This window comes from Pelmatolapia mariae, linkage group LG22 (genome assembly GCF_036321145.2).
Source record: "Pelmatolapia mariae isolate MD_Pm_ZW linkage group LG22, Pm_UMD_F_2, whole genome shotgun sequence".
Classification (NCBI taxonomy): Eukaryota; Metazoa; Chordata; class Actinopteri; order Cichliformes; family Cichlidae; genus Pelmatolapia; species Pelmatolapia mariae.
The window spans coordinates 1,655,266-1,727,354 of record NC_086245.2 but is presented as its reverse complement, the minus strand read 5'-3'; the positions used below and the strand labels follow the sequence as shown (position 1 = coordinate 1,727,354).

General features: G+C 42.3%; 1 gene segment (V, D, J or C); it reads left to right on the top strand.

Annotated features, from left to right (window-relative positions):
* Positions 1-38,094: 38,094 nt before the first annotated feature.
* Positions 38,095-65,638, top strand: LOC134619850 (Ig kappa chain V region 3381-like). The segment is given in 5 exon segments: positions 38,095-38,146; positions 38,254-38,557; positions 46,353-46,367; positions 54,237-54,256; positions 65,526-65,638. Coding segments are annotated over 5 exon segments (504 nt in total).
* The last annotated feature ends 6,451 nt before the right edge of the window (positions 65,639-72,089 follow it).

The window sequence follows — 72,089 nt, the reverse complement described above, 5'->3', positions numbered from 1 at the left end:
ATGAAAGACATGCTGTGGAAGAGAGACAGAGATTTATAGCAGGTACGATTCAATGCAGAGAGGTCTATTAACACATAGTGAGTGAGAAAGGTGACTGGAAAGGAAAAACTCAATGCATCATGGGAATCCCCGGCAGCCTACGTCTATTGCAGCATAACTAAGGGAGGATTCAGGGTCACCTGGTCCAGCCCTAACTATATGCTTTAGCAAAAAGTCAAGTTTTAAGCCTAATCTTAAAAGTAGAGATATTGTCTGATTATTTAAGACCTTGTATGTGAGGAGCAGGATTTTGAATTCAATTCTGGATTTAACAGGAAGCCAATGAAGGGAAGCCAAAACAGGAGAAATATGCTCTCTCTTTCTAGTCCCTGTCAGTACTCTTGCTGCAGCATTTATGATTAACTGAAGGCTTTTCAGAGAGTTTTTAGGACATCCTGATAATAAAGAATTACAGTAGTCCAGCCTGGAAGTAATAAATGCATGAACTAGTTTTTCAGCGTCACTCTGAGACAGGATATTTCTAATTTTAGAGATGTTGCGCAAATGGAAGAAAGCAGTCTTACATATTTGTTTAATATGTGCATTGAAGGACATGTCCTGGTCAAAAATGACTCCAAGGTTCCTCACAGCATTACTGGAGGCCAAGGTAATGCCATCCAGAGTAAGAATCTGCTTAGATACCATATTTCTAAGATTTTCAGGGCCGAGTACAATAACCTCAGTTTTATCTGAATTAAGAAGCAGAAAGTTAGCGGCCATCCAGGTCTTTATGTCTTTAAGACATTCCTGCAGTTTAACTAATTGGTGTGTGTTACCTGGCTTCATGGATAGATAGAGCTGCATGTCATCTGCATAGCAGTGAAAATTTATGCTATGTCTTCTAATGATGCTGCCTAGGGGAAGCATGTATAATGTAAATAGAATTGGTCCTAGCACTGAACCCTGTGGAACACCATAATTGACCTTAGTGTGTGAAGAAGACTCTCCATTTACTTGAACAATTTGGAGTCTATTAGATAGATATGATACAAACCACTGCAGCACAGTACCTGTAATACCTACAGCATGTTCTAATCGCTCTAATAGGATATTATGATCAACAGTATCGAACGCAGCACTAAGGTCTAGCAGGACAAGCACAGAGATGAGTCCACTGTCAGAGGCCATAAGAAGATCATTTGTAACCTTCACTAAAGCTGTTTCTGTGCTGTGATGAGCTCTGAAACCTGACTGAAACTCTTCAAATAAGCCATTCCTCTGCAGATGATCTGTTAGCTGTTTGACAACTACTCTTTCAAGGATTTTGTGATATGAAAGGAAGGTTGGAGATTGGCCTATAATTAGCTAAGACAGCTGGGTCTAGAGATGGCTTTTTAAGTAAAGGTTTAACTACAGCCACCTTGAAGGCCTGTGGTACATAGCCGATTATTAGAGATAGGTTGATCATATTTAAGATTGAAGAATTAATTAATGGCAGGACTTCTTTGAGCAGTTTTGTAGGAATGGGGTTTAAAAGACACGTTGATGGTTTGGAGGAAGTAATTATTGAAGTTAACTCAGAAAGATCAATTGGAGAAAAAGAGTCTAACTTAACATCAATGGTACTAAAAGTAGCTGTAGATAATAATACATCTGTGGGATGATTATTGGTAATTTTTTCTCTAATGATAAAAATTTTATTTGTGAAGAAATTCATGAAGTCATTACTAGTTAACGTTAAAGGGATGGTTGGCTCAGTAGAGCTCTGACTGTTTGTCAGCCTGGCTACAGTGCTGAAGAGAAACCTGGGGTTGTTCTTATTTTCTTCAATCAGTGACGAATAGTAAGATGTTCTGACTTTGCGGAGGGCTTTCTTATAAAGCAGCAAACTATTTCTCCAGGCTAAATGATGATCCTCTAAATTTGTGACACACCATTTCCTCTCCAGCTTACGAGTTATCTGCTTTAGGCTACGTGTTTGAGAATTATACCACAGAGTCAGGTACTTCGGATTTGAGGCCTTAGTTTTCACAGGAGCTACAGTATCCAGAGTCGTACGTAGTGAGGAGGTAAAATTATTAACAAGATAATCGACCTCTGTTGGAGTAGCGTTCAGATAGCTGCTCTGCTCTATGTTGGTACAGGGCACTGAAGATGATAACAGTGGGTGGATTATATTCTTAAACTTAGTTACAGCACTTTCAGAAAGACATCTACTGTGATAAAGTCTACTCTCCACTGCTGTGTAATCAATTATTGTAAATGTGAATGTTATCAGGAAATGATCAGACAGCAGAGGGTTTTCAGGAAACACTGTTAAATGTTCAGTTTCTATGCCATATGTTAAAACAAGATCTAGAGTGTGATTAAAGTGGTGGGTGGGTTCTTTTACATTTTGAGAGAAGCCAATTGAGTCTAATAACAGATTAAATGCGATGTTGAGGCTGTCATTTTTAGCATCTACATGGATGTTAAAATCACCCACAATAATTATTTTATCTGAGCTGAGCACTAAATCAGATAAAAAGTCTAAGAAATCAGAGAGAAACTCTGTGTAAGGCCCAGGTGGACGATAGATGATAACAAGTAAGACTGGTTTCTGAGTTTTACAGCTGGGTTGGACAAGGCTAAGCATCATTAATGAATTAAAAGTCCGTCTTGGTCTTTCGTTAATTAATAGGCTGGTGTGAAAAATTGCTGCCACACCGCCCCCTCGGCCTGTGCTTCGAGATTTCTGGTAGTTAGAATGACTCGGGGGTGTTGATTCATTTAAACTAACATACTCATCCTGCTGCAACCAGGTTTCTGTAAGGCAGAGTAAATCGATTTGTTGATCAATTATTAAGTCATGTACTAACAGAGACTTGGAGGAGAGAGACCTAATATTTAATAATCCACATTTCACTGTTTTACTCTTTGGTTCAGATGTGGATACTGTATTGTTCTTTCTTTGTGATTTTTTATGTTTAAGTTGTTTATTGCTGGTTTTTGGTTAGTTTTTTGTCTTTTTGGGAGCTGACACAGTCTCAATGGAGATGGGTTTTTGGGCGGGTAGCAGGAGGAGAGAAGCTGCAGAGAGGCGTGTAAGACTGCAACTCTGCTTCCTGGTCCCAACTCTGGATAGTCATATTTTGGGGGGTTTAATAAATTTGTCCATATTTCTAGAAATGAGAGCTGCTCCATCCAAAGTGGGATGGATACCGTCTCTCCTAACAAGACCAGGTTTCCTCCAGAATGTTTGCCAATTATCTATGAAGCCCACATCGTTTCTGGGACACCACTCAGACAGCCAGCAATTTAAGGAGAACATGCGGCTAAACATGTCACTCCTGGTCTGATTGGGGAGGGGACCAGAGAAAACTACAGAGTCCGACATTGTTTTGGCAAAGTTACACACCGATTCAATATTGATTTTAGTGACCTCCGATTGGCATAACCGGGTGTCATTACTGCCGACGTGAATTATGATCTTACTGTATTTACGTTTACCCTTTCCTTCAATGTCGCCTGCTCTGGCCCCTGGAAGACAATTGACTATGGTTGCCGGTGTCTCTAGCTTCACATGTCTGAGAACAGAATCGCCAATTACCAGAGTTTGACCCCCGGCGGGTGTGTCGCCGAGTGGGGAAAAACGGTTAGACACATGAACAGGTTGGTGGTGTACCTGGGGCTTCTGTTTAGGACTATGCTTCCTCCTCACCGTCACCCAGCCGCCCTCTTTCCCCAGCTGCTTGGGGTCTGCCGGGGAACAGCTAGCGGGGCCTACGCTATCTTCGGCTGCACCAGCTGCAGGGGCCTGGCTAGCTACGGGTGAATGAAGGGTGCGAAGCCGAGTCTCCAATTCAGTAATCCTGGCCTCCAGAGCTGCAAATATGCTACATTTGTTACAGGTATCATTACTGCTAAAGGAGGCCGAGGAGTAACTAAACATCTGACACAATGAGCAGGAAAGTGCAGGAGGGACAGGTGAAGTAGCCATGGTGCTAACGAGTCAGCTACGAGCTAAGCTAAGCTAGCGAAACAGTACAGACACAGTGAGTGAATACTTTGGCTATAAATTAGGTAGTGAGCACACAGAAAGGGTGATTCAGATGAAGCACGTTAAGATTATACTATGAAAAAGGGATGTATCAAAAGATTTTAATTAAATTGCTAAGCAGAAAAGCTACTCAGAAACACCACTGTGTTTGAACAGGAAGTGATACTCTACCACAAAGCGAGCGAACACCAAGAGTTCTCCAGGTGTTATTTTATGATTTGCACATTTATTAACTTCTGGATTACTATGACACTTACTGAAATACTACTACATAATATATTTTCCACAACTGTTAAATGATTATTATTGTGGAAACTGCTTTCTACCCACTCAAAACTCAGGAAATCTCAAAGTGTCACAGTTGTTGCTGTGAATCTTTGAGTAGTTAGAAGATGCTTGATCATGAACTTTGACCTCAGCTTCATAATGGATCACAGAACACACTATCTTTAAATAAAAGAAACAAATCTAACACTCAGTCACCCTGAAACTCAACGATTTCTAAAGATTATTAAAATGATTAGTTTTAAGAAAACAAACACTGCTCTCAGTCAGTTCAGTGTCAGTGTGGTTCTCCAGGTGTTTTTTTTAATAGAGAAATTTAATTTAAGGGAAAAGGAAATAATTTCAATCCAGAAACTGAATCAGTTTAAAGTCAAACATACAGTTTTACATTCAGCTCTTATGAGATCAGAGTTTATTTGGTTCTTCTTGTCTAAGGCTAATGGAGATACAGCAAAGGCGGCTGGGAACTTGGGAGCAGTTTCAGATGTTATAGGGCGTATAACAGAGGGGGTCTGGTTTTGTTTAGAAGATGAGAGAGCAATGGGAATATTAAACAAAATGAAATTATGATCAGATGGACATCAATCACTTCAACACTGATCACCGTCACCAAGGATTAGCAGCCTATCAGTGGTTGGCAATATCACAGATAGAAAGTCAGAAAATTCCTGAATGAAATCTTTGTTAAGGTGAGGAGGTCGATGTACTAGAGCTCAGAGTACAGGAGAGGACAGATCCAGCATAAACAGTTGTAGTTCAAAACTAGTGTAGTCACTTCTGGGCAGCATTCTGCATTTCAGTCATATTACCATCATTTCCCCCTAAGGTGTTGCAGAAGGCATCAAGTTAATACTTGAAAAAGCTGCAGCAGTACACAAACAAATATAAACAGTATTCTGTTTACTTGGTATCAACTTCGCTTTTAACCTTTAATCAGAAAACCTTAAGTTGGCTAGTTATGTATCAGGCCAGGGGCGGATCTAAAGAAATTTTCTTAGGGTGGAGTGGAAATCAAATGGTGTGTCAAAATCAAAACCTTAAAAAAATCCAAGACAAAAAAACACATATGTAGGTGTTACATATGGTTTAAAAGATTCAAATGCAGTAAGTATAATTGTTTTATATAAATACAGACTATAACTGAATTATTTTCTGTAGCCCACATAGTTAAACATTTCAGTTACATAAAACAAAACCATGAAGCTGGTTTATGTTTTTGTCTCTTTATCCTCAGAGTCCAGAGGACAGATCACAGTGACTCAGTCTAACCCCCACATGCTCTCCGACGCATCCATTGGAGTATGAATGCGTATGAATGTATGTTAGTTAGAAAGCGCTGACAAAGCATAGACAACAGTGCTTGTGTGTATGGGTGAATGCGGCGTGTTGTATACAGCGCTTTGAGTACTCCAGGAGAGCAGAAAAGCACTATATAAGAATCAGTCCATTTACCTGTAGCATGTTTTTTTATGTAATATTTACAAGGGGAGGAGAAATTGGTCTGTTATTTTATATATGAGGTTTTTATAGTTTACTTATTTATTAAAAGAATTAGCCAAGTTTTGTGTGGTTAATAAAGGCACTGACAGGTTAAGCAGATCTTCCATCACTGTAAGATGTTACTAATGTTTATGTTGTGGCGGACCACCAGATGGCTCCACTCACACCCAAGTTGAAGGGAAGAGCTGGGTGGAGATTTTGGCGCTTACTGTATCTTAAGTTCTGAGAGACAGGGTGTGAATAAACAGTTGGAGTGAGACACAGGAACCTCTCATGTCGTTATTACTTACCTCCACATTGGTGACCCCGGTAGCGAACATGCTAAGGCTCGACGACGAAGCCAGCTCCGGCCTGGAAGCATCGGCTGCCGCCGGATTTGCACCTCCGCCGATGGCTGCGTTTGCTGTGGCGCTTAAATTGCCGGATTTTTGGCTTCACGATCCCCCTTCATGGTTCGTGCACGTAGAAGCTCAGTTTGCTCTTCGTGGAGTTTCAGCCGACGATACTAAATACCACCATGTGGTGGCCTCTCTTGACCCGCTGTCAACCCGCCGCGTGATGACTCTCCTCCGGTACCCCCCAGCCCAAGGCAAGTACACCGCTCTCAAGGCGCTGCTGCTGCGGCGTTACTCCCTCTCTGATGCTGAGCGAGCCGAGAAACTCCTTTCCCTCGCGGGCCTGGGCGACGGCACCGCCCTCGAGCTCATGGAGAGCATGCTGTCCTTGTTGGGCGTGGATGATGGAGGATTTCTCTTCACCCACCTCTTTCTCCGACAGTTGCCGGCTCCAGTGCGCGCTGGCCTTGCCAACTCCCCGCTATTGGCCACGAAGGATTACCGCTCTCTGGCGGAAGAGGCAGATCGCATCCTCCTTGCTACCAGGAGTTTCGGCGTCCAGGCGGTTGTTCAGAACTCACCAGCATTTTCCCCTGGCTCCTCACCGATGCTCCAGGGACCCTCCGACTCGTCCACGGTGGCCGGAATCACTGCGCGGCAGCACCGCGGAAAAGGGCTTTGCTTTTATCACCAGCGTTTTGGGGCGAAGGCCCGGCGCTGTCTTCCGCCTTGCAGTTTCCAGACCCAGGGAAACGGGCATGTCAGCGCTCGGTAGCAGCCGCGACCGCTGGCAACAAGGAAAGGCTGCTTTTCTTAGAGGACTCACGCTCGGGGAGGCGTTTCCTGGTGGACTCCGGCTCACAGAAGAGCCTTCTTCCCCCGGCTGGCTCGGACAGGCTAGCTGAGGGGTGCGGGCCATTGCTAACAGCGGCTAATGGCTCTCCCATCAAAACCTTCGGTGAAAGGTTGGTGACTGTTTGCTTTCATGACCGTGACTTTCAGTGGAACTTTGTTGTTGCTGCTAGCTCTGTGCCTATAATAGGCGCTGATTTTCTTTGTGCTCACGGACTGCTGGTTGATGTTGCTAACAGACGTTTAATTGATGCTGTGTCATTTTCCTCATTACCCTGTTTTACTTGGGGTGCTCAGCCCGTGGTGCATGCTAACTCAGTGGATTCGAGTGACGTTTTTCAATGTTTGCTTTCTGAGTTTCCCTCACTCACTGTCCCCACTTTCTCGAGCGCTGTGACGAAGCATGGGGTGGAGCATTACATACCTACAGTAGGGCCCCCGGTTTTCGCGCCTCGACCCTGCTAAACTGGCTGTCGCTCGGGAAGAATTTGCCACCATGGACCGCCTGGGCATCGTGCAGCGTTCGAATAGTGCCTGGGCTTCTCCGTTACACATGGTGCCTAAATCTGATGGTCGGTGGCGACCTTGTGGGGATTTCCGCCGTCTTAATAACGTCACAGAGAACGACCGTTACCCCATTCCCCACATCCAAGATTTTTCCGCCCATCTTGCGGGGACCTCGGTTTTTTCAAAGATCGATTTGGTACGGGGATATCATCAGGTTCCCGTGCACGCGGAGGACGTCCCCAAAACCGCCGTTATTACACCTTTCGGCCTTTTTGAGTTCCTGCGCATGCCGTTTGGCCTGAAAGGTGCCGCCCAAACCTTCCAGCGGTTGATGGACTCTGTCTTGCGCGGGCTGCCCTTTGTTTTTGTATATCTTGATGATATACTGGTGGCCAGCAGCTCGAAGGAGCAGCACCTGTTCCATCTGCGTCAGGTTTTTCAGCGTTTGACGGAGCATGGACTGATTATTAATCCGTCTAAATGCCAGTTTGGGTTGCCCGTTCTCGATTTTCTTGGGCACCGCATTTCCGCTGAGGGCGCGGTTCCATTGCCTGACAAAGTCTGCGCTGTTTCGGAATTTCCGCGTCCTGCAAACGTTAAAGCACTGCAGGAATTTTTGGGGATGGTGAATTTTTACAATCGTTTTCTCCCCAGGGCGGCACATCTGCTGAAGCCCCTTTACGGGGCGTTAAAAGGTAGCAAGGCTAATGACGCCGTCGACTGGTGTCCAGAAGGCATCCAAGCGTTTTCTGATGCTAAGTCAGCGTTAGCTAATGCTGCCCTTCTGGCCCACCCGTCCCCCTCAGCGCCGATTGCGTTGACCACCGATGCGTCGGACATAGCGGTGGGTGCGGTGCTGGAACAGCGAATCTCGGGTGTCTGGCAAGCGCTCGCCTTTTTCAGCCGTACGCTGCGTGACAGCGAACGCAATTACAGCGTTTTTGACAGGGAGCTACTCGCGCTCCACCTGGCGACTCGCCATTTCCGCTTTTTTCTCGAGGGTCGTCACTTTACCGCATACGTGGACCACAAACCCTTGACGTTTGCCATGTCCAAGGTTTCTGATCCATGGAGTGCACGCCAGCAGCGCCAGTTGGCAGCCATTTCTGAGTTCACAACAGACATTCGGCACGTGGCTGGTAAATCCAATCATGTGGCTGACTGTTTGTCCCGTGCGCTGGTTTCTCCTGTCTTTCTCGGCATAGACTACTCCGCCATGGCTGCCGATCAGAGCGGTGACCCGGACATCCTCGAGCTTAAATCCACCCAGACGGGCCTCATACTGGAGGACAGACCCATGCAGGACGGTGGTCCTTTCCTGGTCTGTGACGTTTCCACCGGCCGCCCTCGCCCAGTGGTTCCTGTTTCCTGGCGTCGTCGGGTTTTTGACTCGGTACATGCTCTCTCTCATCCGGGGGTCCGGGCCTCTGTTAAACTGGTCAGCTCTAAATTTGTTTGGCCAGGCCTTCGCAAATCAGTTAAGGAATGGGCGTCGGCGTGCATTCCCTGCCAGCGTGCGAAGGTTCATAAACACATCAAGGCGCCTCTGGAGCAGTTCTTTATACCCGGCAAACGTTTCGATCATGTGCATGTCAATCTGGTGGGTCCTCTGCCGCAGTCACAAGGTTTTACGCACCTTTTGACAGTTGTTGCCAGGGGGACCACCAGGTGGCCGGAGGCAGTCCCCCTGGCATCCACTACTGCAGCAGTGGTGGCCAGGGCATTTTTGTCAACCTGGGTCTCGCGTTTCGGCCCGCCCGCGGACATTACGTCAGACAGAGGCCCCCAGTTCATTTCCGAGCTTTGGTCGGCCATGGCTGATGGACTGGGGGCTAAAGTCCACCGCACAACTGCATACAACCCGCAAGCTAATGGGATGTGTGAACAGTTCCACCGGTCGCTTAAGGCTGCTTTTCGTGCCTCCTTACAAGATGGCAATTGGGTTGACCGCCTCCCGTGGGTTTTGCTTGGGCTGCGCTGTGCAGTTAAGGAGGATCTCGGCGCTTCCCCAGCTGAGCTCGTGTTTGGTCAGCCCCTCCGCGTGCCTGGAGAATTCTTGCCTGAGAACCCCCCCCCCTTGCTTCGATCCATCAGTGCTATCGCTCAACCCACTTTTGCGCTCGCTTCGGGTTCCTGGTCCTGTGCACCATTGCATGCCTGACACTTTTGTTCCAAAGACCTTAGAGACTGCTAAGTTTGTTTTTGTCAGGCACGATGCCCACAAGACACCGCTGCGGCCGCTGTATGACGGCCCATTCAGGGTTATCGAACCGGGCCAGAAACATTTTGTTTTGGATTTTGGGGGTCGCAGGGAGACTGTGTGTGTTGACAGACTTAAGCCTGCACATGTTCTTCCGGACAGTAATGTAGTGCCGGCCCAGGCCCCTCGCCGTGGCCGCCCTCCTTCAATGGGGTTGACAGACTCTGGTTTCCCCCGCAGGACTACCCCCGGACCACCAACGTTTGAGCCCCCTTCTGCCTTTCCTGCTCGCCTTCACCAGCCTCGTTCACAGGATGGACCTTCCTCTGCCTGTTCTCTCCCTCTCAGGTTCAGTCGTTCGGGTCGTTTGCTTAGGCCCAGGGTCCTGGACTGAATAGAGACCTAACTGTGTGTTCACGGGGGGGTATGTGTGGCGGACCACCAGATGGCTCCACTCACACCCAAGTTGAAGGGAAGAGCTGGGTGGAGATTTTGGCGCTTACTGTATCTTAAGTTCTGAGAGACAGGGTGTGAATAAACAGTTGGAGTGAGACACAGGAACCTCTCATGTCGTTATTACTTACCTCCACAATGTGTAAATAAAGTGTGAGTTCAAAACTAAAACTAGTTGCTTGATACTTGCTGTGACTACCAACAGCTGCATGAGCTCCAAAATCCCTAACAACTACAGAAATAAAACAAAAAACATAAAACAAAAGTTTAATTCTGTGGAGGTGAGATCCCCTCTATGCAGGTGCTGGAAGGTTGCCCACCTGTTGGTGGTAGGCAATCTTTTAATTTTAATGGGGATTAAAGCTTTGCACTTCATAGAGAAATTATGTGGATCAGTCTGTAACAGTCACAATGGTGTGGTGTCTCTTTAATGTAACATAAGTCGAAGGTTTATGATGTCATTAGTGTGCGCCACTGCCCTCTCTGTGATTTATGGGAGCAACGTGCTTGCACGAGAATACATGGAGAGAGATGGACTTTATATGTTTTACCTCTCCAGAAACCTTTGCAACGTTACGGGTTGTATGAACACTGTCATGTTTGATAAGCAGCAGCCGTTCAACCAGGCCTTGTATGGTTAATGAAGAGAATGTGCATTAAAGGATACGCTGTGGAATTCCCGGTACCAGTGTGATCGTGTATTCTTCCTACTATCCTGCTAAGGTTTCTTCCGCCTCCTCTCAACCACTGAACACAACCCAACGTTACAAGTCTCCAAATGCAACTCAGCGAGACCACACAAGGTGAAGCAGAGGAGGAGCACAGAAATCACACAAGAGGATCAGAAGGAGAATGAGGGTGTCCGGTCGGCCCCTAGGACCGTGCACCAAAGCTTAATTAAAAGAAAACTAAGCAAAACTTCCTGATACCTAACCATAACCTACTTGTAACCCTGACACTAAAACCACATTTTCAAAAATGCCTTCAAACTCGTGAGGACCCAGATTTGGGTCCCCACAAGGGCTGACGGTCCCCACAAGTATAATAAACTTCCAATTTTTGGTCCACACAAAGATGTTAATACTTGTCCACACACACACACACACACACACACACACACACACACACACACACACACACACACACACACAGAGTAATTAAATGTAAGCCTGTGAGAATTTTTTTTTTTTTAAAAAGGGTTTTAAGTATAGACATAGTTCTGGTAAACTTATTGAAGTGATCATTAAAACTGAGGTCACTGTCCAGAGCAATGGCAAGGTTCCTGACTTGCTCACTGTGAACATTTAAAAGATTGGAGTAACCTGTAAGAGTTATTTAAGCTGATTTGTGTCACAGCGGCAGATATGTAAAGTGGCGAGAGAAGCACCCAAGTGCAGGTACCAATTTATTGTGAGTGAGCTTTATTTACAAGTGATGACAAAATTAATAGAAGCAGGGACAGCAGGGACCACCTAAGAAAACCTAAACTGTGAAGAATAACTAAACAAACCTGAAACACGGAACATGGGGAACAACAGGCAGAGACACCATGGAGGGCGACACACTGAATGCTATGCAGATGTAACGCAGACAGACCAGTAACAAGCAGAAGAACACACAGGGCTTAAATACACAGACGGTAACAAGGAGGGAAAACAGCTGGGACTAATTACACATGACGACACACCGACATGGGACATAAACTGTCAAAGTAAAACAGGAGGTATAACACAGAAACGCAGGCTTGACACTGAGACAGAACATGAACCCTGGACCATGAAAAAGGAACAGAGTAGGCATAACACTAAACACAGGGAAGGCATAAAGACAGAAAACCATAATTCGCAGAATTAAACTTAAACCAAAAACATAAAACACTGGGTCACAGACCCAGGACAGTGACAATATGGATTAATACTCTGAATTTTATCTTTACTATTCCACAAAATGTTAAAAAGTTAATGTCAGCTTATTTTGCTGGTTTTTGTTTTTTGCCCTTTATCCCCGTCCCTCTTCTCCACTGTTTTTTTTTTTTTGTTTGGTTTGTTTTTTCCCCCCTCTTTCTTTCTCCCTTTTCTTTTCCCCTGTCCCGTATCTAGCAAGTAAAAAAAATAAAATAAAATAAAATAAACAATAAAAGGTAAATCAAATGGACCATTACGGCAAGGCTGGGATGGTCCATTTGGTAAAGTAAATCCGTTGGGCATCTTTCTTCGCCTTTAGACAATAATTCTGATGGCAAAAGAACCAAACGGGACAGGTTTATAAAAAAAAAAAGTAAAAAAAAAAAAAGTTAATGTCAGGAAATTTGATTAAAGCAATTTAACAAGAGCAACAATAATAGTCACAAAACAATCAATAATCAAGTGACCTGAAATATACGTATCTAATTTACTTTCTCTGAGTTATTTTGTTCTGATTCTTTAGAGGAGAAAGTTGGAGAAGATAAATACAACTGGATCAGATGTACTTATCTCTGTGTTCCAAGTTGATGATAATCACCTGACAGGGAAACAGCATCTCCTGGGCATTCAGTGAAAGTATTGTGCAATAAATGAATCATTTAACATTTTGGACAGTGCATCCCTCTGGCATCTCTGGAAATTTTCAACTGTGACCTTTTTCAAAATCACTTCCTTATGGATACATGTTTTCATTCGCAAAAACATAAAAAAAAGAAAAACAATTTCAAAAATTTGGATGGTTCTAAATTTTCTAAATTTAAATGAAGAGAAAACTTAGGTCATTGTCTTTGGTCCTTCTGACCATTATGACCTTAAACTATAAACTATAGAAAACCATTTGAAAGAAATTTAGGGGTGATTTTAAAGCAATTTAATCTTTGATGAACAAATAAATAATGTAGTCAAACCTGCTTCTTAATCTCTGCCTCCTTGCAAAAGTTAAGCCCTTTCTCTGTTTCAGAGGATTTTGAGAAAGCGATCCATGCCTTCATCTCATCTCGCCTCGACTTCTGTAATAGCCTCTACTCTGGTGTTACCTCTTCATCGATTGGCCGACTGCAGCTAGTCCAAAATGCTGCAGCACGGCTCCTAACTGGCACACACAAGCGAGATCATATAGCTCCTATACTTGCATCACTACACTGGCTGCCAGTCAGCTTTCAAATTGACTTTAAGATCTTAACACTTGTTTTTAAGGCGTTGCATGGACTAGCCCCTACATATCTTGCTGATCTCCTAACCTGGTATTCTCCCACAAGATCCTTGAGGTCTGCAGACCAAATGCTTTTGGTTGTCCTTAGGTCCAGACTAAAACACAGAGGAGACCGGTCATTTGCCGTGACTGCCCAAAAACTGTGGAATACATTGCCTTTGCATATCAGGTCCTCCCCAACACTGGATACTTTTAAAATCTGTCTAAAGACCAATTTTTATTCTCTGGCTTTTGATTCATCATGAGTTTGTTACCATTATTCTTTTTTCTTTTTATTCTCTTCTAAAACACCATTCTATTTTTTGTTGATGTCTTCTGCTTTGTCCATTTTATGGTACAGTACTTTGGTCACCACTTTTAAAAAGTGCTATATAAATAAATTTGAACTTGAACTTGAACGTAATATTAATGTTACTTGTAACCAGGTAAAAGAGTAAAAATTATATAAAAACAAACTTCAAAGCAGTCAGAGAAAAATGTCCACAACAGGCTTACAGCACACGTAAACTTATACAACTGTTATTTTTGTTTTACAATTATTTGATTTCAGCGGCATCTATCTCCAACCTTGAAGATCATTTGTGAAAAAAAATCAAATTAATGATGAAGAAAGGCAAGGGGAAAAGGACATGGAATAATAACTGGGTGTTGGGGGTTCAAATCCGGGTTTGGGATTACTACACACAGTAGCGGTTTTAGATACGGGCGACACGGGCGGTTGCCCGGGGCGGCATCGTGGTGGGGGGCGGCATCACGGGCATCGGCAAAAAAAAAAAATTGCTCGTACTCATGCTGCCCCGACATCATGCCAGTGCATATTGGGAATGGCATAGGCACCGATCGGTTTTCTATCGCCCATTTGCTGGGAGTAAGGGCGCCCTCCGTTTGCGAGGTGCGCCTGCTGCTTGCGGCACAGGGAGGAGAGGGCGGGGCGTCGGGGGATTCTCTGGGTGGCTGGAGCAGCGTCTAATAACCAACTTGCAAAATAAAACAAAATAAAAACAAACCAACAAACACGAAAACAGCAGACATTATGATACAGACTTATAATTTGCACCGATGTTTTTTCGAAATTCTATACGCGAAAAGTGAGCGCGAGAGCCCTCGGTGCGCCTGCTCGCTGCTGAAGTAAAGTAAACTTTATTGTCATCTCTGCTACATACAGTCCAGTATATAGAGAGACGAGACGACGAGGCTCCAGTTACAGCAGTGCAAGTAAACAAACAATAAATATAAGAAGAGTAAGTAAATAAATATACACTTTATGACCAGGGGTAAAGGGATCAATAACAATTTAAAATGTATATTTTATATTTTGTTGATTTAAAGTCTCACACACAACCCGTTTTTAAAGTTTAAAAAAAAGAGAAAAGAAGAGGAGGAGTATAGCGACTTCCACAGTCGCTAGATGCCGGGGATTGAGCCTGCCTATTTGCCTGACGCGCTGTCAACTGTACGCAATAATGCGAGAGGTGGAAGTGCTTGCTTGTTTATTAAAGTGCTTGAAAAGTTTACAGAGCAATGTGATCGGCTCGCGATTCAAACTCTTAAAACATCACAGCTCTAATGCACCAAGGGGAAACTCGTTGGCTGCGGTCAACAAAAACTACGGCTACCCAGCCCTCCTCTCTGTCAAAATCAAACCAGTGAAAGACAGACTGACAACGCCCTCTTAATGTCACCGCTAGCACCCACGTGACTCCCGTTACACATCACCATAGCAACCAAACAAATGAAAACCCAGTGATCATTAAAATTCAATACATTTAATTATGGCTCCTACAAGGAGAAACGAGCAAAAGATACAGGTAAGCAGATGTGTCATTGGATAATGGCAGGTCATGTATCCTAAAACATTAAGAATCAGAATACTTTCTTAATCCCTAAGGAAATTATGTGGGTTACAGTTCCTCCAAAAAGAAATGGTAAAAATAGTAACAGTAAGAGACTAAACTCCAAACAATATATACAATAATATAATATTAATTAGTCAGTGTCAATTGTTGATTTGTCCTGTTCCCATTGTATGACGAATTATGATGTCTGTTTGGTAGCCGTTTGCATACTATGCATACTCTCTCTCTCTTCATATATAGGGTCATATATGTGTGTGTGCGTGCGTGTGTGTGTGTGTGTGTGGGGGGGGGGCTAGGACCGCCAGTGCTGGAGTGCAACATTAAAACCAATGGAAGATGGACAAGAAAAGTTCAAAGCCATCAGGTGCTTAGTTTAGAAAAAAACAGAAAATAAGAGGAGGAGAAACTAGCAAAAGATACAGGTAAGCAGATCTGTCATTGGATAATGGCAGGTCATCCTGAAACAATCAGAATCAGAATCAGAATACTTTAATAATCCCTAAGGAAATGATGTGGGTTACAGTTGCTCCAAAAAGAAATGGTGAAAATAGTAACAGTAACAGACTAAACTCCAAACAATACATTATGTTACAGATTTTAATATCAATTAGTTCTGACAACAGTTTTATGTTAATGTACAATCCTTAATATGTTTTATGGGGGCGGGGGTACCTGGACCTGGGATATAGAGTATGTTTGGGGAGTGTGATTGTCTGTGCAGTGTCTATTTGTGTCTGTCTACACGTTGGGTAAGTGCCGAGTATTTGGTTGTGTATATGGGGGTGGGAATACACGTTTGAGTCTGCGTGCGCCTGTTCGTCTGTGTCTATATGTCAGGTTGGGTCTTAGACTCCACCTCTCTGGGAACATCTCAGGCCCTCCAAAGTACGGAGGCCTATCTCCCCTCACCACACTCCCTGCCGGTGGCTGATGCCCTCAGACGTTGGTGTGCTGGTGGTTCTTGTCGACTGGGGCTGGGCACTCATGTATGTACCGGCTCACTCCTGGTGGCCGATTGGCGGGGCCTGGCGCCTGTGGCCCGGCTGGGCCCCTTCCGGGGGGTGGGGTGTCCTCAGGCCTCTGGCCTCTGGGCCTGAAGCTCGGTCCTCTCTGGCGCAGCTGGCTGCCGGCAGAGCCCGCGGGCACGCCACTGCAACCCCCTCTGGCCTCTGCTCTGTGGCTGCTGGGTGACCTCTCGTTTGGGGCTCTACTCAGCTCTTTCCAGGAGGGTGGCACGGTTCCCCCCCTTTAGTGGTCCTCCTTGGGTCCTCGTACTCTGGGGCCTCTGGATGTCTGGGGCCTGGATCTCCTCCATACCTGCTTCATGCCCTGGGGGATGGGGCTATGGCTCCCCACACTCCCTAGCAGATCGTTACATGGAGAAACCTTTGGAATACAAGCATGCTTATCCACACAGGTGTACACACGGGTGTTCACAGACACAAACTACACCTTTCTTGGCTGCTACCTCAAAGCACATTGTGCGCTATCTTGTCTTGCGTGCTGCACAATAACATTTAATATTTAGTATCTACTGTTATCTACTGCTAGCTAGTTTATTGTGATGGTGCTGTATTTTATTATGTTGCTGTTTTTTGTTTGTTTGTTTTCTCTTCTGTTTTTTTTTTCTCCATACAGGTGATCCAGGTGTTTTGTTTGTTTTCTCTTTCTTTCTTCTCCCCTTTCTCACCATCTCTTCTCCCCTCTATTTTTCTTTCTCTCCCTCTTTCTTTCATTCTTTCTCCCTGTCCTATCCCCCAGTCATGTCTGTCCCGACTGTAACAACCGAAAATAAAATAAATACATAATTATAATAAAGGTCAATCAAATGGACCAATATGGCAAGGCCATGATGATCCACTTGGTAAAGTAAATCCGCTTGGCATCTCTCTTGGCCGTAAGACAACAATTCTGATGGCTAAAGATCCAAACGGGACAGGGGGGAAAAAAAAAAAAAAATGATTTATGTGTGTGTGTGTGTGTGGGGGGGGGGCGCCAGAGGGAGTGTTCGCCCGGGGCGCCAAACAGGCTAGGACCGCCACTGACTACACAAGTGCAAAATGACAAAAGCAACAACACAAACACACATGATTCCAAAAAAGAAGCACAAATGGGAAAACCAACCTATGCAATCACTCACACATAGAGTACATGAAAGAAACAAATAAAAGATGCAAATACATGGCACAAAGCAAAAAAGGGTTAAAAAAAATTAGGTATAAATAAGGTATAAATATGAAATGATGATGGAAAGTCTTTTTTTTCTTTAGCGTGAAACAGTTTTAAACTCTGACTTACATATTTCACTTATATCTAAAAGCAGATGAGAGGAGAAGTGTTAGTCTTAGCTCTCCTACATAACCAGTGGTTAGAGAGGTGAGGCTGAGATAGTTTGGAATATGTGCAGAGGAGGGATAGCAGCTATACTGGACAGTGATGATGAAGATGTTGAAGAAAGCTGGCAGACAGACGGAAGTGAAAAAATGTCTCATCTCGGCTCCTTAAAGCTCCACCTACAATAAACTTTTAGTGTTTAAAGGTGATAAACAAGTCACTTCATTGTTTTAAAAACATATTGATTGCTGCATGTGTGACGATGTTCATGTAAAATTTCGTTCAGATTGGCCCATCTGGTAAAGATTGGGATGTATGTTAAGACATATGAAAATACATACGTAAAAAATCATTATAATTACATATTCCAGACTGAGAGGGTTTTAACAGGGGTTTTTTTTCGCATGTGAATCTTTAAAGCCTTTACAAATTCTGTGAACTTGAAGCGTTGATTTCAGTCCACAGAATTAAACAAAAGGAAAGAAAAATATGTCAGATCATTTCCATAGAGAGGCACTTTGCATCAGCAGCACCATGCTCCAGTGCTCTGGGAGAGTTTATAGTCCTGAGAGTTGAACACTGGATGACTGACAGCTGTCCTTCATCACAACAGAAGCCACAGAAATCCTCCTCATCAAAAACATGACTTTGATCTGCGTCCTCATCTGGACTCTCCTCTGCTGCTGCTTCACAGGTAAAGTCCAGAGAATCAAACTCCTCTCCTCTATCAACATCTGTCCCTCTGAAATGAAGCCCACAAAACCATGAAGCTGCTTTATGTTTTTGTCTCTGTATCCTCAGAGTCCAGAGGACAGATCACAGTGACTCAGCCTGGATCAGTGAGCTCTGCTGTGGGAGGATCTGTGAGCATCAAGTGTAGGACCAGTCAGAATGTTTACTACAGCAGCCCAGATCACTGTTTAGCCTGGTACCAACAGAAAGATGGAGGAGTTCCTAAACTGCTCATTTACTATGCTAGAACTCGAGCATCAGGGATTCCAGGTCGTTTTACAGGCAGTGGATCATATTCTGACTTCACTCTGACCATCAGTGGAGTCCAGGCTGAAGATGCAGCAGTTTATTACTGTCAGAGTTTTCACTACATCAACAGTCAGTATGTGTTCACACAGTGAAAAACAGTCGTACAAAAACCTCCCTCAGTCAGACTGAACAGAAACTGAACTGACTGCTGCAGCTGGAAGATACTGCAGAGACTGATACAGTTCACTGAGGACACACACACACACACACGCACGCACGCACGCACGCACGCATGCACACTTACACACACACACACGCACACACACATACAGGTTTGCTTTCAATCTAAAAAATAGTTTCTTTCTTTCTTTTCTTTTTTTATTTTAAGTAAAAATAAGTCAAGAGGTTCCAAAGTCGAGCAGTTATTGAGAAAACTCTTCATCATGACCTTTGACCTCAGTTTCATACTAGTGTCATGGTCTGACCAGCCCTTCTGGGCGACCTGATCATTTATGTTTGTTTATTTTGATGGAGCCGCGCTTCCCCGGAGGCAGGTCCGCCGACCCGGAAGTCGCTCCGTTCGGCACTTCGGCACAACGCCGATTAATTAACATTGCCCCCATGCATTCCTCGAATGCATGGGGGCATCCTGTTCCCTCTGAATGGAGAAAAGCTGAACAGGAACCTGGAGATGACGAGGAACAGCCTATGCAGTTGGGGCGAGCGAGCTTCAGGACTGCTAGATGGAGGAAGAAACGCCAAACGGGTGAGTGTGTTTTGTGTGAGAGAAAGGGACAGGTTGTTGATAGTTGTCCAGTCCAGTCTCAAGAACCTGGATCCTCGGTGTCAGTGAGAGTATTATCTGGTGCTACTAAAATCATGTTGCCCCATCTCAGTTGCCCTGCGAAGCTTATTTTTCTCTCGCGCACTCACCCGTGCGAAGCCTTAATAGACTCTGGGGCTGAGCAAAGCTTTATTGATGAAGCACTTGCTAGGGAGTTAGAGATCCCATTAATTGCATTACGGGAACCTTTAAGAGTGTCAGCCTTGAATGGGAAATTACTTGCCGAAGTGACTCACTGTACTCAGGAGATCCAATTGGTACTCTCCGGCAACCATGTTGAGAAGATCAGTCTGTTTTTATTCAAAGCCCCTGAAACACCTCTGGTATTAGGTTATCCATGGCTACAGCAGCACAACCCCCAAATAGACTGGTCTCACAGCTGCGTGACAGGATGGAGTGTTAAATGCCACGAGCTATGTTTAAAGTCGGCAGTACCTAACATCACAGATAATATCCCAGCAGAGGTTTCCACGACCCCTGACCTCTCTAACGTTCCCAGCGATTATCACGACCTTGCCCCAGTGTTTTGTAAGGACCGAGCACTGTCGCTCCCACCGCCCCTATGACTGCTGTATTGATCTTCTTCCTGGAGCATCCCTGCCTACCAGCCGTTTGTACAGTATTTCTAAGCCTGAACGCGAGGCCATGGAGCGTTACATCACAGATTCCCTCGCATCAGGTATTATTCGGCCCTCCACGTCTCCCCTCGGGGCGGGATTCTTCTTTGTTGAGAAGAAAGATAAGACCCTGCGTCCCTGCATTGACTTTCGGGGGTTAAATAACATAACTGTCAAGAACAAGTACTCCCTCCCGCTGCTAGCATCCGCATTTGAGCTCCTGCAGGGTGCCGTTATTTTTTCTAAACTCGACCTCCGCAATGCCTACCATCTGGTCTGCATTCGGGAGGGGGATGAGTGGAAGACTGCGTTTAACACTCACCTGGGGCATTTCGAGTATCTCGTCATGCCATTTGGCCTCACCAACGCTCCAGCGGTTTTTCAGGCCATGGTGAATGATGTCCTTCGGGACTTCATTAATCATTTTGCTTTTGTCTATCTGGATGACATCCTCCTTTTCTCCAAGTCCCGTGCAGAACACATTACACACGTACGTCTGGTGCTGCAGCGGCTACTAGCAAATCGATTGTTTGTGAAGGGCGAGAAGTGTGAGTTCCATGTGCAGTCTGTCTCTTTTTTGGGCTTTATTGTGGAACAGGGGCGACTGAGGGCGGATCCTGCGAAGGTTAAGGTGGTGGTGGAGTGGCCAGAACCCAAGAACCGGAAAGCGGTCCAGAAGTTCCTGGGGTTTGCCAACTTTTACCGACGGTTTATCCGCAACTTCAGTAAAGTGGTGTCCCCTTTAACCCACCTCACCTCTCCCAAACAGCAGTTCCTGTTGTTACCGGCGGCACAGCAGGCCTTCGACCAGCTGTTTTCTTCTGCGCCTGTTCTCATCCAGGCGGACCTTACTCGACCATTCGTAGTGGAGGTGGATGCATCGGACTCTGGTGTGGGGGCGGTGCTCTCGCAGCGATTGGAAGGTAAATTACATCCGTGTGCCTTCTTCTCACGTCGTCTGTCTCAGGCCAAGCGCAACTATGATGTGGGGGACCGAGAGCTGCTTGCTATCAAACTGGCCCTTGAGGAGTGGCGTCACTGGCTGGAGGGGAGCGAGCACCCCGTTCTCGTTTGGACGGATCACAAGAACCTGGCCTACCTTCAAGCGGCTAAACGCCTCAACGCCAGACAAGCCAGGTGGGCCTTGTTTTTCACCCGTTTCAACCTTGTCATCACTTATAGGCCAGGCTCACGCAACACTAAACCCGACGCCCTCTCACGTCAATTCTCACCGGTGGGGGATGCAGAGGACAGAGACAAACCCATCCTGCCTGCGTCCTGTATCGTCGGGGCAGTCACCTGGGAAATCGAGAGGCTGATCAGAAACGCCCTGCAGCAGGACCCTGACCCTGGGTCTGGCCCGGCGGGCCGACAGTATGTCCCTGTGGCCGTTCGGGGCAAGGTGATCCATTGGGTACATACGGCAAAATTCTCCTGCCATCCGGGTCGACATCGCACCCTTAGCTTCCTCCAGCGTCTGTTTTGGTGGCCCTCCCTCGCCAAGGACGTCTGGGAATATGTGGCTGCCTGCCCTATTTGTGCTCAAAACAAGGTGCCAAGCTCCCCACCGTCGGGCCACCTGCGACCGCTCCCCGTCCCTAAACGCCCATGGTCACACATTGCCGTGGATTTTGTCACAGGACTGCCGCCCTCAGCAGGTAATACCACCATACTCACAATCATTGACCGCTTCTCCAAGGCGGCGCATTTTGTGGCCTTGCCCGAACTTCCCTCTGCCTTGGAGATGGCTCAGCTGCTCACACAACATGTGTTCCGGCTACATGGCATTCCTCAAGATGTTGTCTCTGATCGGGGTCCCCAGTTCACCTCCCAGGTGTGGAGGGAATTTTGTTCTGAGCTGGGGGCCCGAGTCAGTTTGTCATCTGGTTTTCACCCTCAGACTAATGGCCAGGTTGAAAGGGCTAACCAGGAGCTGGAAGCGATGTTGCGGTGCGTTGCCTCCTCCAACCAGTCCTCCTGGAGCGAGCATTTGGCCTGGGTGGAGTATGCCCACAACGCTAGCACCTCAACAGCCACAGGGGTGTCTCCCTTCGAGGCGTCCTTGGGATAGCCAACCCCCGCTCCTTTCCATCACTGAGAGTGAGTTGGCGGTTCCTTCAGTGCAACATCACATGTGGCGTTGCCGACGGGCATGGCGGACTACCAGGGCGGCATTGCTCGGGACAGCAGAGCAGAATAAGAAGCTGGCAGACCGTCATCGCGTTCCGGCTCCTGTTTACCGTGTGAGGCAGCAGGTATGGCTCTCCTCTAAACACATCCCACTGCGGACTGAGTCTAAGAAACTTGCTCCTAGATTCGTCGGCCCATTTCCTGTGCAAGAGGTCCTCAATCCTGTGACTGTGCGTTTGACCCTCCCTTGCACTATGCGTGTTCACAATGTGTTTCATGTGTCTCAGGTGAAACCGGTCCAGACCAGCCCGTTATGCCCACCTTCCAGGGCCCCGCCACCAGCCCGGATTATCGACGGCGCGCCAGCTTACTCCATAATACGTATTATGGATGCTAGGCGTCGCGGTAGGGGCTTTCAATTTTTGGTGGATTGGGAAGGGTATGGTCCGGAAGAGCGCTCTTGGGTGCCGTGGTCCGCGATTCTTGATGATGGCATGGTGAGAGAATTCCGCGGTCGGCACCCGGACAAGTTTGGTAGGTCGCCGGGAGGCTCCCGTTAAGGGGGGGGTACTGTCATGGTCTGACCAGCCCTGCTGGGCGACCTGATCATTTATGTTTGTTTATTTTGATGGAGCCGCGCTTCCCCGGAGGCAGGTCCGCCGACCCGGAAGTAGCTCCGTTCGGCGCTTCGGCACACCGCCGATTAATTAACATTCACCAGCTGCCGTGAATTATCCACCATCAGACCCCGGTGTATTTAACACGGTGACCAGGCTTCAGTCAGCGCTGGATCATTAGACTAGAATAGAATAGAATAGAGAATAGAATAGAATAGCCTTTATTGTCATTGTACAGGGTACAAGACTAAGCTCGTTAGTAGTGTTTTGATCGTGTGCTCTTTCCAACTCGCTTTCGGATTGCTGTTTACTCCTTTTTTGTCTTTCGCACCAGGAGGTGGAGAGGAGAACACTGGAGCTAGGTGAATGGACCACGGGGAGCCACGGCTGAGGGATTTCACTGGACTGTTACTGTTTCACTCTGTAAATAAATTCACTGTCTCATTGCAAGGAGGTCTGCGCTCGAGTCCGCTTTTTCCACACACCACGACAACTAGAGCCACCGTAATATCATCTATGATTTGTTAAATTTGAACAATTATCAAATTTAACAAATCATAGATGTAAAATAAGACCTTTCTGTTAACATATATAAAAATAAAATCATTAAATATCATACAGCTCTACATAAAAAATACATTTTATTTTAAATAGCATAAACATAAATTTAAAGGTCAACAAATGACTGAGTGTCAAAAAACAGAAGTCATGAGGTGTTTTCATGATTAAATCATATGTGGCCATAAATACATACACATAACATCCAAATCATATGCAGTGACATATTTGTCACATATATACAACCCTTACTCTGAGATTCAAAGTTCATCCTGCACTTTAGACTTTCAGATGAAACAATCTCACCATGAGATACAGCCAGTACCTGTTGATGAGCTTTCAGTTACAACACATGAGCTTCCTCAGCAGATGGAGGCGTCCATTTATTATTGACATCTATGTGATAAACATACCATTCCTCAAAGGTTACTTTTTGACCGCATTGAATAAAAACTTTAAATCACAATCTTTGAACCCATAAAAGATGAAGAGTTTTTGAAGGTCTGACAAATTGTATTTTTTTCTGTGTAGTGGATGATTTAAGATCTCAGGTCAGAGAATACTCTTAAACCACTTGATTTACTCTACAAAGTAGAAAGACCTGAATATGCCAATGCTGCAGATATAATATCATATACATTTGTAATATAAATATGTGCAAATGTCTACAAAAATTACCAGTTAGAACAAACTGCTTCATGCTTCCAGCTTTTAAGAGGTCAGTGTTGATCAGCGCCTGTTCAGGCCCTTCACACACCAGCAGCACAATAATGATGTCACTGACTCAACTGCTGGCCTCCCTCTGCTTCAGCATGCAGCCAGGTTCACCACAATGATGTTCTGCTCTGATGGAGAAACTCTGAAACAAGCAGCACTATCAGGGACCTCAGTCTGAGGGACCCAAAGTTCATGAGCAGTCGATGGACTTGTTGATTTGTTGTTGATGTGTGTGTATATTATGCTGCTGTTCCTGTTTCCCTGCTTGCGGGTGTGTTTGTGGCTGTATCTGGTAGGCTGGGTTACAGGCACCTTCAGACCTGGTGAGTGTGTCCCTGCCAGGTGACTGGCCACACCTGAGGAAATGATCACACACACCTGCAGCTGATCAAGCCTTGTCGGAGGAGCTACTTAGGAGTGTGGTGGAGCTCTTGCCGACGCTGGATCATTGCGTGACTACCTGTCAGTGCCTGAATCTCCTGGATCTATCTCTCTGTCTGCCTCTGACTCCTAGGGGACATTATTGCACCTTCCCATTCTCACTGTTGTCTACCTCACACACACGCACCACAAGAAGGCCGTTGATTTATGTATCTATGCATTTTCATATGTTTTTGTTCCCTCTGTTTCTTCTTACAGGTGCAGCAGTTGGTGATACATCAGGGTGGCTGTGGCTCAGGTGGTAGAGCAGATCAGCTACTGGTTGGTGGTTCGATCCTTGGCTTCCCCAGTCTGCATGTCAAATATCCTTGGGCAAGATACTAACCCCAAGTTGCCCTCCGATGCATTCATCGGAGTGTGAATGTGTGTGAATGTAGTTTAGTTAGCACTTGTGTTTAGAAGTGCTTGTATGAATGGGTGAATGAGGCATGTTGTATACAGCACTTTGAGTACTCCGGGAGAGTAGAAAAGGGCTAAATAAGAATAAGTCCATTTACATCGCGCTTTTCTTTGTGTTCGATCCTTTTATCATATTTTCACCTGTTTTCTTCCCTCTTCCGGTTTTTCTTTCCTGTCTGTCAGCTTAAAAAAGGCCATACTGCACATATAATGTAATAACTGAAATAACATTAAACGCAGACAAAAGAAAACAAGAGGAACCTATAGAGAATTTATAGAGCTTATCTTGGAAAAGTAAAATGTTTTTAGCACCATTCAGATCATACTTCAGTTTGCAAAAGCTGCCAGACAGCACAGGATTAAAAATATATATTAATAATTTATTTGTGGACAGGAGTGTGGGGGTAAAGTAGCTCAGAGAGAATACAGAGCAAAACCATTTAAGGAATTAAAAACAAACACAAAAATGTTAAAATTACCAGAACAATGTCTCTCTACTCGACTTTAATATTATGATTTAAAAATGAAATAAATGTAATTTGTAAACATTTAGATATAAAATTAACTAAAAGGAAGCAAAGTGGTAAAAATATAAGTTAAGTTAAGAATAAACTGTATTCATTTCTGACCTCATAAACTTTTCCTGTCAAGTTTTTACATTTTGTCATTTTATTTTCCCACTTTCAGGCTCTCGGACTCTGTTAACGGTTTAAATGCACTGATTTACTGGGAAAATGAAATGGATATGGATATCATGAATAATTTAATTAAGTGCTCACTCAGGTTAAAACACCATCACATGAGACACATCACATCACACTTCTACATCTGGCTGACTCTGTGTGTACAAATGTTTTATTTAAATGTCAGTTTCTAAACAGCATGCTGAAATTAAAACAGAAACACAAAGTGTTGTTAAAATGATGATTTAAATTTGATTTATTTCCAGACATCCAGTCTGGCTCCTGAAAGAAAAGAGTTTGCATCATAACAACAGAGACTGAACAAAAGAAACACAGCTTTCTTCTTAATTGTACAATTTCAAAATTAAATAATAATAAATACAAAAAGAAGATAATTTACTATTTTGGTGCTATATCCACATTATCACATGCTAAAAATTTGACAATAATAATAATAATGAAAATAATAAACTCATAAAGGCTTTAAAAAAAAGAATGAATAATTCATTTAATGTCGCGATCTGCAGCAGCAGATTGTGCGGAGTGGAGAGTGAGAGGACCCAAAATCAGACACGTGGAAACAGGATGAAACTGAACAGAAAACGAACCGTTTATTGAGACTGCATGAAAAATACAAAACAAAAGAAAGAGGGGACTAAGACACAACTAACTAACTGAGCAAAAACAAACACTATGTTTAAGTTGATTAAAGAAGACCTGTCGTCTCTCACCTGCCTGCATTTCTGTGTGTTTGTTCTGTTAGTCTGTTCTTAACATCATGTCCACTGTCAAGCTCAATTCTGTCGTCATTATTTGAGTCCAGTTATTGTCTCGCCGCTGTGGAATTAGAGAAATTATTTTACTGCTAATATTCATAATCATCATCATTACCATTGCATTAAGATTGTTATTGAACATGCTGACCTCACATTAACATTTTTATTACAGGTGCAGTGATAACCCTTTTATATACATGCTTTGTATTTTTATGCTTGCTAAAGAGGGGAGCTCAGTCAACTAGTGGAGGGTCGTAAGCTTTGTTTGGCGCTACGTCCAGACAATCTATTGTGTTAGGGACTTTGAGCTATGGAAAGAACACGCTTACAAAACACATATGTCAGGTTATCCATTAGTATTTCTGTATTCATTTATATCTTTTCTATTAAGCTTTGGGTAGTGGCATTTTGGTAAAGCATTTATTCAATAGATTACATATGTTCTTAGTTAAGATTATTACACATATCACAGAGAGCTTCTGTCTGGCAAAAGGTCAGAAGCGTCAACGGGCGGGGTGAGGCCGAGTGTATGTTGAAGTCGAGACACACACACACAAACAGTAGTTAGACTCATGTTTAGGTAAAAGTTCAAATATTCCAATAATAGTTTGCAAAACCTTGTCACTGTGAGATTATGTTTGCATAAGGGACAGTTTGTTCTAGGAGATAAGCGAGAGTTAGAAGATTACCAGGAGGCACCTGGCCTCGAGACGGAGAAGATGTCCTTCCTAATGGTGTCAGAAGTCGTCAACAGAACATGTGTGGTTTTGAAACTTCTGCATGTATTGTATCTGCTTTGACACATGAGGGGGCGTCCAACCCTGATGTTATAAAAACAACTGCTTGTGCATTATTGGGCGGAGATCAATGCTGGTGTGTGCAGTGTTCATCTCCCCACGCGTGTGTTCATTAAAAATCATTGTTTGACCGACTCTTCTGGACCATGGTTGTTTTTGTACTCATCCTCAATATTTGAACCCGTTTAACACCGCCTTCTGTGAGTTACTCAGCCTCTGTTTTGTGTGCTTTAAATCTCAGACTCCTTATCTCCACCTCATCCTGGACAATTAGAGATCCTCAACTGACTCTCCACCTGCTTCATCTCTGCCACCACCAGCTTCTAGACTCTTCTCTGCTTTGTTGCTTCACCAGAGTTTCACTGCCAAATAGTTCATTAATCAAACTTCAATAAATCTTCATTTAAACTTGGTTTAAATGATCTCTGTTTAAACATACAGATGACACCGTGCTCTTTAATTTTACTTATTAGGTTTCAGATCAGATTAAAATGTAGATCATAAAACAGTTTTGAGACTATTCAAATTTATTTATTTATTTATACAGCGCCAAATCACAACAATAGTCGCCTCAAGGCACTTTATGTTGTACAGCAGATCATACAATAATAGATACAGAGAAAAACCCAACAATCATATGACCCCCTATGAGCAAGCACTTTGGCAACAGTGGGAAGGAAAAACTCCCTTTTAACAGGAAGAAACCTCTGGCAGAACCAGGCTCAGGGAGGGGCGGGGCCATCTGCTGCGACCGGTTGGGGTGAGAGAAGGAACTCTTCTCTGCTTTGTTGCTTCATCAGAGTTTCACTGCCAAATAGTTCATTAATCAAACATCAGTAAATCTTCATTTAAACTTGATTAAAATGATCTCTTGTCAGGGCTCTGTGTGCGGGCAGGCGGAGATGATGATCCAAATGCAGGACTCGTGGAGATGTGCAACTAAAAAACCACAGCTTTATTGCTGGCCATGATGTGTCAAAATGACCCAGAACCGTCACATCTCTGTCTAAACATACAGATGACACCCTGCTCTTTAATTTTAATTATCAGGTTTTAGATCAGATTAAAATGTAGATCATAAAACAGCTTTGAGACTGGAAATTATAAAGAGCACACAGATAATCTATGGTTGACATGACCTCAACATCTTATAAATATTGCGTGTATAAAAATATATTTAACCATATTACTATGCTTTACACTCAGTGTGTTTGTGGACATTTTTTTTCTTTTGGTCTGTCTAAATAAATCTTTTGAAATCTTTATTTTTTAATGTTAATGTGCATTTATTAAACTCACAGAGTCAAAGAACATGTTTCCTCGTTACGTTTTTATTCTTTTAAAAGGTTGAAATATCAGCTTTACAACAGACACAAAAGGATGAAACTAGAGGAGATTGTTGCTGTGATTATTGCCATTATGGGATGGAAATATGAATATTTTATGGTTTTTGAAAAATCTGCAAAGAAGAAGAAACAAAGAGACAGAAGAAAAACATCATCAAAGACTCAGTGATTGACATCAGGACTGGGAACACTGGTCTCTCCTCAGTATCTCTGAGACCAGAGTCTGGGAGCCCTGGGTGGCCTCACAGGTCACAGAGCCCACCTTCCCCCACTGGTCTGCAGTGAGCGTCAGGGTGCTGCTCCAGCTGTAGAGGCCGTCATTCTGCAGCACTCCAGGAGTCCTGCTCTCCTCCCCTCTGATGCTGCTGCTGCCACTGCTGTCGCTCGTCTTCCAGGACAGACTCCAGTCTGAGGGGAAGCCCTTGTTGGCCACACACATGAGCGTGGCCTTCCCATTCTCCAGCTCCTTGTTGGAGGGGGGCAGCACTGTCAGGGCGGGGCGGGTATTACCTAGGAAACACCAATCAGCTTAGAGGACACAAACCACAATTTGAATTTCTCCGTTAAGAAGTTTCTGTCAGGTGTTTTTTCTGCTCCACCAGTCATTAACTCACACATTGTTTCACTTCCCTTTAAGAAACCTCTCATGCATATCAGCACAGAGAGAATCATCACACAGTTTGACCTGAAATATGTTCAAACTACACTGGAAATAAAAGAAGCAGATGTGGAAACATTTACAGCAGAAGTTTGGCTTTAAAATGATTCGAAGTCTAAATCATGGATGACTGAAGAAATGAGTGGACACAAGCACAGAGCAGCTACTCATTCATATAGATTTGAAATGTTATTGAACAGCTCACATGATTTCAAACTAAATCTGAAACATCTGACACGATAAAAACATCAGAAAGCAAACTTTAACTCATCCAAACAGCAGCTGATGTGGTGGAAATTTACAAACTAATCATAAGATGAAGTTTACTCTTGTCTACATATATTTTACTATGACAGAAATGTAGATTAAACAAGAGAAACTTGCAGAGCTAATCTGAATTAGTCCAGTAAAAAGGACAAACATCAAAAACTAAATTGTTTTAAATAAAAAAAATTCTTTTGTCTCATCTAAGCAGCCTAAGAGATAATTATTAAATAAAATGATAAAACATTTCATAATAAACACATTTTAATTAACTTACTTCCAACATCCAGTCTGGTTCCTCCACCAAAAGTCAACCACAGTGATACAAACTCATTGAGCCGCCGTACAAAAACCTCTGACTGTAGAGAGACACGGCTCTCTGACTCTGAAACAAACTCAACAAAATAATTCACTGTTTGTATCATTTTTTCAGCTGATGTGAAAACTGAAAATATTACAGTGCATCACATTAAAATAATAAGTAATTTATTTGGAATAATAAAACTTTTGACTTTGATGTCTTTGGACTTTTTCTGATATCAAAATTTGACAATAACACAGTTTTCAGAAATTTAAATGTTAATTAAAACATATCAGTGTAAATTAAGACTTTGTTGATTTCCTACATTTTTAGAGACTATATTCATAAATATAGAAAAATCAGATATATTTGTGTTTGATCCTCTGATAAACTGGCTGATCCACTCCATACAAAGATGCATATATATTGACAAAGGACACAAACATACAATGGTATTGAGCCAGCACTGAACAGCAAGACTAAGACTGTGAACTCTGCTGGAGGGATGAAGGCCATTCTCCAAAAACATGTAGAGACCTCTGTCTAACACATCGCTCCAAAATCTCCCAGAGATGTTCAGCTGTGTCGAGCTCAGGTGACTGTAGAAAACAGCACGAGAATCACATCATTTTTATTCTCATTCAAACATTCATTGGTCTCTAGTGCTTCCTGTCATCCTGGAAGAGATCACTCAGCTCAAGACTGAACTGTTTAATGACATTAGTGATCACTGGGAACAAATCGTGTTATCTTAATATTAAAAGAAAGATCATATGTACGTCTTTATTAGGACAGGGATTTACGTCAGTGTGTGGGACTGTAGCCTCAGGCTTATGTTGTACTCTTTTTAGTAATGACCCTGACACTGACCATCCTGTCTGATTGGCCAACAAGTCAAACAACCCAGTGTGTCACAGTTTCTGTGTGTCTGACTTCATCTTTGCACTGAAACAGACAATAACAGACATCTTTGTATTTGTTATACAGTCTCTAAGCTGGACTAAATAATAAAAATCAACATATCTTTATGATAAACATTTACCCAAACCTAATCTAAAATATTACTGCAAATGTAAAAACTGTCATGATGGAAGAAAAAACAATACTATGAAAATAAAAGGAGACATACATTGGGCTCTATATTAAACCTCTTGTACATATTTATGTAATTATTAATATTATAAACTACCAAAGCATAAGAAATCACTGTCATGGTTGTGTGCAGGCAGGGGGGAGGAAGAAACCAAATTGCAGGACTAGCTCATGCAAAGTTGAACTCAAAATAAACAGTTTTATTACGGGTTGCAGACTGAACATGAGGCTAACTAATCTGAGGGGAAAGCAAACTAACAGGCAGGCAAAACAGGCAACAGAACACACAGCAAAATCAGAGGGTGAGGAGACGTTAACGATGCGACAGAGAACAAAGGAAACACAGGGCTTATATACACAGAGGAGTAATCAGGCAATGGAAAACAGGAGGGAGACACAGCTGGGAGAGAACGGGCTAACGAGACAGGAGGAGCGAAGTTAGACACACTGACATAAAACATAACCCTTCAAAATAAAACAGGAAGCAATACACAAAGACGCAGACTAAGAAAACACGGACTTTACACAGGCAGAACTAAACCTGAACCAGAATAAGCTGGAACATACTTATTAATATTCATCATCGTCACAGCCAGACAAGAAATCAACAAAATAACCAAAAATACAAAATCCAACCAAAACATGAGAAACTCAAAATGCTGGACCGTGACAGTCACACACTCTCTGAACAGCAATGATGGGAATAACAGCATTACAAGTAACGGCGTTACTAACGGCGTTACTTTTTTCAGTAACATGTAATCTAACTAATTACTATTTCTATTGTTACAACGCAGTTACCGTTACTGACAAGAAAATGCGGTGCGGTCGCGTTACTATTTTTCAGCAAACAGACGGTTGAAGCTGTCTTCAGCTTACCGCACCTTATATCAGTTGCACGGAAGTAGCTGTAAGTAATCTGGGCACTACAGCTTTAAGCAGCTGCGCGCTCCCACAGACGGCAATCACTTTCTAGCAGACGATCACTTTTTGGCACAACACCTGGAGCTCAGGGTGCAAAACAATCACATGAGTGCTGCTGTTTGGCTGAGGAAGAATAAAGTAGTCGTGGTAAACCAATCACATGACCACTTCAAGAGGACAAAGCAACAAGGTGATATATACCAGTTTTTAAATTTTGTTGATAGGCCACTTAAAACCAGAATCATGATAAACAATATATGCGCAGCGTTTTTTCCCTCAATAGTTTTGTCACGTTTACTGTCTAAAGACAGCGCTAGCAAGCACTCTCTGCTTATGAGCAAAAAAACCCCAAAAAACCAAAACAAAACAAAAAAACAGCCCTTTCATGTTGGTGGAAAAATGCACCATGTCAACCAATCAGAAAATGATATGGCAAAATGACATTTGGTTGTTTAGGAAGAGGAGGAAGTTTTAGGAGTGACAGAGAGAGAGAGAGAGAGAGAGAGACAGAAGAAAAAGAAAGAGAGTTTTGAGATGTGACGTTTAGTGTGTTTGGAGTGTGTAGTTAATGTGTTGTCTTGTGTAGTTAGTGTGTAGTGTTGTGGATAGTTTTGTGTTGTGTATTAGAACAATAAGGTGACTGCTGTCTACAGGTAGAAACAGGAGTGATACACCTGCTGCTGTCAGACCTTCAGGTATCAGGCTGTGATGTTCTCCTTCATAGTGGACAGAACTTTTTGGAGTGGCACAAATAATTTGTGTGGCATCTTATTGAAGAACAGCTGATTGTTCTGTAAATAGTTTGAAATGGTTATTTAAAAAAAGGGGTAATAACTTTGTTGTTTGCAAAAATTGTGCATGGGATTTTAAAATTGACAATTTATATTTGCATTTAAAGTTATGAAATATGATTCATTAAACATGTTTGTGGTTGTTACAGTAAAAAATATAACTTTTTCTACTCTGATTTTATGTTTTTTGTCTGATTTTAGATCAATTGTGTTAATACAGTATGTAAAAAATGAAAACATGACTGTAAATTCAGACACGTGAGGTTGTGGTGAAAAGATACTAAGGCAAAGTAAATAGATTTTATCAATCAATCAATCAATCAATCAATCAAGGCTTTATTCGCCACATGCAGGTTGCCTTGCAGTGAAATGGGATCCCCCCCCCCCCGACCTTACACACACAACACAGACATTACATGGGGATACAGGTCGGAGATCGGTAGCGTTACAGAAAAACACTGAAATATACACTACAATGGGAAAGTACAAAAGGAAAAAAAGAGACCTCTACTCATGCTGGGCTCCTATGGGAGGACAGCATGAGAACAGGAGACAAAAAAAAACTCCTCTGCACAAAATGCACATAAATGTCCACAGCACAACATTATGGAACACGTGACAAGCCACAGGGTTGGGTGGGGGTTGAGGAGTAATCTGAAGCAAACACAGCAGCCGTCCTGCCCAGCGCTACCATTCCAGCGCAGGCTCAGACCCGCCGTGTTCTCCAGGAGGGAACAAGCATTGAAGGCGTTTGGAAAGGGAGGGAGGATGAGTGAGTGCGTATCAGTGTATGTGTGTGCGTGTCCAGAGTTCAGCTGAGACAGTGTCCTTCACCCTGCCAGGCTAAGTAAACAGTATTCCAGCCAACCCAGGTGGCCTTGCATGGAATGGGAAGAACAGTCTAAACACAGTCGTTATCAGGGAGTTTTTGTTCAGCTCCAGTCTTGAGCCCACAGCTGGCGCCGAAGGGATAGCCGCATTATGATGGTGGTTTTTCTTTTATGCGAACAACTCATATGAATTTCAAAGCTGTTCTTTAACACTCCGACACTGGTCTCTCAATCTCCCTTTGGAGAGCCGCGAGCTTCTCCATGATGTTATCAAACTTGCGCTCCGTGGTCTTGTCGTTCTTGTGCTCAGAGAGCAGATTCTGAGACCTCACAACCACAGTGAGCTGCTCCAAGATGTGATCCAACTTCTGCTCAGAGGTCTTATTCTGAGTATTCACGGCAGCCGTAAGCTTCTCCAAGATCTTATCCATGCTGCACTCAGTGAGCCCATTTTGAGAAACTCACGCCTCGTCCCATCGTTTCAATCCCAGCGGGCAGCCTTGGGGGGGTTTGAACAGCCGGTTCCGCTTTCTTTATTCTTCGATAAACCAGGGCCAAGCCAGCTCCGATCAGCAAGAACCCTGTTATCATGGTTCCGAATAGGTAGATATCTTCAGCGTCCTCGATCGACAGTCCCGCCAGGCACACGACCCTCCAGTTCTGCCACCCGTCCATCATGTATCAGGCAGGGAAAGTACCTCTAGGACACGCGGGCTCTCCCGAGCCCAGGCTTCTCGTTGAGAAGAGGGTGTCAATAGCATTCAGAGACCAATTGATCAAATCCATAATTCTCTTTTAGGTTTTAGAAAACAGACTGTGAGAGAGTGTTCCAGGGAAAAGTAAAAACACGAGACAAGACAAGGACATTAGAAGCTAAGCAGGAAAGATAAGGGAGAGGAGAGGAGGAAAGTGCGACCGGCTTCGCCGAGAGCCAAAGGATCTCTTTTAAAGGTAAAATGTGGAGGGAAAATCAAAAGTAGTCAAAAATGGCCAATTATACCCTGGACCCCAGAGGGTTAAACCTTTTTTTAAAGTAACGCAATAGTTACTTTTCAAGTAATTAATTACTTTTAGAATCTAGTAACTCAGTTACTTTTTTGAAAAAGTAACTGGTAACTATAATTAATTACTTTTTCAAAGTAACTTGCCCAACACTGCTGAACAGTAAAGAAAATCACAGAAAAAATCCAACAAGTGTAATTGTTTCAGTTTGACCTCGAAAACAGAAGCTGACAAAACATTGTGGAGGTGTGAAGACTTCAGTCAAAACTTATGATTTTCTTCAGCAGATGGAGTTTCAAAAACATGAATTCAAAATAAATCTTCTGCTGTGTTTTAAAATAGTTTCTTGAAGATGTTTCACCTCTCATCCAAGAAGCTTCTTCAGTTCTAAAAGACACACAATTAAAATCATCTTTGTTAGAAATGTGTCTAAAATGTTTTCTCTGCTTTTAGAGTTTCACCTTTTTCACTGGTAGAAATCAATCTTATGTTCTTTATCAAGACGCCATGAAATATTTATTTAATTAGGAATCAGTGAGAGGAAAACAGTATGTTATGTTGAAGACAGCTGTCCTTCATATTACTGCTACATTAAGGAAGAACATCCTGCTGTACAAACAAACGTGAAGAAGGATCTGGAGATGTGCAGAATGGAAATATGTCAGAGAGCTGACCGATGGAATCAGAATCTATTTATAGAACGAATGTTTACTGTCTGAAAACCTTAATAAGAGAGACAGATCTATATGCTATTATGTTCCCCACATTTTTATCTGACCAACAATATCAAGATCAAGAGTTGTTAGAGGAAATGAGAAAATGCTTGGCCATGAAGTTTGTACCTCAGCTTTGTACATCATAATTACCTTCACCTAATATAATACAAACTAATATACAGATGAAGATACTGAACAGCAGTTTGGCATGAACTGCTTATTTGTATTTCTCACGCACATAATCATAAACATGAAATACAAATAAAGACAACATCATAAAACAAACAAACAAGAAAAGTCAATGACTGTGTGAGTCAGTCAGATCATTTCCATAGAGAGGCACTTTGCATCAGCAGCACCATGCTCCAGTGCTCTGGGAGAGTTTATAGTCCTGAGAGTTGAACACTGGATGACTGACAGCTGTCCTTCATCACAACAGAAGCCACAGAAATCCTCATCATCAAAAACATGACTTTGATCTGCGTCCTCATCTGGACTCTCCTCTGCTGCTGCTTCACAGGTAAAGTCCAGAGAATCAAACTCCTCTCCTCTATCAACATCTGTCCCTCTGAAATGAAGCCCACAAAACCATGAAGCTGCTTTATGTTTTTGTCTCTGTATCCTCAGAGTCCAGAGGACAGATCACAGTGACTCAGCCTGGAGCAGTGAGCTCTGCTGTGGGAGGATATGTGAGCATCAAGTGTAGGACCAGTCAGAATGTTTATGTTTCTGGCAGCACCCACCATTTAGCCTGGTACCAACAGAAAGATGGAGGAGTTCCTAAACGGCTCATTTATGTTGCTAGCAGTCGACAATTCCAGGTCGTTTTACGGGCAGTGGATCAAACTCTGACTTCACTCTGACCATCAGTGGAGTCCAGGCTGAAGATACAGCAGTTTATTACTGTCAGAGTTTTCACTATCCTAACAGTCAGTGGGTGTTCACACAGTGAAAAACAGTCGTACAAAAACCTCCCTCAGTCAGACTGAACAGAAACTGAAGTGACTGCTGCAGCTGGAAGATACTGCAGAGACTGATACAGTTCACTGAGGACACACACACACACACACACACACACACACACACACACACACACACACACACACACACACACACACACACACACACACACACACTCTTTTACAGACTTGAAATATCGCAGCTTTAAACATGAACCAGCATCAAAACATCCATTATTCACTTTATTACCTGCAGCATCACAATCAAGAATTTCCATTAAAATTTTTCATTGTGAACTTTTTAGTGTAAACTCTGCAACAGCACACTATTTAGGAAAATAACATTAAAATTGAGGACTTTTTACTCTGTTTTAAATAGTTATGCATTTTTGACTGTAGAGAGACACGGATCTGAAAGAAACAAACTAACTCTTAAATTCTAGAACTTTAAACATGAAACTTAATTCCCAATCTACATTCACAAAACTTCAAACTTATCAGATACAACAAACAGCAAAGGCCACAGGTCAGACTCAAACGCAGGATGCTGCCCTCCCCCCACTGGGGCATCTGGTCGCTGGCTTACCCACTGAGCTAAACTGGCACCCTACACAGTCATGATTGGCCCGGACTTGAGGTTATATCATAATGTATGGCTTTGGTTTGCTCTTGAAACTGTTTCTTGCCTTTTCCGGCCAATAGATATGTTTGTCAAAATGAGGAATTCAACATTGCAGAAATGCCCAATTAAAAAAAACAAAAAAAACATGTGTAGATGTATCCAAAGAGACAAGAAAAAAAATGTTCATATACTTAAAGATGTCTATAAAAATTAAAAAATATATTTCCAACCAGTAATCTGACGAATTGTTTCACCTCCTGATCAAGATAAAGCAAATTTTCATGAGAGCCTGGAGGTTGTTGCTAGAACTAGGACCCAAAAGCAGATTCAAGCATGGGAGGCAACAATAAAGTTTCAACTATTTAATCACTTAAACACAGGAGTTACTGGCAACACGAAGGAGGGATTCTTGGCAAGAAGGCAAGCGAGTCAGAATTATGGGAAGAGGGAGAGCGTGATTAGAGAGGACTGCAGGGGAAGCTCGACTGGAGAGGTGAGGAATATTGGAAAGGTATTCTTACTTGCCAGGTGGAGGGTAAAACACCTCTAGGGGAGTTGATGGCCAGGTGAGCTCCTAGATTGGTGAGTGAGTGGGATGATTCCAACCTTATTTTCCAGTGATCCACAAGAGACGGTAGCAGGAGGACAGGCAGGTGGAGGTGGTGAATGATACAAATCTGAGCAGTGAAGTGTGCAGTGAAAAAATGGAAGCCTTGCTGTGGAGATCTGTGTCCAGAAGAACCTGAGCTGTGGGTAGTGTAATGATGGTGAGATGTGGCAACTAGAAGCACAGACAAGATAAGGTAAGTACAAGACTTTAACCTGGAACATGGACCGAAGAGGCCTGTTACCATCGTGAGGTTAGTTGATGAACTTGCAAAGCAGAGATGAGGATGCTGATCTTAAATGTGTCTGTGGAGGTTCTCAGTCATCCAGGTCATCGTAGTCAAAGGAGCTTGCAAAGAAAAGCATCTGGACTTCTTTAAGTTGCTTGAAGTTTGGAACTGAAGAAGCTTCTCGGATGAGAGGTGAAACGTCTTCAAGCAACTTAAAGAAGTCCAGATGCTTTTCTTTGCAAGCTCCTTTGACTGATCTTAAATATGTTCTGCTGATTGCTTGTGGATCAGGAACAGGTGAGCTGAGCAAGTGGCATGATGAGGGCTCAGCGCAGGGCGGATACCGGGGAACACAGAGAGGGCATAGGGACAAAAATAAAGCTCACCAGGACCATGACACACAGAAGAAATATTCTTTCCAAAAAATTCATCTTTTTAAAATATTTTACAGTGAATAATATGAAAAACTGACTGATTAAATGATAAACAGCATCAACTATTTGATCTAAGTCTCTGTGTGAGTCAGTCAGATGATTTCCATAGAGAGCCACTTTGCATCAGCAGCACCATGCTCCAGTGCTCTGGGAGAGTTTATAGTCCTGAGAGTTGAACACTGGATGACTGACAGCTGTCCTTCATCACAACAGAAGCCACAGAAATCCTCCTCATCAAAAACATGACTTTGATCTGCGTCCTCATCTGGACTCTCCTCTGCTGCTGCTTCACAGGTAAAGTCCAGAGAATCAAACTCCTCTCCTCTATCAACATCTGTCCCTCTGAAATGAAGCCCACAAAACCATGAAGCTGCTTTATGTTTTTGTCTCTGTATCCTCAGAGTCCAGAGGACAGATCACAGTGACTCAGTCTGGAGCAGTGAGCTCTGCTGTGGGAGGATCTGTGAGCATCAAGTGTGGGACCAGTCAGGATGTTTATAACAACAACTTGTTAGCCTGGTACCAACAGAAAGATGGAGGAGTTCCTAAACTGCTCGTTTATGTTGCTAGCACTCGACAATCAGGGATTCCAGCTCGATTTACAGGCAGTGGATCGAACTCTGACTTCACTCTGACCATCAGTGGAGTCCAGGCTGAAGATGCAGCAGTTTATTACTGTCAGAGTTGGCACTATCCTAACAGTCAGTGGGTGTGCACACAGTGAAAAACAGTCGTACAAAAACTTCCCTCAGTCAGACTGAACAGAAATTGAACTGACTGCTGCAGCTGGAAGAGACTGATACAGTTCATTGAGGACACACACAGACACACACACACACACACACACACACACACAATGTATATCTCTTAAACAAATACCATCATTTTTTGCATAGCAAGGAAAAGTTGGAGAAAGTCTCGAGAAACAATCTCTCATCTTGAAAAAATGATTTCTCTGAAATGAAGCTGACAAAACCATGATGTGTACAGTTATGATAAAGAAAGCTGAGCAGTGTATTGAAAAAAGCTTGGCTATGACCTTTGAGCTCAGCTTGAAAATAGATCCGTGAAGGTTCTCAGTCATCCAGGTCATCGTACTCTAAGGAGCCACCAAACCTACAAAATGTCTTGGGGGCAAGACATCATTCCCTCTCACCTACACGAGGATGAGGATAACAGTGTGGAAATAAGTGTGCGGTGTGTCAAAAGTCAAACTGTTATCCATTGTATCCTCCCTGGTGAACTTTTTATCCACAGCGTTACTGTGCGCAGTGACAGATTTCACTTCTTGGGCTTTGATTTTGACCCAGGTGTCATCACCATATCTGTACCAGTGGCTGGGTACTGTCCCTTTAAAAAAAGAACAGAGTCTTTCTTTCCACTTCCTCCATGTAAAGGTTTGCTACAATCAGTGACACCGGGGAGCCCATGGCACGTCCATGTTTTTGTCTACAAACCCACTATCCTAACAATCAATGGGTGATCTCACAGTGAAAAAGCACTGTACCAAAACTTCTCTCAGTCAGACTAACGAGAAACTGAACTGACAGCTGCAGCTGGAAGCTACTGCAAAGACTGACACAGTTCACCGAGGACACACAGACACACACACATACACTTTGCTATATTCTCCATGTTCTTAAAATCAATCATCACGTTTAATTCCATTAGAATCCCAACTCTTTATCTGATTTCTCAGAAACTCAAAAAGGAGTCAAAGTGGAAATGTTAATGTCTAAAATTTGGGTCATGACCTTTGATTTCAGGTTCAGACTGGGTCAAATGACTTCACTGTAAACCCTGTTAAAATACTGAGAAATATAACAGCCTCAGAAAACTTACGAATCTCTTTAAAATGAAAGACAACCTTCCTAATGGAAAGTCCAAAGTCAACAAGACAAAACATGATTGACCAACTAACCCAACTACACCAACAGGAACATGCAGCATATAAAAAACAAAACCAATAAATTTTGTCTGATGTACATTTTAAAGCTGGATTTGTCTCATTAATTCTTGTTTTTCATATTTCCAGCTTCATCAGCAGAAATCATCCTGACTCAGACTCCTAAAGCTCAGTCTGTTGTTCCAGGACAGACTGTCTCTATCAGATGTAAAGCCAGCTCAGGTGTTAGTGATGACATTGCGCGGTATCCAGGACCACGCGTTACTGTAATCCGATTATTTTTTTCAAGTAACGAGTAAAGTAAGGGTTTACTATTGAAAAAAAAGTAAATAAATTACTGTTACTTTCCCATAAGCACGCTGTGTTACTGCGTTACTAAACAGTGATTTTATTTGTCAAAGTGTCTCATGACAATGACATAAGCGTGTGCGATGTCCGTGGCAGCAACAGACGTGTGCAGATCAACAATAGATAATATGGAGTGCGGGAGAGAGTACAACCATGTAGCGTTTAAAGCTTGGAAGTACTGACATTACTTTGAGTTTGAGTCCGTAAAGAGTGACAAAAACAGCGTCCACTGTACACTCTGTGTGGGAAGAAAAGCTCTTTTTACAGGGGAAAAAAAACCCTAAACTTCTGAGCAAGCACCGAGCACGCTGCCACGGAAATGTGACATTCACAGAGAAACCCCCGGATCCTCCCACTGACATGATCGCTGTGGCACCAGGCAAACCTCCACCAGTCCCACTCCTGCTAAACAGGTGACAATACATTTAAGAATGACTCAGTGCCACTGAATCATTGATTTTATTTATTTTCTGCTGTGTTTTACTTGCATCTGTTTGAAAGAGTGTAAACACAAAACATTATTTTATTTTATATGCTTGAATATGCAGAAAATAGGTTTAAATGTTAAAAAAATTTCTTCAAGTCAAAGACTGTGGCATATAATTTTATTTTTGCTTGATACAGTGTGCATAAAATTAAAAGATTAAAACTAATAAAACAAGTTTTAAAAAGAGACTTTTTCATTTGATTTAATTTTATATGATGGATTATAAGTAATCAGTAATTAGTAACTAATTACTTTTTTCAAGTAACTTGACCAACACTGGTGGTATCTTCAGAAATCTGGGGAAGTTCCTACACTGCTGATTCATGATGTTACCTCCTGTCAGACTGGGAGTTTCACTGGGAGTCAGTCTGGAACTGACTTCACTCTGACCATCAGTGGAGTTCAGGCTGAAGATGCAGGGGTTTATCACTGTCAGCAGCTTCACAACTACCCACTCACACAGTGAAACAACACTATAAAAAAAACCCTCCCTCAGCTGGAGAGTAACTGAGAAGAAGAAAATCGGAATCAACAGCTGCTCAGAGACGTAAACTATTTCATCATTTAATAACAGTTTCAATTCTAACATTTGCTTTTAAAACATTTTACATATTTTTATTAAGCTTCTGATAAAATGAGACCAATGCAGACTGTTTTGAGAGCTATAGAAGTATAGATTTATAGGGATTCAGCTTTAATATTTCAAATCCAGCCAGTATAACATATGAGTCAGTTTAATGAGTTAGACTCATTTTTAAAAACTACAGTGCTTTTTCAGTTTTATGCAGCATTTATAAATGTATGATATCCATTACATCCAAGCAGCGTGTGTTCTTGGTGCTTCAAATCTCTGTGCTCTTCTGTCATTCTGACTTTCAAATGCTGATTCATGTGATTATATAAATCTCAGTGTGAAGGTGCCTCCCTGTGATTGGTGGAGAATATAAAAGGCTGCTATGATTTTATTGTACAGATTTGTTACCTAAGTGGAGACTACATATAAGATGTCATGCCATTTGTGTGTGTGTGTGTGTGTGTGTGTGTGTGTGTGTGTGTGTGTGTGTGTCCTCAGTGAACTGTATCAGTCTCTGCAGTATCTTCCAGCTGCAGCAGTCAGTTCAGTTTCTGTTCAGTCTGACTGAGGGAAGTTTTTGTACGACTGCTTTTCAATGTGTGAACACCCACTGACTGTTAGGATAGTGCCAACTCTGACAGTAATAAACTGCTGCATCTTCAGCCTGGACTCCACTGATGGTCAGAGTGAAGTCAGAGTTTGATCCACTGCCTGTAAAATGAGCTGAAATCTCTGATGCTCGATACCTAGCAGCTTAAATGAGACATCTGGGAGGGTTTCAATCTTTCTGTTGGTACCAGTTTAAATAGTGATAGCTGCCATGATAAACATTCTTACTGGTCCTACAATTGATGCTGACAGTCTCCCACAATCTCCCGATCGGCACACACACAGCAGTTTGCATGTGGTGGTGTGGCTCCCACACCACCACATCAATAATAAATGGACGCCTCCATCTGCTAATGAAGCTGTATCTCATGGTGAGATTGTTTCATCTGAGAGTCTAAAGTGCAGGATGAACTTTGAATCTCAGAGTAAGGGCTGTATATATGTGACAAATATGTCACTGCATATGATTTAGATGCTATGTATATGTAGTTATGGACACATATGATTTACTCATGAAAGCACCTCATGACTTCTGATTTTTTACATTGAGTCAGATTTTTGAGCCTCAAATTTTTCCATCCATCCATTCGCTTTCTCTTATCCTTCTCAGGGTCGCGGGGGGTGCTGGAGCCTATCCCAGCTGTCATAGGGCGAGAGGCAGGGTACACCCTGGACAGGTGGCCAGTCTGTCGTAGGGCCAAAACACACGGACAGACAACCATTCGCACTCACATTCACATCTATGGGCAATTTGGATTAACCAATTAACCTATCCCCACAAGCTGCATGTTTTTACCCAGGGAGAACCCACGCAAACACGGGGAGAACATGCAAACTCCACACAGAAAGACCCCGGCCTGATGGTGGAATTGAACTCAGGACCTTCTTGCTGTCTGGCAACAGTGCTAACCACCGTGCCACCATGCATAATACCAATTTATGTTTCTATTATTTAAAATAAAATTTATTTATTATATATTTAAAATTTATATTTATTTATTTATTTAAAATTTATATATTTAATGATTTTATTTTTATATATGTTAACATGCAGGTCTTACTGATAGGTCTGTCTAGCACAAACCTATCGCTGGAACAATCAGAGACAATTCTACTGCAGCTAGCAAAGCATGGAGCACCAGGCAGAACACTTTGTGTCATCTCTTGCACAAGGGAGATGACAAGATCAAGCGCTGTTCCTGCCGCTTGAACCCCAGTTATACTCTCAGTCAGCTCCCCCGTAGTACAGCTCTTTATTGTGATGACATGAATATGCATAGGTTCTGTTGCGGGTTCAAATATTGAGGATGAGCACAAAAACAACAATGGTCCAGAAGAGTTGGTCAAACAATGATTTTACTAAACACACGCAGCGTGGGGAGATGAACACTGCACACACCAGCATTGATCTCCACCCAAGACTACACAAGCAGTTGTTTTATAACATCAGGGTTGGACGCCCCCTCATGCGTCAAGCAGATACAATACATGCATAAGTTTCAAAACCACAAATGTTCTGTTGACGACTTTTGACACATATAAAAAGAACATCTTCTCCGTCTCGAGGCGAGGTGCTTCCTGTTAATCTTCTAACTCTCGCTTATCTCCTGGAACAAACTGTCCCTTAGGCAGACACAATTTTGCAGTCACAAGCTTTTGCAAACTATTATTTGAACTCTTACCTAGACATGAGTCTAACTACTGTTTGTGTGTATGTGTGTGTGTCAACCTCAAAATGCTGATACCCCGTCGACAACCTTACAGACAGAGGCCCACTCTCATGTGTGTAATAACCTAAATGAAACTATATATGTAATATGCTGAATAAATGTTTTAATCAAATGCCACTACTCAAAGCTTAATAAAAAGGATATACACAAAATAAAAGATAATAATGAATAACGTGGTATATGTGTTTTGTAAGCGTGTAGGCCATCTTTCACAGCTCAAAGTCACTTACACAATAGATTGTCTGGACATAGCGCCAAACAAAGCTTACGACCCTCAATTAACTGTCTGAGCTTCAACTCTTTAATAGGCACAGAAATGCAATATGTGTATACAGTGATTATAGCCGCACCTGTAATACAAGTTTTAACGTAAGGCCAACAGCTTCAATAAATGCTTTGATGAAATGATAATTAAGGTAATGGTAATGATGATGGTTATGAATAGTAGCAGTAAAATATTTCCCTGGTCTCCACAGTTCATTAACATATATCTTACACAGGCATAAATGTGAACAAAGAGTACCGTCTGTGTGTACGTGTAGGTATGTGTGTATGTGTGTGTGTATGTGTGTATCGAGATATGGCCCTGTGAACGTCTCCTTAAAAGCCGGTGCCAGGAGTCCAGCGGTCCACCTAAACAAAAGAGCCTTTTGTTTACACTTAAACAAATACAGAGTAGGTGTCCCCCCCATACTATATATCAGAAAGAGAAGGTACGACCTCACTCACGACCTTAGGATGTGTGTGCATGCCAGAACACTCTGGAAGGCACACAGAGTCTTTGCAGACTACTAAGGATCAGACCTCTATCATTATACAATTGATTATATACCTCTAAGCATATATGATTATATGATAGAGCCCTTTTTTTATGGCCTCTATCAACCCTCATTACCTCACTTCAGGCATTCTTCCTGTGGGGGGGAATACTTATGACTCCTCTATTGTCCTTTTTATCTCTGCAGAAACCCTTTCTCGGAAAGGGTATTGGATCCAGTTGTTTTACTGCTGTTATGATTCCACCTGTTGAATCACTTTAGCAGTCTCGTAGAAGTGGTCATGATGCAAATGACAACAACAATGACACAAAGGAAGACCCTCTTCAGATTGTCAAAGTATGCTTAGCACAGTGACACAGTATTAGGTGATGTTCATAGGAAATTGCCGTCGGTCATTCCCCATCACCACCCTAGCTTCTGGTTTCTGTGCTGCTCACAGAATCATGATGTCATCCTTGAACTCCCTCTGTGCTGTCGATTGGAGCTTGGCACGCTCCCCTCACCCTCAGATGCCTGTCTGTTGTCCACAATCTCCTCTTGATGATCCCTGGAAAGCCCAGTGGCACAGCTCTCCTTCCATCGCAGCTTTATGGTTACTGCTGTAGTTCCGGAATCTTCTCATGATGACCAGCAGGACACCACACATCAGACCTTTGACCTCAACAACTGTCAGCCATGCATTGAATGGTCCTTACTTCTCGGTGAGTCTCTGAAGATTTTTGATCAGCACTCAGCCTCAACGTCAGTCTGGAGATGATTTCTTCCAGCAATTACTCTGGCTGCTGTACCTGTATCTCCTTACTAGAAGGAAAAACCTCTAAACATTTAGAAAACACATCAATCAATATCAATCCATATTTTCCTTTTAGTTCAGTTAACTTTACTTATGGGTCATCAAAACCTTATTCGACCATGGATGTGCCACTTGTATAGGTTTAATTCCTGTAAATGAACTGCTAATCCCACAAATCACAGTAAAAAACATAGAAAACATTGTTTCATGTTAAATCTGGAAACCCCCCTTTTGACACATGGTCTCTCCCATGAGTCAACTCAACAAAACTAGGGGAATAACAAAAGAAAAAGGTTAGTTAGATCATTTCCCAGGCAACATCAGGGCTTCTCCTCCGGAGTAATTTCACTCCAGCCCTGTACCCCTGTGTTAAAAGATGTCAGCATCTTTTGCATATTAAGTATGCCTAACTCCTGGTTCTGCCTGGAGCCTGCATCCACACTATCATTGCCTGGAAAACAAAATCTGTAAGTTAAATCAACCTTCACACTTGCAAACAACTGGAGGTCATAAGAGTAATAAAGTATTCAGCATCACAAAGCAGGGCCGTGCAGAGACGTTTAAAGGGGCGGGTGCTCAAAGTTAAAAAGGGGCACATTGAACCAGGCTGAATAACAACAACATTCATCAGGAATCTAATATGGGATCGCATCATACTATATCACTGTTGTGAGGTGGCGACAAGGCAAAGCAAACGTAGCCCTATGTTTTACCTGATGGGTACAATGTTGCTGTTGAGGGGTTTCTGCTGCTCCTGCTGCTGATAGTGCTGGAGGGCAGGGCTGTGTTGATCTGAGACTGTAGACATTAAAAAGTTCATAGGAGAGATGGTAGCTGATTAAACAAGTGTCATGAGATAATAACAAAATGTGCTTGGAACCACAAGGCAACAAAAAACTGTGAGAAATAAACTAGACCCTGCCTGTGAATCACTCTGCTTCTCTTCTTCCTTCCATCCCCTCCTTTCATCTATCACTCTCCACTTGCTGTCTATCTGAGAACAAGGCACAACTTGCTTTTGCAATAAACTATAATTTAATTATCCACACCTAACAACTCCTGCACATAATCTATAATAAAATGATGACAGAAAAATGTTATAGAAGCAAAACATTACAGTTGTGCTTATTATTATTTTTATACTGGAATACGTCTCCAACAACTGGTACATGTGTTAATGTTACCTGTGCTCTTTGTAATCCAGCTGCTGAGGGATCCACTGCCTTTAGTAGCCTCACACAGCTCCTACTGTTTCCTCCTCATGTCCTTACCAGCCATGTCTGGACAATGTTATATCATTAGTAATAATTTTTTTTTAAAATCCATATAAATAAAACACACACATGCACGCACACACAGGGACATTTTAGACCTTCTTAAGAATACTGTATATACTGTGGGTATCATGGTGCTGATCCAGAATCCTTCCATTATTATTTATTACTAGAGCTACAATAATAAAGCAATGAGGGGAAAAAAGTAATAAATATGAAATAATGTATTTATGATGATTCCATTTGTTTCACTATCTACTCTGTGCAGGCAGAAAGCTTATTACATTTTTAAACTGTAGAGATACAGTAATTTTACTGCTATAAAATCAGCATTTTAAAATATAAATCTACTATAATCTGTGTCTTAATGTATGTTCTTCAAAAGACAGCGTATGTTTTTTAAATATTATAATTATAATAATCCATAATTATGTGGACATGCATATTAGATCATTTTAAGTGAAATATAATCCCCCCAGAAAGGCAGGAAAAGCCCTGTAACTTACTTTAAAACTGAATATGTTCCCTAAAACGGTGGACAGAGCTACAGACCCATGACAGCCTTACCCAGTTAGCCAGCAGCTACGACCAGCACTACTTGTGCAGTTAATAAAAGGACAGGTAATGTTTGTCGCGCTGTTACACCCACAACACGCTTGTTTGTTTCAGTTCGTCAGTTGCAACAAGACAGCTTACCAACGTGTACGTAATAAGCTAATACTCCTGTGTGCTATAGACTACAGTATATGCTGTACACCTACCTACTTACTAGTTTTGTCGCATCAGTCTGTCTCTGAGGTAATTTGTATTTCTCCTACAGCTCCGGACCGCTAAAAATGCGCGTGCTCTTTATGAGCTCGTTCCCCGCTCGTAACCAGCGCGTTCTGCCGTCAAGGGCGATCATTGGTTAATGGTGATCATGTGACTGATGCAAGCCAGATCCTTTTATTTAGCAAAACTGTGATTATTAGTTAAATATTATTGTTGAGGGGCACAGACAGGACTCCGCACGCACACACACATTTAAAAAAATAAATAAGTAATTTTTTTTAAAAAGTTGCCTCAACAAAAGGGCACTTTGTGCACCCATCAGGAAAGGGGCGGGTGCTCAAGCCCCTCCAGCCCCCCCCCCTCTGCACGTGCCTGTCACAAAGACAAGTGTAATATGCGGTTTTTCTTGTCAAATTATTAAACAACTATTATTGCCATAATTTGCCCCAAATCATGGATCATCCCATGTATTTATTCCACATTACTGTAATCAGAGACCTTCCTTAAGTAATGTCACTTACTCGTTTCATCACTATGAGCACAACAGGAGTCAGATAATGAGCCCAACATTAAAAATGTCCTCTACTCATTTCACATCTGCTCTAACATCACTTGTCTGTCTGTGCTGAATCCTTCACAAGCACTCTTATGGAAAATCAAACATCAGTCTTGGAGCGTCGTGGAGCTCAGGCCTAGGTCAACAGGTTCCAGAGGTACTGTGAAAGGTAATAAAGTTAACCATCTGTAACTGAAAAGGAGTGACACTGGTTTCAACACAGTATGTGTCTCACATTGTATACACATTCTCACAGTAATCTTCAACATTTTTCGAACAACACAGTGTAATTGGATCACCAACACATAGCCTGTAAACACAGTTTCCTTCACACAAAAAACAGTAATCCTGTATTTGAAAAACATTAACCAGTGGTGTGTCATGCTATAACATGATTAAACCTCTGCTGTAGAAAAGGTGATGTAAATGTTAGTGCAGCGCAGGTGTATGCACACTTTCTCACAGTGACCTCTGCATTGTGAGCAATACAAGGTCATGAATAACACTGGTAAATTCACAGACACAGAAAGTGGCAATTAAAAGGTTAAGTCAGCATGGCCCAAAGCTCATGCAACCTACAATGTTGCTGCACATTTCTGTTCCTGTAAAAACACAGAAACATGCATAGATACATCCACCCTTTTGTCATGTCCGGGTGGAGGTGCAACCTCACATGTTGGCATTAAGTCAGTCAACTCCTGTCAGTCCTGTCAGGTCTTTTTTTATTATTTATTCTTTGCAGATAGTGGAATCTGTCGTCGCATTAAGTTTCTCACCGTCAGCAATATGATGCAATTTTAAAAAGAAAAAGAAGAATTTAGACTGGATTACCTGGATTGCCGAATCCTTTTAGACAGGGACTCACTTTCTGATTGTGTCCCAAATAAGTGGCTTTCTCCAGAACCCATTTTAATGTAGAAAAGCTCACTTGCAACGGTTTTCCCGGCATGTGTCGTATAGCGCTTTCCTTTCTAATCTGCAGATCTGCTCCGACGACAGAGATTATCAAACAAAACTTTCAGTGCACTGTGAAAGTAACAAAATAAGACATAAAAAGGCCTAGTTAAGTCATGACACATGCTCCTCATCTCAGGAGGGTAAACCATACCAAACCTAATTGACAGGTTCAACTTTGCAACAAAAGAAAAATCATCAACCAGATTAATCCCAAAACATTCATCCACCAGCCACACACGACACAACACAGCCGTATTGTCTTATTAGATATGAGTTTCTTCCCCAGGTCTGTGCTTTTCACTCATTTAGGTCACTAGGGATGGAAATCAAAAACCGGTTCTTGTTGACAACCGGTTCCCACTGTTTAAATTCCTTGGAATTGTTTGGCATTTTTGCAAACGATTCCCTTATCGATTCCAGTCGCCCCGAATGACGTCACCACGTTGCTGAGCGTCATTTACCTGGCAGGAAACACGGTGCCTAAGCGGCTCAAATGCTCAAAAGTTTGGTCATACTTTACGAGAACGGATGACAACAGGGCAACTTGCAGTACTTGCAAAGTAGACATTTAATTTAAGGGAGGAAACACTACGAATATGCAAAAGCATTTGCTCACAAAACACGCGATAACCTTAAATGAATGTCGTGTTTTTAATTCCGCTCCGGACTCGTGAATCTCAACCCAGCAGCAGCGGTAATGTTTGCACGTCCTCTCGCGTTAATGCGGCGGGTAAATAATCAACTAACAGTGCATATTATGTTAGCGCGAGTTTGGCTGGCTCAGATGCTGGCAGTTCTCACTGCAGTCTACCGGTAGCGTAGTTTGTGGTAAAAGGCTTGCACCTATTTGCCACAGCAGATGCCCCCGATTTTCGGTAAGTGAATGTGTTTAATTGTAGGCAGGGACGTTACTGGATATTCTTGTGTAATTGCTACAGAATAATTTATGTTATACTTTGTTATTGCTACAGAAGAATATTTATTTTATTATTTTACATTTGCAATATTTTTTTCCTGGGGACCCTGTGACACCCCATTGAAGAGCTGTAGGCTGGATCTCTTAAGATCTCACTGTTGGGTTTGTAAGGCCATGTTACTCCTAAATTTCTATCTCATTCAAAGAGATGATATAAAACAAAGTTCTAAGCTAATCGACCTTAGTGTTCTCCTTTTTTTTAAAAAAGAATCGATAAAGAATCGAATCGTTAAACAGAATGGAAAATGGAATCGGAATCATGAAAATCCCTTTATGTCACAGACCCAGCCATTTTATTTAGCTTTCCTTTTTTTTCCAACTTGAAACATGTGACGTGTCGTTGTGTATTTCACAAAAAAAGTTTGTTTTTATGTATTCAGAGGTCTGTATCTGGGTGCAGGATTCACCCATACATCAGAAACAGGAAACTCTCTCCTTCAGAGTCTCCACTCTAACAGACTCTAATACATCCTATTCACTTGTGTTATAATTCAGTCATCTTTCCCTAATCTAATAACAATCAACTAATTTGCATATCAGCTCATAACCCACTAAATTGATAGGACAACAGAAATGCATTTTCAAAATATTATCACAAAAGAGAATTTCCTTCATACAGTAAATTACTTGTGCTGCATCAATCAAGCAGAAAACATCTCACAATTTACTATATTAACAACTACATTTATTGTCTCATCACTGGTTAGTCACACCAGAATCTTTTTTCCTTTTACAAAAGTTAAACGGTTGTCCTGCAACCTGTTATCAGCAGTGGATAAATTCAACATTTGATAACAAAACCTGTCTGTTAAGTTTTCCCTGCTATAATTTAATCATTTTTCCTAATATACAGGTCCTTCTCAACAAATTAGCATATTGTGATAAAGTTCATTATTTCCTGTAATGTACTGATAAACATTAGACTTTCATATATTTTAGATTCATTACACACAACTGAAGTAGTTCAAGCCTTTCATTGTTTTAATATTGATGATTTTGGCATACATAACTCATGAAAACCCAAAATTCCTATCTCAAAAAATTAGCATATCATGAGAAGGTTCTCTAAACGAGCTATTAACCTAACCATCTGAATCAACGAATTAACTCTAAACACCTGCAAAAGATTCCTGAGGCTTTTAAAAACGCCCAGCCTGGTTCATTACTCAAAACCGCAATCATGGGTAAGACTGCCGACCTGACTGCTTTCCAGAAGGCCATCATTGACACCCTCATCAAGAGGGTAAGACACAGAAAGAAATTTCTGAACGAATAGGCTGTTCCCAACCTGTGGAAGCAGTGGACTGAGTCTGGAGTAGAAACATCCAGAGCCACCGTGTACAGGCGTGTGCAGGAAATGGGCTACAGGTGCCGCATTCCCCAGGTCAAGCCACTTTTGAACCAGAAACAGCGGCAGAAGCGCCTGACCTGGGCTACAGAGAAGCAGCACTGGACTGTTGCTCAGTGGTCCAAAGTACTTTTTTCGGATGAAAGCAACTTTTGCATGTCATTCGGAAATCAAGGTGCCAGAGTCTGGAGGAAGACTGGGGAGAGGGAAATGCCAAAATGCCTGAAGTCCAGTGTCAAGTACCCACAGTCAGTGATGGTCTGGGGTGCCATGTCAGCTGCCGGTGTTGGTCCACTGTGTTTTATCAAGGGCAGGGTCAATGCAGCTAGCTATCAGGAGATTTTGGAGCGCTTCATGCTTCCATCTGCTGAAAAGCTTTATGGAGATGAAGATTTCATTTTTCAGCACGACCTGGCACCTGCTCACAGTGCCAAAACCACTGGTAATTGGTTTACTGACCATGGTATTACTGTGCTCAATTGGCCTGCCAACTCTCCTGACCTGAACCCCATAGAGAATCTGTGGGATATTGTGAAGAGAAAGTTGAGAGACGCAAGACCCAACACTCTGGATGAGCTTAAGGCCGCTATCGAAGCATCCTGGGCCTCCATAACACCTCAGCAGTGCCACAGGCTGATTGCCTCCATGCCACGCCGCATTGAAGCAGTCATTTCTGCAAAAGGATTCCCGACCAAGTATTGAGTGCATAACTGAACATAATTATTTGAAGGTTGACTTTTTTTGTATTAAAAACACTTTTCTTTTATTGGTCGGATGAAACATGCTAATTTTTTGAGACAGGAATTTTGGGTTTTCATGAGTTATGTATGCCAAAATCATCAATATTAAAACAATGAAAGGCTTGAACTACTTCAGTTGTGTGTAATGAATCTAAAATATATGAAAGTCTAATGTTTATCAGTACATTACAGGAAATAATGAACTTTATCACAATATGCTAATTTTTTGAGAAGGACCTGTACTATTAGTCCCCTGTTCTCTTTATTACTTTTCATCTCTCTAAGTGACTTGGACAAGACGATAAACAGAATCAGATGCTTAAGATGGTGTCTAATCTTCATCTTTATTGTATTTGTAAGTGTTAGTATGGTTCATGCATTTTCTGTTTGTGTGTGTGATTTTGTATATGTCTCTCTTTGCAGTGTTTCAGACTCCTTCTCAAGTTTCCCACTTAAGCAGTCAGTTTTCTTTTTCCCAGGTTTCTAACCAAATTCGATGTCCCACATTAAATGACAGCATTCCTCTGTGTCCTCACCTATTCCATCTAGCACTTGGTCTCCTCTCTCACTCAAAGCAGTGTAGCACCAGATCAGCTTCGTCCTGCGCAACTCCCCACGGTCTCTTTCATTGCCATTCCACTCCAAACATGGCAAATGTCAACCTCAGACAGTCTCCTCAAAGGTCCTTCACGCACAGTGAAACACAGTGCTATTCATCCAGTCAATCAGGATAATGGGTTTTCTCTTCTTCTCTTGATGCCGTTTGGACACACTATAAGATTGGGGAAACCTGCAGTCAGCTGAGACTGAAGAAGTCACTTGGATGAGTGACGAAACTTTTCTCCCACAAAACGCTACGTCCAGATGAACAGAATCAACTTTTGGAGATTTACTTAACTGGATGATTGAGCATGCATCAAGACGAAAATCAGGATCCCAGTGACATCGCGTCACCCCCGTTAACAAACACCTCAGTGGCTTCAAGCGTAGGCTTAGCCTCCAGAAGAACATTTGAACTTTTTTCTCCTTTTTTTCTTGTTTGTTTTGTAAGGAACTAACTCTGTAACTGAACAGTTCCACTCTCCTTTCTACTCAATCCACTCCACAACAACAGTCTCCTGCTTCCCTTTCCAAAGACTCTTGCAGATTCATCCATATCCTGGGGCATGAGGCAAGATCAGCAAAATTTCTTTTATATAACAAAAGTGAACAGGCTTTACAAAAATCGCTGAGATTACATCAGTATATAAAATGCAGGAACTACTGAGCATGGATTTGAAAGTGGGCGGGGCTTTGTGTCGTGGTCTGACAGACACTGGGTTAGATGTAGCCAGATGGGCTACTCGCCTCTCTCTTCCTTTCTCTCTCTCCCTCTCTCACTTGCTTTACCATCCCCTCTCTTTCTTTCGCTCTTTTAAGCGGTCGTTCTTCACTGTCACGTGACTGGGTTAATTGGGAACCCACCGGCACATTGATTGTAATGCAGCGCCGGTCCATATAAAGGGAAGCCGGTGTTCTAAGAAACCGTCCTAATTTGGCAAATCGTACAGCCTGTATTATAATTTGACGGCGGCTTTTGACTAATCCTAACCATAACCATAAGAAATATTAACAATTGGTTAAAAAACTGATGTAAATTTGGGGTTTGTGTTATGTGCATGCACTGCGCATGCGCAGAAACAACGGGTAGGATGGTTTTTGAGGTAGGATAGATTCCCAGAACACCAATTTTCTTCTGGTTTATTCCTCCTGTGCTTTTGGCAAAATGCAGCAGTAAATGCTGACACACTGCTAGGGATCAATACAGCGCGTTGATCAGATCGCATGACAGCTACAGGTAGGCTCTTGCTTGACCTCCAATTCCCTCGGAGTATCGGAATTTATAGTAATATTTTTGCGGCCCCGTTGTAGCACGGCCATTTCTCTCTTTTTAGTCCAGCCGTCACGGAGAGAGGTCCTCAAGATATTTCTAGCAGCACAGTATAGGACCTCCGTTCCTGCGGTCAAACTATTTTTATTCGCTCAAACTAGTCGCTGTTTCAGGGTTCCTCCTCAGTGGTGCTGCTGTCTTGTTTATTGCCTTTGTGTACTGTCTTACTGTTTTGCTCCTGCCGTTTTGCCTCGCCTAATCAGGGCTTTGGCTTTTATTTTGCTTTTAGGTGGGCTTACCTTTCTTGGTTTGCCTGGTTTTATTTAGCCCATTCTGGACTATTGTCTGCACTTCCGCTTCCATGGCTGGCTAGAACGACCTTCCGCTGTGTATCGTGCCGGTGCTAGGAATCCGACATTGCCTCCGCTCTTTGGTCCCAGTTTGCGGGGAGCTGCATGGGACTGTGATTGAGGCTGTGACAATCATAACCAGCACCAGCTGTGGGTTGACTCGCAGAGTACAAGTAATTCCTGTGTGTGTGATTAAAGGTTGAAGTTTTTTTTATTTTTTTTGTGATATGTAGCAAGTCTGAGGCTCGGTGTCTTTTTTTACCCTTTTAACGTGTTGTCCTGTGCTTTTATTTTTAGTGAACGGAGGACGCGCCAGTGGCCCTGGAACTGTAGGTAGTGGGTCGTTTTCACACTTTCCTTTTTTTCGTACAGCACTGGGTGCAGGCTGTAGTGATTTCTCCGTGTGATTTTCTTTTGGATCCACGGCTGCTGGTAAGTCCTAGTTCAATGACTGTTTTATTGTAATTTATGACAATTTCAGCAACGGTGCTACATTCAGTTTTCCTACTGTTTTATTCTTCATTTTATTTCTAGAATTATAAATAAAACTGATATATCTGCGCCAACCTGCCTCAGTGTGCATCCCTGAACCTGTGTGTGGTTTTGATGGTTATTTTGTCATGATCCTGGGTCTTTTGACCCAGCGTTTTGTGTTTTCTATTATTGTAATGTATTTTGGTTCTAGTTTTCTATTTCTTTGGTTGTTGGTTCTGTCCTTCCTCAGTTTAGTGTTGAGTCGTTTCTGCCTGTGTATTCCTGTGTCAAGTCCGTGTTTCTTAGTCTGTGTCCTTGCATGTGTGAGTTCCTGCTTTATTTTGTAGTGTTTCCAGTTTCACCTCCCCTTGTCTCGTTATGTCCAATTACTCACAGCCGTGCCTCCCTCCTGTTTCCCATTCCCTGATTGCCCTGTGTGTATTTAAGCCCAGTGTTTTCTCATGTGCGTTGCTGGTTCGTCTGTGTATTCTCCTCTGTCATCTCTGGTAGTCTCTCCATGTCTCACTGCATCTCTGTGTGTGTCTCTAGGTTTCAGGTTTGTTTTCTATGCTTAGTTTTTCCCAGTTTAGGTTTTACTCAGTTCTGTTTTTCACCTCCCTCGCCTTGTTGTATTGAGTACGCTCCCTCAATAAAGCTTCCTCACCTCAATTGTGCCGCATCTTGGGTTCTAACAATTCCATACGGCTCGCCTCACAAACCGTGACATATTTCTCCTATTCTCAAAAGATTTTATATTTCCTGGGGGTGAAATTCCCCTAGGTGGCGTTGTCCTTCCAATAATGTTATCTAACCCAGCGGTCCCCAACTCCCGGGCCACGGACTGGTACCGGTCCGTGACCCATTTGGTACCGGGCCGCGAGACTTGAGGCTCGGGTGTGAAATGCATGGTTTTCAGGGTTTTTCATCGGTTTTTAGCGTTATAGCGAACAGAAGCTATATTGAAATGTATTAACTTTATTTTACTATAGTATTTTTTTCTCTCTTATTTTCTTTGCTAAATGTACCTGTATATCGTTTATATGATCTAAATAAATTAACAATAAACAATTTCTTTTTGTTCTCAGATCAAATAAACCACTTCCATCTCAAATACTTTTTTTTCCACATAATAAGAATAAGAATAAGAACAACTTTATTTATCCCGAGGGAAATTCTTTTGTCCTGTACATGCTCAAAGCAGCAGGAGAGACAGAGGAACAGATGAATAAGATATAAGATATACAATATATACAATAAGAATAGTGTACAGTAATATACAGTAGGATAGTGCAAGACATGGTATCAAATAACTCTAACGAAGTAATATACATAACAATATCCTGGTGAATAAATAACTTAACTATCAGTGCAGGCGATTCTAGAAAGTGACAAAGTATTGTGCAATAGAATAAAGGGAGTAGCAGCGTATGATGGGGGGATAGAAACAAATATTCAATAATGAAAGTATTTGTGTAGAAATTAAAACTCTTTGCAAGTAAATTATTGTTTTATCATATATCCTGCGTAATTTAAAATACGAAAATATTAAAACCATACTAAATATAGAAGAATGTATTAAAACTATCACAGTAAAGCTCCTGTTAAGTAAAGGTGGTATGAATAATTTGTTTTACAGAGACGAGTAAAACTTTGAGTTTCAAGTCCTTTCACTCTAATTACCACTGGAGCAAAGCTAAGTTAGAAAAATTAAATGTAATGCAGGGCTCTAGAGTGCGACCAATTTGGTCGCAAGTGTGATTAAAGATAATCTCAGGTCGCACCGGTACGACCAACTATTCGAGTAAAAAAAAAAAATAAAAAAATACTCTCTGCAACTCTGAAACTCTCCCTGTGGTCAACAACCGACACACATTATGCCCCTATCGTGGTCTAAACCAATCAGAGATAATCAGGGGTGGGACCTCTCTGATTGGTCGTAGTTCAGATATTCATGTAGTCCGTCTGTACGTTTGAAAGTACAGGCAGATAGAGAGAGGTGAGTAGCTTGAATAAAGCGACATTGATTCATTAAATCCTAAATCGAGTTTTAAACATAAATATATTTTCCCAGAAACGCCGGAATCTCAGGTTAAAGATCACAAAAGTATTTTATCAACCACCAAACAGTAAATGAGAGCAGGTAAACGGATTCCACACAAAGACACACATTGTAAACACACAGCGCGGACCCGACGCATCAGAATCAGCTTTCTCTTTCTCTGCTTTCTCACATGACGGCACGTAGACGGACACGCCATCGGGCTGAAAGCCAACAGCTCACTGATTCTGATGCGTCGGGTCCGCGCTGTTTACGTTTTTTTTGCGCTAGATTCTGAGCTGCAGGTTTTGTCTCTCTCCAAGCAAAATTGACTGAACCAGCAGCAAAAGAAGCAACAAACTATGCTTCACATCTGATAAACATCGTCATGAATTCCCTCTTACTTTTACTTTACTGTTTTGTTTCCACCAAGATAAAAATTGCACTTCATGCACAGCTCTCTCTCTCTCTCTATGTACTTCAAGAACAATTTCCCATCTCAAATCTCTGTTTTCTGCATTATTCCTTCGCTTATTACCCACAAGTCTACTGTTGTTTACAGCGCTGTCAGCCTCTGTCTTTTTTTTTCTTTTTTTCTTTTACTTAAATGACCTCTGACAAGAAAGCCTATTTTCTGTTGTTCAATACTGAAGAAATGTAAACTTTTTTTAAATTATGCAAAATTGCAGAATATTGCAGAATATTTTTAAGATTATCTGCTATAAAAAGCCAGGCCAGGAATATCTCCTTCATGTTTTTTCTGTGTTTTATTCTCAGTTACTTTGACACATGGGCATTGTTAGGATTGATATTTTTATATTGTCATTTGTGCTAAAATATATAGATATATAACCATTGCCTTTATGTGTCCTAATATGGCTATCATTATGAAGAAAAAGCCAGACAGTCAAAGGATTTATTTTCAACCTTCTAACATTTCCTTTATCTGTGTCTGTGCTGAGTAAATGTGCTTTCTTTATTTAGAGTGCAGCTTAGTCCAGAGATGAGCTATGTTATACATTTGGAAAGCACCATGTTCTGTTTCTTAAAAGTGCAAGACTTGATACATTTAAATGTGCATTTGAGATATGACCCATTGCAAGTTCCTGTTTTTATAGTTTAGCAAGACGCTTACTTCTGCTTTTCTGCATACCTCATACACACAGTTTAATTTCATTGAAAGGTCGTATGTGTCAGGGTCGGACGGTGCCCCAACCGGTTGACCTGCCTGTGTGTGTGTGTGTGTGTGTTCTCCTCACTCTCGCTCTGTTTTTTTTCTCCGGGTCGCTTCAATTGTTACGAGGTCACGTAGCAACGAGAGACTTCCGACCCGGAAGCGCTGCCGCTCTGAGCTGCCTCACCTGCGACCGATTCCTCGCCAGCTGCTGCCAATTATTCACCATCGTTGGGAGGGCTATTTAATGGTGTGGCTGAGCGATAGACAGCATGAGAGTATTGCACCAAGCCTGGTAGTGACTCTAGCGCAGTGAGTGTTAAGGATAGTGCTAAATAGCGGGAAGCTAACCGTGTTTGTTTTCTGCCGGTCCCCAAGAGTGAACGAGACAGAGAGACAGAATGAGAGACCTCACTGAGTTTCGGGAGTTTTGTGGACACTAACGCACTACCACGAGGGGAAAGAGGGAGAGGATCACTAAAAGGACTTGCACTGTGGATAACTGTAGACTGGTTTTGCTTCACTGTAAATAAAGACACTGTTCAACTTAAGCGAGAGGTCCGCGTTCGCTAACTCATCATCCTTAACAGTATGTCTATGTATGGTATAGCTAGAAACACACACACACACATGCACACAGCAAAATCTCCAGGTTTAAATTGACGATAGGGAGTGTCCATATGAGTCGACTGCTCTGAGTGTTAAATTTAACACTGTTGAGTGTTAAATGAACACTTTTGACAGTGTTATCATTTTAAAAGTAACCTAGTCAGTTTTGAAGATTAACAATGACTAACACTGAGCAGTGCTGATTTTCTAACATGGAAAATAACTCAAAATGTTAGAAATATTCCACAGGATTACTGGGTTTATGTGTGAAGGAATCGCCATTACACGCTATATGTTGGTGATGCAATTACATTGTGTTGTTGAGAAAATGTTGGAGAAAATGTGAATGTTACAGGGGAAATGTGAATACAGTGTGAGACATACTGTGTTTGAAACCAGTGTTACTTCTTTTTACAGCAGAGTGTTAACCTTTTTGTCTTTTACAGCACCTCTGGAATCTGGATGACATAGGCCTGACCTAGGATGCTACTGATAATGTTTCTCTTTAAGAGTGCTTGTAAAGGATTCAGCACAGACAGACAAGTGACATGAAAAAAAATGAAATGTGCAGTGATTACAGAATAGTTTAATATGGGACTCATTATCTGACCACTATTGAGCTCATAGTGATGAAGTAAGTGAGTGACAAACTTAAGGAAAGTCACTGATTACAATGTGGAATGAAATTGAGATGATCTATGATTTGGAGCAAATTTGGCAAAAAGTAGTGGGTTTAATGATTTAGAATAAACCTGCATTGATACTTGTCGCTGTGATGCTGAATACTTTATTACTCTTATGAGCTACAGTCGTTTGCAGATGTGAGGTTTGTTTTTACTTAAAGGGTTTTGTCTTACAGGAAAGGATACAGGCTCCAGGTGGAGCTGGGAGTTAAACAAACTTAAAATTTATCTACTGACCAGTGTTTCTTTGACACAGGGTTACAGGTTTGGAGTCAAGCTGCTCCAAGGGGGAAACCCTGGAGAATTTTTCAGAGAGAATGTGCATCATTCTTGTGCATGTGTCATTGTGTGGAGTTGACACATGGCATGGGCCATGTGGCAAAAGAGGAGTGTCAATTTTTAACTTGCAGGTGCAATGAGGAGCAACTGAGGAAGATCGTCCACAAGATGGAAGCTGAGGCCAGGAGAGAGGCTTCAGGAGGATCAGAGAGGAGCAGAGATCACCTTCAGCACAGCAGACATCCCACAGAGGGCTGTGCTACTGGGCTTGATTCTTGTTTTTGACTGTTGACATTCATTTGTTTCCTTGCAGGATGTAGTTTACTGTGTGTGAGATGAATGAGAAGTAGGATAATTGCTAAGCACGTTTAGTACATGTATTAACTGTGAACTTTTGCAGCAATAGGAAGTGAATGATGTGAGGAGCTGTGTGTGAATGAAGCCTATACTGAACTGTCAAACACAAGGGTGCATAAGTGGAAATTTAAGTACAAAGTTGACAAAAAGGGGGGACTGTTGGAGTCAAATTGTTAAATGTTGTCATTGTGTTACTTAAATGTGTAAGACTTAATAATAATAATAATAATAATAATACATTTTATTTGAAAGCGCCTTTCAAAACACTCAAGGTCACTGTACACAGTAGAGTAAAAAGCAACATAAAAGCAAAGAGTTCACACAATCATAAAAGCATAAGACATAAACAAATTTAAAATAGTCGAATGGAGAGGTTATGTGGGATAAGCTAATTTGAACAAGTGGGTTTTGAGTTGGGACTTAAAGAGAGAGAAGGTAGAGATATTTCTTAAATCAGGAGGAAGGGAATTCCAGAGTCGTGGAGCAGAGCAGCTGAAAGCCCTGCTCCCCATGGTGACAAGACGGGGGGAGGGGACAGAGAGTGAAAGGGAAGAAGAAGATCTGAGACAACGAGATGGAGCGGTGATGTTAACCAGATCAGAGAGATATGGAGGAGAGAGATGATGAATAGCTTTAAATGTGTACAAGAGTATTTTGAAATTGATACGATATTTGACCGGGAGCCAATGAAGCTGCTGCAGGACAGGAGTGATGTGGTGGACAGAAGGGGTCCTGGTGATGATACGGGCAGCAGAGTTCTGGACGCGTTGAAGCTTGTGGATGGATTTTTGAGTAAGACCAAAAAGAAGTGAATTACAATAATCAATCCGGGAAGTAACAAGGCTATGGACAAGAATGGCAGTGGCATGTGAGGTGAGAAAAGGACGGAGACGATTAATGTTGTGCAATTGAAAATATGCAGACCGAGTGACATTATTAATGTGTGAATTGAAAGATAGAGTACTGTCGAGGATGACACCCAAACTTTTCACAGAGGAAGCAACGAAGACCGGCGAGTTATTGATAGTAATAGAGAAACTGTTGGTTCTGGATAATGTTGATTTAGTGCCGACCAAGAGGAGCTCGGATGTATTACTATTGAGTTTGAGAAAATTAGAAGAGAACCATGAATTTAGTTCGGCTAAGCAGAGGGTGAGGGAGGATGGGGGAAGAGCAGAATCAGGTTTAGTGGACAGATAAAGCTGGGTGTCATCGGCATAACAGTGAAAATGGATATTGTATTTACGGAGAATGTGTCCAAGCGGTAGAAGGTAGATAATGAAAAGAAGGGGCCCCAGGACAGATCCCTGGGGCATGCCAGTGGTCAGAGGAAAGGGCTGAGAAGTAAACGATTTGAGTTGAATGAACTGAGTGTGATCAGATAGGTATGATTTAAACCAGGCTAATGGAGTATGGGAGAGACCGATGGAGGCTAGCCTACTGAGAAGAATGGAGTGAGAAATAGTGTCGAAGGCAGCGCTCAGATCGAGGAGAATAAGAATGATTAGTTAGTTCAAGCAGCATGGTCAAAGACATTCCTTTGTCTCTGACCACCTCTCCAGCCTGTTTGTTGGTGGGGGAGGCTATAGTGTTTTATTATAGGGACATCCTATGTGAGGGTTCTGTTTTCTTGGTTAGTAAGCTTCCTGCTTTTATGACCCTTTTGGTAAACAGGAGGTCACACAAACGCACCACCAAACAAATATACACACTCACATACACACACACACATACTCGCACTCGCACACACGCACACACACACACACGCGCGCGCAGTGTTTTAACCTTTTGTGACCATAGGGGGTTTTTACAATGAGTGGTGCTTGTGTTCTCAGAATAAAAAGCTGCAAGGAAGGCTGTTTATTTGATGCTGGATAGGAGACAAGTGAGGAGCCTGGTTCCGACCAGCCTCCCTTGCTAGCAAGTAAAATTGCTGTTCATCTTGCTTCCTTATCGTTAACGGGAATACGTTTCTAAACCAGTGGGGCCTGTGGAACCGCAGAGCAGCTTCGCCATGGATCACGGCGAAGCTGCTCCTCCGGCACCGATGCCAGAGGCGGCGGGATTCCTCCAGATCGCTCGCTAACACTGTGGAGCATCAGCAGTGAGTCACGGATGTTAAAAAGCGTCTGTCGCTCATACACCAACAGGGAGTGGGTTTTAAAAGCTAGCAGGGACACCACTAAGCACAATATACAAACATTGCAGAACCGAGAGAGAGACGGCGTGCCATAACACCCGGTGCCATCTCTGCATTCTTATTGCCAAAGAGTGCCAAAGCACTTTAAACACAAGAACAAGATTGTTAGTTAATCATTTACAAATCAATATTGTCTGCATGGACAGCAATTTTCCCCCCAAAAAAGGGCACATGTAAAACCGTGGTGTTAAGCGATGCGGTTGAAAAAATGGGTGCGCCTAAGAAAAAAAGGCGCACCAGTGCAACCATGGCAAAAAGTTATTCTAGAGCCCTGTAATGTTAAAGATAATTAGAACATGAAAGCACTGCTTAGCTTAACTGAAAACAATTCTGGGATTTGTTTTTTGAACTTTAACATTACAGTTGAACAAATGAAACACCAGGAGAATAACAAAGTGAAAGATGAAACATGGACCAAATCATTTTAACAATGTTCGTGTTTGAAAATATACAGCTTAATAAAAACAGGATGACTTTATTTGCACAACAAGATCATGTGAGTTGATAAGAAGGTTCATTTTTGGTATAGAGGAGTTTATCTGTTTTGGATGTGAGCAATGCCAAAACACGAAAACAGGTCCTTATGTTCCCCAATCTTCCCAAACAGAAAATGAAAAGTAAACCAAAAACGAGTTTCTAAGCAATGCTCTTAACCAGGAAACAAGTGTGTCAACAAAAATGGCCTTTCACTCCTTAACTGCTGCAATGTTTACATTTTACTGTTTAAAATGACTATTTACACTGCACAAGTTTACTCTCACAAATTAAACCCTTTTTGGGTGAAAAAAAGATGGAGGACCTGTACTACTGTGTGTGTGTGTGTGTGTGTGTGTGTGTGTGTGTGTGTGTGTGTGTGTGTGTGTGTGTGTGTGTGTGTGTGTGTGTGTGTGTGTCCTCAGTGAACTGTATCAGTCTCTGCAGTATCTTCCAGCTGCAGCAGTCAGTTCAGTTTCTGTTCAGTCTGACTGAGGGAAGTTTTTGTACGACTGTTTTTCACTGTGTGAACGAATACTGACTGTTAACAAGGAATTCACCCATACAGTAATAAACTGCTGCATCTTCAGCCTGGACTCCACTGATGGTCAGAGTGAAGTCAGAGTTTGATCCACTGCCTGTAAAACGAGCTGGAATCCCTGATTCTCGAGTGCTAGCATAGTAAATAAGTAGTTTAGGAAATCCTCCATCTTTCTGTTGGTACCATGACAGGTCAACACCACTATCTACTCTATGACTCGTCTTGCATTTGATGTTCACAGTTCCTCCCACAGCAGAGCTCACTGCTCCAGGCTGAGTCACTAGGACCTGAGGTTTAGACTCTGAGGATACAGAGACAAAAACATAAAGCAGCTTCATGGTTTTGTGGGCTTCATTTCAGAGGGACAGATGTTGATAGAGGAGAGGAGTTTGATTCTCTGGACTTTACCTGTGAAGCAGCAGCAGAGGAGAGTCCAGATGAGGACGCAGATCAAAGTCATGTTTTTGATGAGGAGGATTTCTGTGGCTTCTGTTGTGATGAAGGACAGCTGTCAGTCATCCAGTGTTCAACTCTCAGGACTATAAACTCTCCCAGAGCACTGGAGCATGGTGCTGCTGATGCAAAGTGGCTCTCTATGGAAATGAACTGACTGACTCTAGCACGACTTGTTTAAAAAGAGTTTTTCACAGTATATTTGGAATGTGACTCAACTGAACACTGTAGAATTCACAGACAGGTAACAAATAAAGAAAAACTCGACCCCTACAATGAAGTGATGTGAAAGCTGTGTAAATTTGAACAGATGTGTTAGAGCTCACGTTTATCCTCCAGTATCATCACCATCATTGACACTGAATGTGGGGACATAATCAAAATCGTAATTGTAATACTTTTAAATAAAAAAAACTGGAGAATCCGTCCCAAAGAGCACTGAAGCTTTTATATTAGGTGTTAAGTCAACAATGTAAACAAACACTTTTTCAGTTTTCGCTCCTTTGTTGTGACATATCTCACTTTGTCACTGCAGAATGATGTCATGGAAATATAATCAACGAAGTCTGCAGACACGATGAGCCAACACCTTTTTAATTCCCAAGCAGTTGAGGGAGAGAGGACATTCAGTGGGGCACTGATACGTGTCTCTAAAGATGAATAGCAGCCCTCTTTAACCCAGTCAAACAGAAGGCATTTCCACAGTTGTTGTTCACACCCTTGAACCCTCCAAGAGAGGGAGAGAGTTTACAACTTTAGCTCCTCTTCCAGTGTCACATAGAGACTGCTCCTTGCCTCTTCCCCACATCCTCAAAGACCTGATTAACAAAAGACTTCACCACCTGTTGAATTCTCCCCCTCTGGGTGTCACCAACTTTCTCACGATGCCTAACTTTGTGCAATAGAGTTAAAGCTGAATGCTTTCCTACATGTGAACCTTGAAGTGACCCAAAAGTGATATTACTAAAACATGTGACAAATTCATAAAATAAAAGAAATTTCCAGCACATTTCCACTCTCTGGATTTGCTAATCACATCAATAACAGACATTTCTTTTCTGACATTCTGTATATCACATCAACACCATTGTACACTCAAAGAGGTTTCACTATGTGCATCCTCACTTCACTATTCTCCTCTCCACCCTTTGTTCATCTCCAATCGTCCTCATAGCCTAAACTTCCATATGCAAAAGATAGCAATAATGATAAAAGGAAAAAAACTTTTAGCATCTGCTTTGTCAGTTCCTACTCTAGCTCACCCTGTTATTTTAGAATGTTTTCTACCAACTTCACTACCCAAGATGGTAAAAATAGCTAACTCAGTGAAAACACGTTATTCAAAAATGTCTTAGAGACTAGGTCTCTTAGGTCATGTGAGCAGGGTTTACCGGCTGGTTTTAAAGGGTTAAAAGAGCCGTTGTGGGGAAGACACTGGGACTCTCTCTCGCACTGCTTTTTCGCTTCATTCACGTGAGCCTTGTGCTTGCACTGAGCAGAGGAGGGAGGGGTGGTGGTTACACTCACAGTAGCACAGGAACAGAGTGGGAGGGGAAGAGAGAGAAAGGGAGCCAGGGACAACAACGTCACATCAGAAAGGTATAGTAATCATCCACAACTATTTTCAGTTGCAGATGATAAAGGATTCAGAAAGTTTATTCATGCAGGCCCATATGACAGAGAATATGCATCTTCTTTTTGTTTTCATATTTTAATTTATATTTAATTGTGTTGTGGTTTGCAGTGTTTTGTGTTGTTTCACTTTAAATTTGTTTAAAAGGAAAAAGCTGAAAATTTAAATAGTTAAAAGTTGAAATGTGAATAGTTGGTTTTTGTATTATATGACTTATTTATTAATTTTTATGTGGAGTGAATAAATAAAAGTATATTTACGCATACCACCGCATATATTTATATATAAACATATATAAATAAAACCACTTTTTTTTTTACATTAGTAATTCCTTTTGTGCATAATTTTATATTATTGTTAATAATAAATCAATTAAAGCAATAAAACAACCTGAAGAGCCGGTTTGGATCCGAAAGAGCCGGCTCTTTTTAGTGAGCCGAGCCGAAAGAGCCGGTTCTTTAAAAAGAGCCGGAAATCCCATCACTATCATGTACGAGTCAGACTTTAGTGACTTTGACACTGGTTTGTAAAATGTTGCATTTTCTTCCTTCTTTATGTGGTTTGGACATATTTCAGTGCTGTTATTTCTGTTCTGAGAGGGAAGCGAAACAATGTGTGAGTGACTGTTGGAGCAGAAAAACATCTGACAAAAACTGTTACTTGTTCTCTAAGCTGATTGGTGTCTCCTAGGTGATGTCCGTTCCACCCTGACGGTGCTGCCGCCCTCGAGTAAGGAGCTGGAGCAGGGGAATGCCATGCTCACATGTCTGGCCAACAAGGGCTTTCCCTTCTGTTTGCTGTAAATTGTAAAGTGTAAATTGTGTTTGCTTATAAATAATTTGTATTAATATGTATCATGTTGATAACAATAATGATGATGTTTGTAAATAAAAAAAATTATATTTATTAATCATGTAATTTATATAATAATGTAATTTTCCTGCACCTGTAATAGACGTGCACATGACGTCCAACAATGACCCAGTCCAAAGTTTAAATGTTGAACGTCAGACTGACATCCAGGTTGGGTCAGGGTTGGAGCGATGGACCCAACATAGACCCGATCTGCATGTTTATCTGATGTCCACTGCTTCCTTTATGGGTCACCACAGTGGTCATCTTCTACATCCATAAACAAACTCTGAGATCTTCCACTTTCCCTCCTGCCTAGAAGCTTCATATCACCTGAGCTCTCTTAAGTGTAATCATTCTAATCTTTGATGTTCTTATTTATAATCTTATCCATCCTGGACACTCCTAATGGAAATCTCTGCCACCTCCACCACGACCTCCTGTCTTTAAAATTTGGATCCATTTTTTTTTAAATCGTTTTAGACATTTCTGCTTCTTTTATCTGATATTTTTAATTAACCATTTAAACAGAAATATGTGAAATAAATACAATGTCTCCTTACAAGTTTGATGGGGTTTGGCAATCTGTTGCCATGGTTGCTGAGCTTTGAGAGGGAAGTGAAACACTGAACAGTTTCTCTCTTTCTTTCTCTGCAATGGGTGCTGACATCCAACAGTGAGGATACAAGGCTACAGTCCTGTGTCCTGTGCCATCCAAAGCAATGGACAGTGCACACGGCAGATGAAGAAGCGAATGTAGGCAGGGTGGAGTGGGTGGAGACAAGTGTCAGGGATGATTTGTGACAGAAGGAAGATCTGCTATGATATATGGTTAGGAGACGAGGTGCACTCACAAAAAGACAGCAGGCTGAGTTCAAGGTGGCACAGGTGAAGATGTTTAGCTTTTCACTGGGAGTGACCATAGTTAAGGTCAAAGGCCAGTGATGATTCATTTATGTCTTTTAGAAAATGCTTTATATTTGACTCCGTACAGAATCATTAAGATTCAAGATTCAAAATGTCTATTGTCATGTGTACAGAAGAAATAGCATTTCTCTGTGCAATGACATTCTTCCTTTGCTGTCCATACACAAATGCCAAGGTAGGTTACAAAAGGATACAAATAAGACGAGATATTAAGCTTAATAAGGTAAAAATAAGGATAAAAAAATAGTTAAAGAAAAATAAATAAGTACAAAATATGTAAATGAAAACAAGTGAGGCGTGCGGTTGTCAGTGTAAAAGGATGTACAAAGTACTTGGTGTGCAAATTGTCCTGATGTGCAAATTGCAGTTGAGGTAGGTCACCTGTTCAGGAGTCTCATGGCAGTGGGGAAGAAGGAGTTGTTGAGTCGAGATGTTCTGGATTTCACACTAAACCTTCGTCTTGAGGGCAGAAGTGTAAACAGTCCGTGTTGGGGGTGTGTGGGGTCTCTAATGATGGAGGCAGCTCTCCTCTGGACTCTGCAATGGTAGATGCTCTGCAGAGAGGGCAGCGGGGTCCTGGTGATCTTCTCCGCAGTTGTTATCACTCTCTGAAGGCGTTTGCGGTCCATAGCAGTAGTGCTGCCGTACCATGCAGTGATGCAGCTGGTCAGTGTGCTCCCCACAGTGCAGCTGTAGAACCTGCTGAGGATCTTGGCCGGCATACCAAATTTCCTCGGCCTCCTCAGGAAATACAGCCGCTGCTGAGCCTTCTTGACCAGCTGTGTGGTGTTCAGTGTCCAGGTGAGGTCCTCACTGATGTGAACGCCCAGGTATGTAAAGCTGCTCACCCTCTCCACTTCACTCTCCTGGATAAACAGCGGCTAGTGAGGCCTCTTCTTCTTCCTCGTGTCCACTATCATCTCCTTTGTTTTATCAGTGTTGAGGGTGAGGTTGTTTTCCTCACACCATGACACCAGACTGGCCACCTCTCTCATGTAAGCCGCTTCGTCCCCTCCAGTAATGCGACCGGTCACTGCAGTGTCGTCCGCAAACTTCAATATGATGTTGTCTTTGTTGGAGGCGACACAGTCGTGAGTGTACAGGGTGTAGAGGATGGGGCTGTGAAACTCTAGCGTTTGTGGTAATGCTGGCTGAAGTCCTGATGCCGATCCTGACAGACTGAGGCCTGTCAGTCAAAAAGTACTGAATAAACTGATTAAAAACATTGGTTGCCAACCAAGAAGAAGAAGAAGCTGTGAGCCAGCACAGGAGGGAGGGGGTGAGTGAGTGATTCGTTCGCTCTATGATTCAGCACAGGAGGGAGGGGGTGAGCGAGTCATGAGTGATTCGCTCGCTCTATGATTCAGCACAGGAGGGAGGGGGTTAGCGAGTCATGAGTGATTCGCTCGCTCTATGATTCAGCACAGGAGGGAGGGGGTGAGCGAGTCATGAGTGATTCGCTCGCTCCACGATTCAGCACAGGAGGAAGGGGGTGAGCGAGTCATGAGTGATTCGCTCGCTCCACGATTCAGCACAGGAGGGAGGGGGTGAGCGAGTCATGAGTGATTCGCTCGCTCTACGATTCAGCACAGGAGGAAGGGGGTGAGCGAGTCATGAGTGATTCGCTGGCTCTATGATTCAGCACAGGAGGGAGGGGGTTAGTGAGTCCTGAGTGATTTGCTTACGCTATGATTCAGCACAGGAGGAAGGGGGTGAGTAGCTCAAATGTGCAGTTAGCATGTTAGCAGAGCAATGCTACTGTGAACCGAGGAGCTATTGTCTTGATGTGAGCTTCTACTCAGGGTTTTTTCTTCCAGTTCAGAGCAGAAATGTTTTTGTTAAGATACTGGATGTTGTGTTTTTCGTCACAATTTGAATTATAAGCTAGATATATTTCTGCTAATGAAATTAGTTTGCTAACAGCAACAGGAATGAGTCAGTGAGTCAGTTGGGCTTGTGAATCATGATTCATGAGTCAGTAAAGTGATTCTCGAGTATTGAACGATTCGTTCATGATTCGCGCATCACTAGTTAAAACAGCGCTTTTCTGTATTTGCTAATAGGAAATCATTTTAATTCTTAATCACAGATATGATCAAAATATAAGTCTGATTAATATGTTAAATGAAAACTATGTTCAAATGTTTGAATTTTGTGTGTGTGGACATGATACAGTTACAACATTGGCAGATTTTTGTGTGACTGCAGGAATGTAAAAAGATAAGAAATGTCTCTCTAACCCATAGAGATACAGGAGGTCTACTGTCCAGGCCTTTAAAACGAACCCAGTTATTTCAAGTGCTCCAATCTACTAATGTGGCTCACAGAGGCCGAGCCTGTAAAGCTGCTCAGGTCTCCGGTTTTTATTACAGATAAGAAGGATAAACGCTCTGATGATGTTGAGGCAGTTAGGACTTCAGCTCCGTCTGAACTCTGCATTGCCTGCTGGGTAAATCTCACAGGATCAGAGATTAGAACTTTTTAAACAGAGAGCTGATCCAGACTTCCTGTATTGAGGTGCTGGTCCTGAAGATTAACACTATGTCTTTATTGGGTTATGGACTCGCAGAGGTGTGTGGGATTGTAGTATCAAGGTTATGCTGATACATTTTCAAGAAAAGTAATAATTAATGTCTAATAAAGTAACCATCCTGTCTGTTTGGCCAACAAGTCTAACAACCCAGTGTCACAGTTCACATGACTTCTTATTAAGATATTATTTCTTTCTTAAATTAAAACCTGAAGCAAACCCAATACTTGCATAATAAAAAGAAGAAACACATTTGCCTCTATGTAAAACTGTTTGTATATGTTTTTATAATTATTTATATTCATAACTACCAAAGCATGAGTAATTACACACTCTCTGAAAGTAAAATGTGGAAGAAATGGGAAGAGAATAATTCTTCAAGTTTAACCATTTAAATGCAAGTTGACAAAACATTGTGGAGATTTGGATACTTAAGTAAATATACATGTTCCTGTGTGCTGACATATCTTTAATTAATAAATGCAAATTAAATAAATAAAAAGACAAATGAAAAAAAAGCAGGATGAACATGTCACATGACACAGGATGACATGATGAGGAAAGATGACTGACTCTAGTGATGCGCGAATCATGAACGAATCGTTCAATACTCGAGAATCACTTTACTGACTCATGAATCATGATTCACAAGCCCAACTGACTCACTGACTCATCCCTGTTGCTGTTAGCAGCAATATATCTAGCTTATAATTAAAATTGTGGAGAAAAACACAACATCCAGTATCTTAACAAAAAAAATTCTGCTCTGAACTGGAAGAAAAAACCCTGAGTAGAAGCTCACATCAAGAAAATAGCTCCTCGGTTCACAGTAGCATCGCTCTGCTAACATGCTAACAGCACATTTGAGCTACTCACCCCCTCCCTTCCTGTGCTGAATCGTAAGCGAATCACTCAGGACTCGTTCACCCCCTCCCTCCTGTGCTGAATCATAGAGCGAATCACTCAGGACTCGCTCACCCCCTCCCTCCTGTGCTGAATCATAGAGCGAACGAATCACTCAGGACTCACTAACCCCCTCCCTCCTGTGCTGAATCGTAAGCGTAAGCGAATCACTCAGGACTCGCTCACCCCCTCCCTCCTGTGCTGAATCATAGAGCTAACGAATCACTCAGGACTCACTAACCCCCTCCCTCCTGTGCTGAATCGTAAGCGTAAGCGAATCACTCAGGACTCGCTCACCCCCTCCCTCCTGTGCTGAATCATAGAGCGAACGAATCACTCACTCACTCACCCCCTCCCTTCTGGCTCACAGCTTCTTCTTCTTCTTGGTTGACAACCAATGTTAAGTCGCATTACCGCCCCCTGGCTCACAGCTCAGTGGACATTTAAAATAAAATAAAATAAAATAAAATAAAATAAAATAAAATAAAAAATAAATAAATAAATGTTTATTAAGCAATTTTGATAGGAAATTGCTTAATTTTAGAAATGTTTTTGCTCTTTTTTGCTCTATAAAATAGTTGTTTTCTTTTACAATCATTCATCTTAGCAGTAGGATTTACATGAAAAGAGAAACAAATTAAGTTTGAGTGAAAATGTACATTTTTTGCACTCTCTGGTCGACTGACTCAGTGAATCAAATGACTCAAAAAACCCGATTCACTTTGGTGAGTGACTCATTAAAACTCGATTTAGTAAAAAGAATCAAATTTACCATCACTAACTGACTCTGTGTGTTTGCATATGTGTCCTGCCTCTCTGCTCACAGCTGTTAAGAGGCCAGTGTTGATCAGTGGCTGTCCAGGCCTTTCAGAGCCACTCACACACCAGCAGCACAATGATGATGTCACTGACTCTACTGCTGGGCACCCTGGGGCTCCTTGTTCAGGGTGAGACTCTCTGTGTCAAGATGGCGCCGGTGTGTGTGACTGCTCGTCTGTCACTGCCAAGTTTGTTCCTGTTTATATTATTTCTAATTTGTGTCATCCACGAAACAAAGTCTCTGCTGAGGTATGATCGCCAGACACTATTGGACCTCAAACCTGTGGTCCAAAATATTGTGTCCTTTGGAGCTGGTGGGCAGCAACCCCTGCCCCCATTTGCATCGGAAACCCTGGGTTACCTGTACCGGGTTCCCACGCTACCTTCCCGGCGAAAGCGTCATCGTCGCCGGGGTAAACGAAGCGGTCGCCTGGTGAAGCTAAAGGTTTACCTAAAGAATTATTCTGCTGTTTTCCGACCAGTGCATGGATTCTTGCCAAGGCTGTTTGCGTCTCGGCGTTTTCTGGATCCTGTTGATGCCTGTTTGGTGCCTGTGGTCGGCTTTGATGATGATGCTCCTCGGCCTCGCTGCCCATGCCCTCCCAGGCTAAACCTCCGCTGTCAACATTATCGGAACCTGAGATTGCTGCGGCGGGTTTCTGGACCTCCTGAACCCCGAGCGCCAACTCCAGCTCCCGCTAGGATTGGCCTGGTGAACGCCAGATCAGTTTTAAACAAAACTTTTATTCTTCGGGACTTCTTCAGTTCCCGTGATCTGGATTCCCATACGGTAAAAAAATATATTTTAAAATACATTTTGAAATATATTTCAAAATATACAAAAAATGGCCAAAAAATATATGTGCTAAAATACATTTTAAAATATATTTATATATTTTGAAATATATTTTAGCACATATATTTTTTGGCCATTTTTTGTATATTTTAAAATATATTTGTCACGGACCCAGCTCCAGGGATTCAGGGTTTGTGGGCAGTGTGGACCACTATTATAATCATTGCTGTTATTTTGTGATGTGTGTGTTGTCTGCACTGCTGCTGTTCTTGTATTCCCCATCCTTGTATGTATAGGCAAGTGGGTGTGTCTGTGAGTGTGGCTGAGTACTGGGTTCAGGTAGGCCTGGTGGGCGTGTCCTGCCTAGAGGATGGCCACACCTGAAGCAGATGATGACTGACACACCTGCAGCTAATGGAGTGTCGTT